At 47.3% G+C, this 72,089-nt stretch overlaps 1 protein-coding gene across 1 annotated transcript; it reads right to left on the bottom strand.

Moving 5' to 3' along the window:
- Positions 1-18,017: 18,017 nt before the first annotated feature.
- On the bottom strand, positions 18,018-70,985 carry LOC137533415 (ephrin-A4-like). The gene is made up of 7 exons (XM_068254810.1): positions 70,963-70,985; positions 69,164-69,397; positions 41,781-42,073; positions 25,613-25,681; positions 23,069-23,152; positions 20,674-21,296; positions 18,018-18,524 (listed from the first exon to the last, which is right to left on the bottom strand). The coding sequence occupies exons 1-6, from the start codon at positions 70,983-70,985 to the stop codon at positions 21,202-21,204; spliced, it is 798 nt and encodes a 265-aa protein (XP_068110911.1). The 3' UTR covers positions 18,018-18,524; positions 20,674-21,201.
- Between the last annotated feature and the right edge of the window lie 1,104 nt (positions 70,986-72,089).

Below are 72,089 nucleotides of genomic sequence, written 5' to 3'. Positions count from 1 at the left end.
CGATACCATTCCCTTTTGGGCACTAGCTGCGGCTTGCGTTGTTTGCTGCCCTCCTGGTCGTCCTGGGTTTGCGGAAGTCAGTCTGTCTGCGTACAACTGGCTAGAGGAGGGGGAGGATGTCAATCTCCTCTCTAAAGTCTCCACAAGGGCCTGCTGGTATTCTTCCATTTTGACCTGTCTGACTCTTTCTTCAAGCAGTTTTGGAACATTGTGTTTGTACCGTGGATCCAGAAGGGTATAAACCCAGTAATTGGTGTTGTCCAGAATGCGCACAATGCGTGGGTCACGTTCAATGCAGTCTAGCATGAATTGAGCCATGTGTGCCAGAGTCCTACCAGAATCCTCATCATCCTCTTGTGAGCGTTGTGATAGTTGTTGTGATGCATCATAGTCGTCACCTTCCTCCTGGTCTGCTTCTGCTGACCATTCGCGTTGAATTGTGGAAGTCCAACGTGCACCGCTCTGGCCCTCGTCAGTGGTGGCATGAAATTCCTGCTCCAACTCCAGCTGTTCCTCCTCCTCTTCTTCGTCATAGCTGCTGGGGCCAGCGTTCCCTGAGGCGGATGGCCTGATGTTGGTACCATCACGCTGATCGTTTTCTCCTTCAGATTCCCCCAGTTGCATCATGACAGCTGTTTCCTTGATTTTCAACATTGACCTCTTCAGTAAACACAGCAGTGGTATGGTAATGCTGACTGAAGAGTGGTCACTGCTCACAAGCAACGTGGATTGCTCAAAATTTTGGAGGACTTGGCAGAGGTCCAACATGTTGGCCCAATCGGATCCACAGAAGCTTGGCAGCTGTCCGGATGCGCCTCGGTACTGCGCCGTCATGTACTGGACCACTGCACTCTTCTGCTCACAAAAGCGTGCTAGCATGTGCAGCGTAGAATTCCAGCGCGTAGGGACATCACACAGCAAGCGATGGTGGGGGAGATTGAAGCGCTCCTGCATCTTGGCGAGTGCCCCCGAAGCAGTACTGGAATTTCTACAATGTTTGGCCACTCGACGCACCTTCAACAGAAGATCGGCCACGCCTGGGTATGTCCTCAGGAACCGCTGAACTACTAGGTTCATCACGTGCGCCAGGCAAGGGATGTGTGTCAGCTTAGCCAACCTTAAAGCGCGAATGAGATTACTCCCATTATCACACACAACCATGCCCGGTTTCAAGTCCAGCGGTGCCAGCCACAAATCCGTCTGTTCCTTTATTCCCTTCCAAATTTCCTCCCCTGTGTGCTGCTTATCCCCAAGGCAGATCAGCTTCAGCAACGCTTGCTGACGCATGCCAACAGCTGTGCTGCACTGCTTCCACGATCCTACTGCTGCTGGGTTAGCGTTTCCGGATGAGGTACAGCTTTGAGATGCGTTGGAGGAGAAGGAGTCAGAGAGGTAGGTGCTGCTGTTGTTATCCAGTGCGAGGGACGGCGGTGCAGCTGTTTGCGGCTTGGGCAACACCCGCGCCGTAGCAGGTGAGGAATCGCTGCCAGGCTCCACAAGGTTCACCCAGTGCGCGGTAAGGGAGATGTATCGACCCTGGCCGAACGCACTCGTCCAAGTGTCAGTGGTGAGGTGAACCTTGCAGGCAACGGCATTCTTCAAGCTTCGGGTTATTTTGCTGACCACGTGCTCATGCAACTCAGGCACTGCAGAGCGCGCAAAGTGGTAGCGGCTGGGAACCACGTAACGTGGGATGGCCACTGACATCATGCCTTTGAAGCTGTTTGTCTCCACCACTCGATATGGCAGCATTTCGCAGGCCAGAAGCTTGGCTATGCTGGCTGTTACTGCCACGGCCCGGGGGTCATTTGCTGGCAATTTCCTCTTGCGCTCAAACATCTCCGACACAGACAACTGAACCGTAGCGCTGCACACGGAAGGGCTGTTGGTTGTTGTGTTTGATGAACACTGGGAGACCTCAAGAGCACTACTCCGGAAAGTGACAGTGTCAGCGTCGTCTGATGTTTGTGAATGTTGTGAACCACGCAATGGCTGGGCTACTGCTGCTGCTGAGGCGGGTCTGGTGGTGAGTCTGGTGAACCCAAGGGAGGCAGTGTTGCTGGTACCCTGTCCTGCCGCGTTTGCCCACAGAGTGGGATGTTTGGATAGCATGTGGCGGCTCATGCTGGTGGTGGAGAGGTTGTTAATACTTTTCCCCCTGCTCAGGCGAGTCTTGCACACCTTGCAAATCGCCATGGTAACATCCTCAGTGCAGTCTTCAAAGAAAGCCCAGACTTTGGAGCACCTGCCTCCTTGCTGGCGATTTCTGTTTCCTCCTCTTTTGCCTCTCACTCTAACTTCCACGCTTGTGGTGCCTGAAATTGCGCGCCGCCTACCTTGTGGCACAAGGCGAACCCGTGCAGCAGTGGGTTCTTCAACAGACTCATCTGTGCTGCTGCTACGACGGCGATGTTCTCGTTCACAAATAAAATCTGGGTCTCTGTCCACATTGTCCATACCCTCCTCTTCCATCTCCTCAAACTCGTCATATGTCATTGTGGGGGGCCGCCGCCGTGGAGTAGAGCTCCCCAGAACAACCTCTGCGCAGCTCACTCCAACGTCGTCTTCCAGATCTTGTCGGCCGACCTCCTGCAATTGCAACCCCTCCTGCCCAACTTGCTCTGGGATTTGGGTTTCCGAGTCCTCCTCGGACTCGCCTTGTATTTCAGTGCGCGGTGCATTTCCCACAGTTAATGGTTGTGAATCCGGGCACAACATTTCTGGCTGTTCCTCCATTGACCTTTCATAGGTGGAAGTTTGTTGGGCTGGGAATAGCTCCTGCGAATACCCCATTGTGTCCTGAGGTAATTCATAGGACTGGTTATCTGGCAGTTGTGTGCGTGGTGTCGCTGCCGGTTGTGTCAGCTTTGTGCCCACTGGCTCCTTGTAACTGGCTGAGGACTCGGACCTCGTGCGTGATGTGCTGGTGCTGCTTAACCCACTGCTGGACGCTTGAGAGGTCATCCAAGTAATTATCTGGTCCTGTTCTTTTGGATTTGTGAGGGTTGTTGTCCTGGACAACATGGGCGGTATTGAGTGGGTTTTCTTGGGTGCTCCCCTGTGGCCTGTACGTGAACCGTCAGGGGAAACACCTCTTTCCTTGCCCCTTCCTCTTTCACCGGATTTCTTCCTCATTTCACTTATCCTTACAGTACACGCTGACTGGCAGCAGTACAGTGGCAGTACAGAAATGCTATACAGTACCACTATTCCCAGCAGCGACACAGAGCACAATGCTATACAGTGGCGGGTGAGCGGTGTACTACTGTTCCCAGGCCCAGCAGACACAGAGTGGAAGTAAACACAATGCTATATAGTCTGGCTGAGCGGTGTACACAGAGTGGCAGTACACACAATGCTATATAGTCTGGCTAAGCCGTGTACACAGAGTGTCAGAAAACACAATGCTATATATAGCGTGGCTGAGCGAGGTGCACAGTGGCAGTACACACAATGCTATATTAGTCAGGCTAAGCCGTGTACACAGAGTGTCAGAAAGCACAATGCTATATATAGCGTGGCTGAGCGAGGTGCACAGTGGCAGTACACACAATGCTATATAGTCAGGCTAAGCCGTGTACACAGAGTGTCAGAAAACACAATGCTATATATAGTGTGGCTGAGCGAGGTGCACAGTGGCAGTACACACAATGCTTTATAGTCAGGCTGAGCCGTGTACACAGAGTGTCAGTAAACAATGGTATATAGTCTGGCTGAGCGGTGTACACAGAGTGTCAGTAAACAACGGTATATAGTCTGGCTGAGCGGTGTACACAGAGTGGCAGTAAACACAATGCTATATATAGCGTGGCTGAGCGAGGTGCACGGTGGCATTACACACAATGCTATATTAGTCAGGCTAAGCCGTGTACACAGAGTGTCAGAAAACACAATGCTATATATAGCGTGGCTGAGCGAGGTGCACAGTGGCAGTACACACAATGCTATATAGTCAGGCTAAGCCGTGTACACAGAGTGTCAGAAAACACAATGCTATATATAGCGTGGCTGAGCGAGGTGCACAGTGGCAGTACACACAATGCTTTATAGTCAGGCTGAGCCGTGTACACAGAGTGTCAGTAAACAATGGTATATAGTCTGGCTGAGCGGTGTACACAGAGTGTCAGTAAACAACGGTATATAGTCTGGCTGAGCGGTGTACACAGAGTGGCAGTAAACACAATGCTATATATAGCGTGGCTGAGCGAGGTGCACAGTGGCAGTACACACAATGCTATATAGCCAGGCTAAGCCGTGTACACAGAGTGTCAGAAAACACAATGCTATATATAGCGTGGCTGAGCGAGGTGCACAGTGGCAGTACACACAATGCTTTATAGTCAGGCTGAGCCGTGTACACAGAGTGTCAGTAAACAATGGTATATAGTCTGGCTGAGCGGTGTACACAGAGTGTCAGTAAACAAAGGTATATAGTCTGGCTGAGCGGTGTACACAGAGTGGCAGTAAACACAATGCTATATATAGCGTGGCTGAGCGAGGTGCACAGTGGCAGTACACACAATGCTATATAGCCAGGCTAAGCCGTGTACACAGATGTCAGAAAACACAATGCTATATATAGCGTGGCTGAGCGAGGTGCACAGTGGCAGTACACACAATGCTTTATAGTCAGGCTGAGCCGTGTACACAGAGTGTCAGTAAACAATGGTATATAGTCTTGCTGAGCGGTGTACACAGAGTGTCAGTAAACAACGGTATATAGTCTGGCTGAGCGGTGTACACAGAGTGGCAGTAAACACAATGCTATATATAGCGTGGCTGAGCGAGGTGCACAGTGGCAGTACACACAATGCTATATAGTCAGGCTAAGCCGTGTACACAGAGTGTCAGAAAACACAATGCTATATATAGCGTGGCTGAGCGAGGTGCACAGTGGCAGTACACACAATGCTTTATAGTCAGGCTGAGCCGTGTACACAGAGTGTCAGTAAACAATGGTATATAGTCTGGCTGAGCGGTGTACACAGAGTGGCAGTAAACACAATGCTATATATAGCGTGGCTGAGCGAGGTGCACAGTGGCAGTACACACAATGCTATAGAGCCAGGCTAAGCCGTGTACACAGAGTGTCAGAAAACACAATGCTATATATAGCGTGGCTGAGCGAGGTGCACAGTGGCAGTACACACAATGCTATATTAGTCAGGCTAAGCAGTGTACACAGAGTGTCAGAAAACACAATGCTATATATAGCGTGGCTGAGCGAGGTGCACAGTGGCAGTACACACAATGCTATATATAGCGTGGCTGAGCGAGGTGCACAGTGGCAGTACACACAATGCTATATATAGCGTGGCTGAGCGAGGTGCACAGTGGCAGTACACACAATGCTATATTAGTCAGGCTAAGCCGTGTACACAGAGTGTCAGAAAACACAATGCTATATATATAGCGTGGCTGAGCGAGGTGCACAGTGGCAGTACACACAATGCTATATATAGCGTGGCTGAGCGAGGTGCACAGTGGCAGTACACACAATGCCATATATAGCGTGGCTGAGCGAGGTGCACAGTGGCAGTACACACAATGCTATATATAGCGTGGCTGAGCGAGGTGCACAGTGGCAGTACACACAATGCTATATTAGTCAGGCTAAGCCGTGTACACAGAGTGTCAGAAAACACAATGCTATATATATAGCGTGGCTGAGCGAGGTGCACAGTGGCAGTACACACAATGCTATATATAGCGTGGCTGAGCGAGGTGCACAGTGGCAGTACACACAATGCTATATATAGCGTGGCTGAGCGAGGTGCACAGTGGCAGTACACACAATGCTATATATAGCGTGGCTGAGCGAGGTGCACAGTGGCAGTACACACAATGCTATATTAGTCAGGCTAAGCCGTGTACACAGAGTGTCAGAAAACACAATGCTATATATATAGCGTGGCTGAGCGAGGTGCACAGTGGCAGTACACACAATGCTATATATAGCGTGGCTGAGCGAGGTGCACAGTGGCAGTACACACAATGCTATATATAGCGTGGCTGAGCGAGGTGCACAGTGGCAGTACACACAATGCTATATTAGTCAGGCTAAGCCGTGTACACAGAGTGTCAGAAAACACAATGCTATATATATAGCGTGGCTGAGCGAGGTACACAGTGGCAGTAAACAATGCTATATATAGTGTGGCTGAGCGAGCGGTGTACTACTGTTCCCAGCAGCGACACACAATGACTGGGGGGGACCCTGGCTAGCGTGGCTGGAGAGCGAACTACCCTGCCTGCCTACCCAAAGCTAAACCCACAGACAAATGGCGGAGATATGACGTGGTTCGGGTATTTATTTACCCGAACCACGTGACCGTTCGGCCAATCAGAGCGCGTTCGGGCCCGAACCACGTGACCCGTTCGGCCAATCACAGCGCTAGCCGAACGTTCGGGGAACGTTCGGCCATGCGCTCTTAGTTCGGCCATGTGGCCGAACGGTTTGGCCGAGCACCGTCAGGTGTTCGGCCGAACTCGAACATCACCCGAACAGGGTGATGTTCTGCAGAACCCGAACAGTGGCGAACACTGTTCGCCCAACACTAGTTCACAGTGGGAGTTGTTGCATTCCCTGTAGAAGCAGGAATGCAACAGGAAAGCAGTGCCGCATGTTATCCTTGCGTTAGGTTGCACACAGTCAATGAAAAGTATGCTTCACCGGTAACAGTTATGCCATACCGCAGCGGCCGCACTGTAAACTTTGCAAAAGTGGCGCATTGCAGTGCAGTAAGCTGCATAAGAATGTAGCCGTTAGGACGCAACATGCAAATGTGACTATAGCCTACAGGCTCAAACCCACTAGCAGCACGTTTTGTATTTTGAAAACGCTCTCGCTTTCACTTGATGAGAATCAAGATTTTGGTGTGATTTTGAAAAATGGTGGCGGTTTTGCTGTGATTCTCATTCAAGTGAATGGGAGAACATTTTCAAACCGCTGGCAAAAAAATGCTTCTAGTGGGTTTGAGCCCTGAGGGCTCGTTTTCAGCCTTTATTTCAAGCGCAGGGGATTTTTTAAAATCGCCCACAGAAAGCTTGTGCAATGAATCTCTGAGAAGGTTCATATTAGCGCTGTGCGTGCAGAAAAGCGCTGTCTGGACCATTTCTGGGGCGATTTTTGCCTCAGTGGAATGTATAGATAAAACGCAAACGCTCACAATCGATTTTTAAAAATGCATTGCATTTATTCTTTTCTGGGTCAAAGAGTCTACTTCCTGACTTGCGTCAGGAAGTGAATTCCAAATCGCTCTGGAAAAGCGCTTTTACCAGAAACGCAGCACGCAGTGGAGCATCGGGGGTGGGGGAGAACGCCATTTGCGATTATGATTTTAGATGTGAACGAGGCCTAAATGTTAGTTATCAGTAGTTATGGTCAGTGTTGTGCAAATAATCCTGCGTTTGATGCAGGATAATGCAAATGTATGCAGCTTAAAAATGGACCAATCGAATCCTGCTGAGGTGGCATTTGCTGCATAAATTTGCATAATTCTGCATCAACTGGCAACTGGCAGGGGCGTAGCTAGAAATCATGGGGACTCATAGCAAAGTTATTTTAGATGGGCCCCCCAATAGTAGCCTCCCCAAATGTAAGTAGCCATAAGAGCCCCCAGTATAGGTAGTCAGGTGTGACTCCAGCCGCTTCCCCATATTAGGTATCTATAAGGACACCCAGTATAGTACACGTAGCAAAGAGACCCCATTATAGGTAGTCAGATGTGACCCCGCCCCCAGGCCCGGATTTACATCACAGGAACCTATAGACACAGATGTCCTGGCACCGTATGCTGGGGAGACACGTTACGTTTTTTTTCGTGCGATAGGTGGATCAGATAGATAAAATCCGTTATGTCCGATATTGCTCCCGATTGTTTCCGCACTCGATTTCTCATAGCGGTGAATGGAAAAAGATAAGAAAAATGAATGAAGATAAGTTAATCGAGCGTGAAATCTAGTGTGAAATCATTCCGAAAAACGATCGGGTGGCTAAATCGCACGAAAAAAAAGTAACGTGTATACCCAGCATTACTTTGCCTTCCATGAGCCTACAAACCCCGTCAAACTGCACCACAAGTGTGCTGGCTGTCACCTCTCCCTTACTTCCCTTGCCTGTCATAGGTAGCTACAGGTACCCCTTAGTATTAGGTAGCCAGAGGTACCCTAAATATTAAGTAGCTAGAGGTGCCCCCAAGTATTGAGGTAGCTAGAGGTGTCACCAGCTGAATAGAGATCTCCTCAGTGGAATGCCGAGAGTCGGTGAGTAACTTATTATTTATGCTCTCATCAAGACTCTGCATAGGGAAGGAGAGAGGAAGGTGCCCGGGGAGGGGAACTAGCCGCCTTTCCATCATCAGGTGCCTGTAGGCAAGTGCCTACAGTGCCTTACGGTAAATCCGGCCCTGCTGAGTCCCCAGTGGATACTAGCAGATGCTATATGGTGATCCCTATGCCACTGTCAACCTGGAAAGCCTTGGATCTCTCTGACCGTCCCTCGTTATCAGCTGGATTAAGCGCTCTTTCACTTCTCTGCATTGTTATTTAATCAGCCTGGAAAGTGCATACAGCTCTTGTATTTGTTTGTTCAGGCTTTTTGGCCGGAGTTTATGGTGTGGTTGGTAGTTTTTTCAGGCGTCTAAAGAAGTCATTTTAACACATTTTTAAATAGACTCTGCTAAGAAAACATTGCTCTTCCCATTACGTAAATGTTAGCAGTGTATTCCGCGGCACGACTTTCACTGCAGTGTATCCAGATCCTCGTCCTCTGTAGTCAGCCAATTACAGAGCTTTTTTGCCTGTGTTGGGGGATCCCCGATTGGCTGTTCCCTCAAAAATCCCTTTTATTGTTCCCGGCCAGGAGTCCCAGACACCCAGGGCCGGTTCTTGCATGAAGCAAGGTGAAACATTTGCATCAGGCGCAGAGATTTCAAGGGCAGCATTTTTGTACTGTGTACCTTCCTGGGGAGGAATGGAGTGGCTGAGGGTGAGCAGTTTGTTTCTTCACATCTAATGCTGGGAATACACAGCTAGTTTTTGAGCCACGAAGATGGCTCGATAGATCATTTCCGACATGTCTGATCTCTCGCTTGATCGTTCCGTCCCTCTATTCCGGATTGCAGTGAATGGAAAAAGGAAAAACTAGCGGAAGATAAGAGAATTGACTGCGGAATCGAGTGGCGAAACAATCGAGCGGCAAAAACGAGCTGTGTATGCCCAGCATTACAGCCAGCCAGTGTGCTATTGTGTTGAGCTGCATCATGTCATGTGAGAACAATCAAGCTTTGTTCACATCTAAAATAGCAATCGCTGACGGCGTGTTTTTTTTTTTATCCCCTCCCGGCGCTTACCTGCACGCTACCCAATGTCGCCCCAGGTATCTTCTCCCCATCTTCACCAGAAGACATGCTTCAGGTCTTTCATCTGGCTGAGCTGTTCCTCTATTCATGTGGGGATTACAGATCACAGCAGGGGGCTTGTTTGAAGTGTTATTAGTGGGGGAAGGGGATTATAACCCTCAGTATCCCCTCCTGGCTGTGGGCATGGAAACTCCTCAGCCTCTTACAGGAAGATGATACTTTCCCAAACCCCATCTCTGAGTTACGGGATGCTTCAGTCATATTCCAAGCACTTGGCAAACGTTTCACAATATATTAGATTGTAAGCTTAGTGAGCCAGAGGCTTCCTCTCTGCCTGCAGCATGGTCTGTGCTTGTTACATATGAATGTTTATCATTGTGTTTTGCAGAGCACTGTGTAATACGTTTGAGCGATAATAATGCCAACATTTGTATGTTGCTTTTCTCATAACGAATTCAAAGCACTTAAGAGCTACGGCTGATAGGGCGCGCTCAGTAGGCCAAACAGCGGTGTTAGGGAGTCTAGCCCAATGATTCCTTACTGAAGAAGGACTGGTGCACACCAGAGCAGTTCTGGAGCGTTTTTTTTAAACTCTTGCAGGGGGAAAACCGCTTGGCTAATGAAAGTGAATGGGATGGTGCACACCAGAGGTTTGTTTTTTTTCCACAAATGCAAACTTGGGGGCTGCAGTATTTTTTTTTTTTAGATTTCTGAGGAGTTTCTGCCTCAATGTTAAAGTATAGAAAAGTGGAAAACAGCTCTGAAAAACGCTGTGTTGCGCATAGACGTCAATGCATTCTGCCGCCCATGTGGGCGAGGAAGTCACATAGTAGTGCGCTGTTGACTTTGCGGCGGGTCGACCGCGTATTGGAAGCTTCTGGCGCAACGCGACATGGTAAGTGTACTGGGCCCCATACACTTTCATTGCTGTTGCAGAAAGGGTATCGCAACATAAATAAAAAAAGTGTAAAAAGGGACCTGAGAGTACTTTTTCACCAACGTTTTGGTACTCTTGCTGCACCAATCATTTTACACCAGTGCTACACCTTGGAAGGGGAATAGTAATTAACGCGGGCCCGGAGATTCATGCAGGAGCAGGAGCAGGGTGAGCCGTACTTTGGCTTCATCTGGCGTCAAAATTGCCAACAACAATATTGAACGCAAATAAGGGCCTACATGTCTGTTGTAGGTACCGGGAACTGCTGACCGACCATTCCCAACTTTGTCCAGGCCAGAGCTGGTCAGTGAGATTCTAATAATTTTAATTTGATGCAGAGTTATGCAAAAATATGCAGATTTGTGCAGTTTGAAAATGGAGTCCCGCCGAGGGGTACTTCAATGGGTTATTTTTCAAACTGCCCAAATGTGTATAGAAATATTGCTAATCCTGCATTAACTCAGAATAATTTGTATCTCACACCTTCTTGCATTTCACCTTGACGTAGAAACTGTGTGCAATTTGGGCTAATTAGATGCACTTTCTATTTTGATTGATCCAGTTCCAAAGTCACAATTTGTTTGTTTTAAACACTCAGCGGTCAGCGAATCAAAACCAACAGAAAGGGAAGGATTGTGGTTGGGTGTAGCACTAGCTGATGTCAACACATCTCTGTCCTCGATGTAATAATCATAAGTCACACTTATGGAGAAAATGTCACTCCTTATCAGCAGAGGTGTGTGGGTGGGACCTCCACAGCTATGTACATCTGTATAGAAGATAACTATATTTAGTATAGGGGTGTGTGTGTCTATATACTCCACGAACACTTTTCAGGTAGTTCACCTCATTGCAATGCTTAGAGCCCCCTCTGGTGGACACATGATGGTAAAACACCACCTGCATGCATCAAATTGGTAGGTAATAAATCAGTGAATTTTCAAATTTCTAATTCTTAAAAACTGAAGTGAGAGGGATATGGAGGCTGCCATATTTATATCCTTTTAAACAAAATATCCGTTTCCTGGCTGTCCTGCTGATCCACTGCCTCTAATACTTTTAGCCATAGCCCCTGAACAAGCATGCTGCAGATCAGGTGTTTCTGACATAATTGTCAGACCTGACAAGATTATCTGCAGGCTTGTTTCTGGTGTTATTTAGACACCACTGCAGCCAAATAGATCAGCAGGGCTGCCAGGCAACTGGTATGTTTAACGGGAAATAATTATGGCAACCTCCATATTCTTCTCCCTACAGTTGTCGTTTAAAGGGAACCTAAACTGAGAGGGATATGGATGTTTCCTTTTAAACAATACCAGTTGCCTGGCAGTCCTGCTGGTCTCTTTGGCTGCATCACACACCTGAAACAAGCATGCCGCTAATCCAGTCTGAGGCCCAGTGCACACCGAGCGGTTTTTGGAGATTATGGAAAGGGGGGGGGGGGGGGGGTGCAGAAGGACAATATGAGGCACATAACTGAGGGGGCAGAGAGAACAATATAGTGTCAGGCTGCTCTCGGGGGAGATAAATCCAGCATGCTGGATCTCTCATTGATGTATCAGGGCCCATTCACACCAGGGCGATTTGCGGGTGATTCCCGCTCATCGACGAAGTGCTGGCGCTATTTAAACGCTGCCGATCACAGGAATTTTGCAATAAATGGCAATCGCAGAAAGTGATGCCTGTAGCATTTCCTCGCAATTCTGGAGAAATCGTGATACAGTGCTTAAAGCATTGAATCGCGAGTGTACAGTGATTTTTACAATGCTAATCGTGGTAAAAATCACCCAGGCAAAATGCCATTGTTTTGCCACTTTCAAGTGTGAATGAGCCCTTAAGGCTGCTGTACACACACTAGACTCCACTGTTACTACTTTTGTATGTTAACCCTCATGTTACCCTATGCCTAACACTACTTGTCTCCTACTTCAGCACTACCTTCCTATCGGCTGCCCAAATTATACACTGGGTGCTTGTGGTGTACGGCGGCGCACAAATTACCAAGCATCGCATGTCCCCCAAATTACCTGCCCCACAGTGACAAGTGAGTACTACAGCACAGATGACTGTGCTATATAAATGCTTAATATGGTAGGACATTAGACGATGACTATGGTAGGATTAGATTGTGAGCTCATCTGAGGACATTCAGTGACTTGACTATGTACACTGTAAAGTGCTGCAGAAGATGTCAGAGCTATATAAATACCTAATACTAATATGGTAGGACATTATACTGTGACTATGGTAGGATTAGACTGTGAGCTCCTCTGAGGACAGTCAGTGACATGACTATGCACTCTGTAAAGTGCTGCAGAAGATGACAGTGCTGTAAAAATATATAATTACTAAACATGGCGACCCGACTGAGTTCTGTGTTACTTATCTGCACACTCATCGCTGCGCTCCAGGAGTTCTGTGCTTGCAGGCAAGATGCCTTTTGAAGTATTAGGGTATTTATACTTTGTGCATTGAAAATGAGCTTTATTGTTATACCATAGCATACAAATGTCACCCTCCTTACATAAGGTTTATAGGCTGGTTCACAGTGGTGGCAACCGTGCTGATCACCAGCGATTGGCACAGCACTAGCATCACCCTATGCAGGAACAATCTCACTGCAGGGGTTCCATTTGTATAACATCGCAGAGGTACTGCATACACCATTTATGGAATGATCACAATGCGATTTTTCCCGAACAAAATCGGCAGTCGCTGAAAAACTGCATTGCAAAATGGTGAAACGGCCCAACTACTGTCGTTACTCTGTACTAATGCCGGCCTTTAGTCAGGGCTGATCTCTGCTTGAAGCTAATCCACACTGAGGGCTAGTTGACATCTAGCACTTTCCCCAAGGTCGCGTTTGTATTGCGATTCCGCAGCAAAATCTTTTGATTTCAGTCGATAGAACGAGAATCACAGCGCAATCGCCCCAAAGACGCTGCATGCAGCGCGTTTGATCGGAATTGCAATCGCCGCAGTGTGAATGTACCCATAGGGATACATTAGTAGCTGCGCTTTGCTGATTGCCGGCGAAAAAGCGCCAAGTGTGCACCAGCCCTGCCTCTGCTGAAGTGCTGATAACCTCTGCAAACATTGATCACAGGTGTAGAGGCAGCTTCTGATGTAAACATTGCCAGAGATAAGCTTCTATTTTGGAACAAAAGCCAGTTCAGTGTATTATTTGTCCCAGTCTCATGTTACATTATTCTGAGCACACTTGTCAATGTGAAAAACATGCGGTTCTCATGTCCTCGGGTTTGTGTGCATTTTTCAGGAGTTTGTAGGTTTGTTTTACTAATCTGTCTTTTCAGTAAGGGAAAACATGAAGAGGAAATGCATAACTCGATATTTCACATGAAAGTGCACTAAACCTCACTATTATCATTTAGTATTGATCTAGCGCCAACATATTTTGTAGCGCTGTACAGAGTATAATGTCTTATCACTTAAAAGGACAACTGAAGCAAGAGGTATATGGAGGCTGCCATATTTATTTTCTTTTAAGCAATACCAGTTGCCTAGCTTGCCTGCTGATCCTCTGCCTCTAATACTATTAAGCTGGCCATACACTGGCCTGATTTGCGCCCGTTTCGACAGCAGATTCGATCACTGGGATCGAATCTGCTGCCAATCGTTCACGCTACACGCCGAATTTCGATCCATTTCGTCCGATCCCGTCGATCGCGCCGTGCGGAAAATAACCGTCGATCGCCCGCGGGTAAAGAGCGCATCGCTAGCGGCGTTCGAGTGCCCGATGACCGACACAATAGAGCCCGCATACATTACCTGCTCCGCCGGCGCGACTCCAGTCCCCCGATCACCGCTGCTCTGTCTGCGCTTTGGTCTCCAGGTCCAGCATGCCTCACTTCTTCTAGCCCGGCAGGAAGTTTAAACAGTAGAGCGCCCTCTACTGTTTAAACTTCCTGCCGGGCTAGAAGAAGTGAGGCATGCCGGACCTGGAGACCAGAGCGCAGACAGAGCAGCGGTGACCGGGGGACTGGAGTCGCACCGGCGGAGCAGGTAATGTATATGGGGGGGGGGGGAGCGGCGGCAGCACCACCACCACCACAGATTGTGAGCGGTTTGAGGCTGAAATCGGTTCACAATCTGTTTTCTGTAAAGGTAGCCATACGATCCCTATCAGATTCGATCAGAGAGCGATCTATCTGTTGGTCGAATCTGATGGCAAATCGACCAGTGTATGGCCACCTTTAGCCACAGCCTCTTAACCAAGCATGCAGCAGATCAGGTGTTTCTGACATTATTGTCAGGTGACATGATTAGCTGCATGCTTGTTTCTGGTGTTGTTCAGACACTACTGCAGCCAAACAGACCAGCAGGACTGCCAGGCAACTGGTATTGTTTAACAGGAAATAAATATGGGAGCCTCCATATACCCTTCTTTTCAGTTGTCCTTTAACTGTCCCTCAAAGGGGCTCACAATCTAATCCCTACCATAGTCCTATGTCTATGTATGTATCGTGTAGTGTACTACTCTAATCTAGGGACAATTTAGGGGGAAGCTAGTTAACTTAACTGTATGTATTTGGGACATGGGAGGAAACTGGAATGCTTGGAGAAAACCCACACAGATACGGGGAGACCATACAAACTCTGTGGAGATAGCGCCCTGGCTGGGATTCAAACCAGGGACCCAGCGCTGCAAGGTGAGAGTGATAACAATTATGCTATGCTGCCACCTACTGCTTCTCCATAGGAAACCATTGGGTGCTGCATGTGGAAAAAGTACGATTTTTAGATGTCTGTCTACAGTGAGTGATGGACCTGTGCTATTTAGTGTGTGGCCCTTGGACTTTCATTGTGTTTAGCGATTGGCAAAGCGATACAGCAACAGAGCCCTATAAGGGTGTTTCCTCTGCAGCAGTTGTGATCGGGCAGTTTTGGAGTAATGGCAGTGAAGGGATGCCAGGGACAAACTGCGAATGCTCCAGAAATCATGGTAAAATCATGGACGTCAGATTTTCGTGCTTACTGGTCCGTCCCTAAGCGGCACTGGTGGGTCCCAGGCCTAAGTGTAAGTTCCCATTCCCCCTGTGGTGATGTATATAAGCAGCACATCACACCCAATTTCAAAATTATTTGCTTCCGGTAACCTGTGTTTTGCAACAATTGTCATTAGTTACAAATTTGAGCATAACGTGTGCAATGTCTACCAGCGCACAGCTCCATTCACGTTATATTACAACAGAACCTGGTGCACTGCGGAGCCAAAGCACCAATGTGAATGGGGCCACTGTAGGACTGTTGCAGCGTGATTAGAACTTTTATTATCATATAGTGTGACCCCACCCTAAAATCCCTCCCCCTTAAAAAAAAGGCATCAGGAGAGGTGTCTGTGGGGGGTTGAGGTTAGGCGTCAGGAAGGGTATTTGGGGGGGGGGGTGGGTTTGGTTAGGAGTCGGTTGGGGGTGGGGTTGGTTCGGAAGGGTGTCTGTGCAGGTGGGGTGGTTAGGGTCTGGTGTCGGGGGGGGGGGGGGGGGTCTAGGGTTCTCTCTGAGTGTAGGGTTACGTTTAGCCAGTGTTCTCCCCGGGCTCTTTTAGCTGGGTGCTCCACCCGACTATTTTTGGTGAGCACCTGGCTGTTATCAGCTCACCTCCTCCTATTCTTTGCGCACAGAAGCACCTGCCCTGGATTCTCTCATCTCGCCACACCCGGCTACTTTTTCATGCCACCCAGCTGGACAAAAATTTCTGGGGAGAACACTGGTTTAGCCATAGTAAAATATTGGTGTTTATCGATATTTTATGATCCTTCTTTACACTTTTTAATAGTAGAATATGAGTACATTTACCAATATTCTATCTGCTTTCCAGGGTGCCCAAATTCCCAGGCGTCATTTTATTCCGTATGCTATGATGGCGTCTTGTGAGCCTAAACCGTTTTCACCAATCGGTGGTCAGTTCCTCGTCATGTTTAAATGAATGAGCTTTTGGTGCAATTCCTTTAGCCATTTGTTACTGGTGACCTTCCAGCTAAAGAGGAACTACATTTTCTGCATTCTTAGCTCCAGAGCATGCTGGGACTTGTAGTTCATCCACAGCCAGAAGTGTTTGGGGTCTGCTGGGAGTGATGGATCTGTGGATCTGTTACATAAAAGCTACTGACGGGACATGTGGAGAGCGGATAACCAGCCTGGGCAGTAAAGTGTAATTGTCACACGCAGGTCACATGATCTCCGCCAATTAGCCACAACGCGTGGTGCTCCCCGGACGGCTAAAGCCTGCAGATCGGCCTCAAGTTTCACACATAAGATCATAGTAAGTGAAATGGGGGATAATGACCCCCCCGGATGGCTGCCGCTCACAGACAGCTGCTATGAAACGTAATATCAATTGCCCTTTGAAATGCCGCGTCAGGATTAAAAGGATTTCGGGAGATCAGAGAAGGAAGTGATTATAGAGGAAGCCGAGGACGATTCCCAGCCAACCGCCTCTGCCTGGAAGAGGCACTACCCAACTACTACTACTACCAGCTGCAGCCCAGGGAATATTTCTTATGGAGGGGGGAGCTGTACTACTACAACCACCATCCATGTCCAGGGATAAGTGCCTTATGGAGGGGGAGCTGTACTACTACTACTACTACTACTACCAGCAGTGGCCCAGGGAATGTGCCCAGAGGAGCAGTGTAACTACTAACCAGAAATATGCCAATGCCCAGAGGGGACCAACATTACTGCCATGCACCATGTGAAGCAGTGTCCCTGTAAAACACAAAACACTACCTCCCGGCTATTTTACCCTTCCCACCATAAGCCGTTTTCACCTGTCATCGCTTCTCCCGTTCATTTGGCCATAACCTTGTCACTGCTTATCACACCCAAATGATCTCTGTTTTTTTCACCACAAATTAGGCTTTTTGTGGGCAATACTTGTCTTCATTAATTACTTTGTCTATGCATTTTATAGGGGTAAAAATGCTATCTCTCCAATTCCACCCCCCTATGGCTTTAAAATACAACCCACACTTTTTAGTTGCCCATTTGTCCTGGGAAACGTGACATTTAACTTATGTTCCTAGTACAATGGCGACAATTGACAACGGGGTGCTTTAGAAGGGTGAGTAACTATAGTAAAAAAGAATGTATTGTACATTAACTGAAATGTACCTTTTGGCCACAAGATGGCACTACACACACTATCCTGGGTTACCAGGAAGTGTTACATATTTTTTTTTCTACTTTTATTTTTTGCTTTCAAGAGGCTTTTATTATGAATGAACATGGCTCCTGATTGACGCTATGTTCATTCATCCCCAGTCACTCAGATTGGATTGGGGAACACATGTTCCCATTCACCAATACACAACATGTAAATCCCGTCGTGAACAAGCAACAGGAGCGCGTGCGCACCAACCACTGATTGACTGGACATACAGGTACATCCTATGTTAGTGAGGCAGAATATGGATGTACCGGTACGTCCTGATTGTGGTAACCGCTTAACCCCCAAATCATGGCACAATAAACTTAAACCCTGTTAACCCCAAACCTTCCTGTCTTCCAGCTGTAGTGGGGTTAAGTCACATGACCACCTTCCTACTGTCTGCATCGGATGAAATCTGATGAACACCCCCCCCAGTCGACAAACTATTGGATGATCTCTGCAGTCTGTGCCAAACACTGAAATACCTTACAGAAGAACGTTGAGCATTATAATCCCGCAGTGTCGGAAATGCTTCAAGAATGATGAAATGAGTAGTCACAATATTTTATTTTTTGGCTCAGTTTCTAACAAAAGCAAAAAAAAAAAATTCATCATTTAAAAAAACAAAAAGTTATGTAAACAGGCCAAATACTGCGACGGGTGATCTTCATGGAAGACACATCGCGTTCTCCAGAGAACATATCGCTGTGCGTCGGGGGTGAGCCGCCAAGCAGAGGGGGAAGTAAATCCATGATACGGGGGGGTTGGGTTGGGTTTGAAGCTGTAGAAACTGGGTAAAGGGCGACAGGACAACGATAGAGGAAAAGAAAACGCACTGAAGGCATGGAGTCTGATTGTTTTCCGCAGACATGAGTTTTCTCGGTGAAATGCGGCGTATCCTCGCCAAATAGGCTTGTCCTCTGTGGTCCGGAGGCCTTTACTCTCCTGTGCAAATCAGTCCTCCGTCTTTGGTCAGGAAAATAAACCTCTCTGTGTAAGAAGTCTCCCCAGAGGCAGAAGAAATCTCCTCTCAGGCTGTATCAGGTGCTGCCAACCTAGTGGAGAAAAGATGGTTTAGTCCACAGCAACAAGCTAGCAATACCCCCACATGCCACCAATTCATCCAATGAACTACAACCCTACACACAGTTAAGGGGCCCATACACTCAGCCGATTTTTTTGAACTGAAATCTATTCCTAGTAAAAAAATGTTCCTAAACACATCAGATCAGAAATCTATCTGATGATCTATCTGCTGCTAATCTATCGAGTGTATGGCCACCTTTACAAACTCCACCTGAGGTCATTCTTGCCCTTCAAATGTCTTCAGCAGCAAAGCATGCAACTATTGTTGATACTCTCTTTAGTTGTAAAGATCATTTCACGGAACTGATATTGAAAGTCTATACATAGCTGTAATCTTGTCTGACAAATCAAAAGATAATGGAGTCTGCTTAAGAAACAATAGACTGCGTCTGGGAGCACCAGCCTTCTTAATTTTAGCACAGGACAAAGTAAACAAGCCTTCTGGAAGGTCCTTGAGACCGAGGACAAGACACGCAAAGCATATTTTAAGTAAACCTGAGATGAAAAATGTAAAATACACAGTATATACCTGGGGCTTCCTCCAGCCTCATCGGTCCCTTGCCGTCCTCCCAGGCCACCTGGATCCGCAACTAATTCAGCGAGCCCAACGTGCTCCCATTGCCGGGAACGTTCTGTGGCTGTGCAGTACACTCCCAGCGACGGGAATGTGCGCGACCAGACTGGCCGAATTACCATGCCGCCCAGCGGAGGATGCAGGTGGCCTGGGAGGAATGTAATTTTTATTTATTTATTTATTTAAATCTGATCTTTCAAAACACTGTATTGGTAGTTAATTTTTTTTTTTTTTTTATAAAAAAAAAAAAAGATGAATTTCAATAGCTGATCTCAATTGGAACCCCAGTCTGTGGTTTAGTGCTCCTCCAACCCATGCAGGAAGTGATGTCATCTCTTTACAGCTATTACAGCTATTGAAAGAGCCTATTCAGTTTAAAATAACATTCTATGGATCCTCTTCTCTGTAGAGTGAACTCTTGCACAGGATAGAAGAAAAACAGAGAGAAATGCAACCAACATGTAGAGAGTTTAGCCTAATTCCCCCTCATCTGTGTCTAATCCCAAGTTGTCATTGATCTCTCTCCTGTGTCCGCTGACTGCCACGGCAGATAAGCTGATTTGAAAGCACAGGATGTTAAAAATGTCTGCTTCCATGAAAGCAGGAAGTAGACACTGCAGATATATTGCAGGATTTGTATCAGCTGTAACAATGAAATGTTTTTCTGTAAAGGTAATTATGCTGTTGCGTGTCTTTTTAGAGCAGAGAGGAAGTTCTGAGTTCAGGTCTGCTTCAAAGGCAAACTGTACGTGAGCACATAAGTTATTTGCCCCACAAGGAGAACCTTGTACGCAAGATTTATGGATACAGAGCTCAGGCCACTTCAGCTCCCACTACAAATTGTGACGTAGTCGCCTGTCTACTCGAAGAAGCCATCATGCAGACGAGACAATACATTGGCAGTTTTTGGCTGTGATGTTGTAAGCTCCTCCCCCATACAGAAGGCGCCTGATCCTCCTGCAACCATTCGCCTGTCTACCTCCTACATTCTCTGGATAAACTTGAGATGGCATCATCAAACCCACATCAGCAGCTGCATGCAACGGTGATGTCATTTCCTGACCAGCGAAAGAAAGTAGACAAGGGGGCAGAACGTTTGTGGGAGGGCGTCAGAAGTCCCTCCCTGACTAGCAGGGTCATCAAAAGCCCAACTACTAGCATTTTAGGTAGAGGAGTCAAATCAAGTCATGCTTATAGTTGTGTGCTGCTCTCCACTATGTTCCAGCTATTTCCTTTTTTCAGTAAAGGAGGAAGTATTGAGTGCTGGAACACTGGAGGGTAAGGCACAGAGGCAGTATCAAGGGTGAGTTAACCCCCTCTGCCATGCATGGTCTGCTGTGCTTTAAGTTCTATTCCGATTCATTCGGGCCAGCGTTCAGATTCGGAACTCTTCTGCCTAGTGACCAGATCTCTTTATCTAGGCATCCTAAGAACAGGGCCCACGGCCCAGTTTAGTTTTATTGATGCACACTGGGGGATAAGTAGATAAATGCACTGTATGTGTGTAAAGTATATTTATCCTTTATCCAGTTGTGGGAACCTACCTGTAAGTGTACATGGAGGGCGGAGCCACAGGAAAAGGATCCAGATCAGGTAGTAAGAAGTTTCCATAGTTGGGGGTATTGAGTCCACCCCGGAGTGGGGGAAGGGGGTAAGTGTTGATGGCAGGGAGGCTAGTCCAAGGCACAAGATAATTTTTCTTCCATCATCCAACATTGCGAAATAAAGTGCTGAATTTCTTAATTTTACATATTTTGTATAAAAATAGACATATAGATATTTATATTATACACATGTGGAGAGTCCAGAGTCCTTCGTATAAAAAAATTAAGATTAAAAAGGAAATTTTTGTGCAATTTATGAAGCAGACTCCCACGCGGGCAGTGCCAGAGCTTCTGAAAAAGTCTCCTCGGTCCCTGGAACGGCCATTTTAGGCTTCTAAATTTGGCACAAGGAGTCCAGAGCAGGGGTGGGTTTTCCAATCCCAAATACGATGTTGGCTCCAGACTGGTGGGCTTCTGATGGGTGGGCATGGCAGCTCCATGCCACAGTCTGTTCCCCACCGTTGGGCATCAAACCCAAAGGAGGAGGAGGAAGAGGCAGAGCGTGAGGAGGAGCGGGGAGACACACAGCTGGAAGGAGGAGCTTCTGTCTTGTTTTTGAGGGCCTACGGAGAGAAAAATCAATGTTTTAATGGAGGTCACCCTCAACATCCCCTAAAACTAAACAAAAGGAACCTCATTAAAGTGGACCTGAACTCTTGCACAGGACGGAAGGAAAATAGAGAGAAATGCACCCTGTATGCATTGAGAGTTTAAGAGTTGTGCTTAATTACAACTGTAATTTGATCTCTCAGCTGTGTCCGCTCAGGAATCTCCTCTGCCACGGCAGAGCAGATGATTTGTAAAGACAGGCTATTAACCCTATGTCTGCTTCTTTGAAAGCAGGAAGTTGACACACTGCAGTTGTATTGCAGGATTTGTATCAGCTGTAACAAAGAAATGTTGTTTCTGTAGATGTGGTTATGCTGTTGCTTATCTTTTTTAGAGAAGAAAGGAAGTTCTGAGTTTAGACCCGCTTTAAAGAGAGCTGAAGGTGGGCTCAGAAAAAGTAGGCTACCTGATCGGTGGGGCAGAGCGGATCAGGTAGTCACAAAAAACGCCGCTCCCGTGGGCCGCAATGCCCCACTTTCACTTTTTTGTGACCTCTGGATCATGACGCTGCAAGGAGAGACTGCGTGGAGGGAGGCGGGGGAGTGGCAGGAGGTGCGGCCAGGGCGAGAGAGCTGCCCAATGACAGCTCAGGAAACCCTGTAGGAACACCCCTGGCAGGCGTTTTAAATATGGAATTCCTCTCCCCTCTGTTTACCTCCGAGTTAGCAACAAATCTTGCCGCTAAACTCGGGGGGGGGGGGGGGGGGGGGGGGGGGGGCTAAAGCGCGGTGGTTGGGGGGGACACAGAGGCATGTCATGAGGCAGAGATACAGCTCTCGATCGGCCACCAAATTGACCATTAGATAGATTGAATGAGAAAAGGGGGGTGTTCAGTAGCCATAACCGCCATGCACCCAATGGAGCCCTTTCAACAACAGTTTTCCAGCATGCTTGATCAATTCTGATGATCGGGTGGCCACGTACCAGAAATCAAGTAATGTGTGGCCACAATTCGAGAACAGACCACTGAACAATTCAATATACCCCTCCCCACCCCCAACTTTAAAGGGAATCCGAGGTGAGAGGGATGTGACGGCTGACATATTTATTCCCTTTTATACAATACCAGTTGCCTGGCAATCCTACTGATCCTCTGCCTCTAATACTTTTAGACATAGACCCTGAACAAGCATGCAGCAGATCAGGTACTCTGACTCCGCTGACTTAGGTTTTACTGGATTAGCCATATGCTTGTTCCAGGGTTTTGACTCAGACACTACATATGCCAGAAGATCAACAGGGCTGCCAGGCAACTGGCATTGTTTACAAGGAAATAAATATGGCAGCCTCCATAACCCTCTCACCTCTGTTTCCCTTTAAATTCCTGCGACAGCATCTAGTAGTCGTTTAAAGGACAACTGAAGTGAGAAGAATATGGGGCTGCCATATTTTATTTCCTTTTAACCAATACCAGTCGCCTGGCAGCCCTGAGCCCTGCTGATCAATTTGGCTGCAGTAGTGTCTGAATAACACCAGAAACAAGCATGCAGCTAATCTTGTCAGATTTGACGATGTCAGAAACACCTGATCTGCTGCATGCTTGTTCAGGGTCTATGGCTAAAAGTATTCTAGACAGAGGATCAGCAGGACAGCCAGGCAACTGGTACAGTATGAAGGGGAATAAATATGGCAACCTCCAAATCCCTCTCGTTCAGTTGTCTTTTTAAAGTAATGCTGCTAGGTGGACATTTCACATACGAGAACTTCCAATAATCTATCCACTCACCTCCCTGAGAGGGCGACTTCCCTCCCCCGCCAGGTGAGCCCCCTCTGGGCTGGGATTTGGGGACCTCTGTGACCGGCCGCACAGCTGCCAGAAAGAAAGCAGAATACAGTTATAGTGTGACTCTGCTTATACACACTATATTAGATACACAAGTCACCTCTGGTCATATCCTACACAGCTGCTTCCTGTGCACAATTATACCTATACATCCATATGGGGTCAGGGAATGCCAAATGGGCAACAAGAACACCCTCCCCCCCCCCCCCCTTGCATTTTACATCCTCTGTGCCTATCATAACACGGGTGACTAGCAGTCAGCAGTGGTGGAATTCTTCAGCCAATCACTTTGTCCCTGGGTGCTTCTCAAACTCCTTCCCTCTCCATAGGACAGCACATGCCACTCTGGCAAGCTGAATGAGCACAAATGGTTGCCGAGCACCAGCAGAGTGTCTGCCAGCAAAAGCCATGTGCCTGTATGCGTTTTAAAACTCCACACTGACAACCAAGCCAGCTGGTGGGTCTGTACATCACATACCCATGGAAGCCAATAGAAAGCTCCTATTGTGATGGACAGTTGGGCCACGCCCATAGGGTGACCTCACAAAGTAATACTTGGTAAACAGGATGTTTTTCTAGAAGTCTCACGTTTACAGGGGGGCTAGCTTTTTTTTTTTTTTTTTTTTTTTGGTAACGTTCTTCTTTGTTCACATAGTCTATAGAGACTTTTTGGGGACAAAGCAATCAGCTGAAATATTATGCCATGCTCAATTGCTGACCACCTGTGCTTTGTTGGGCACAGAAGATGGGCGGAACTATGCAAACATTAGACTGTCATTGGCTAAAATGAATATAGAGGTTCATTAGAGCCACCAAATGTTTACCTATGTATGTGTTGTAAAAATGCTTAGAGTGATTGGCCTCTTAAAACAGAAGGTACTTGCAATAATTCAGCTTTAAGTGAACATCTGTGGTTACCCACAATGCACTACTACTGAATATGCAAATGATCTCTATGCCCCTGAAGCCAGGCTTACAACCAGAACCGCTGGTGTATAGCACACCTATAGCTTTACATTTTACAGAAGTTTTACTGTAAAATCTAAAGCTATAGGCATTTTTAAACCTGGCTCACATCCAGAAACGCTGGAATCTAGAGGCATAAAAAGATAACTTGCATATTTAGTAGTGGTGCATTGTGGGTAACAACAGATGTTCACTTAAAGCTGAATTATTGCCAGTATGTTTTTAAGAAGGGAAAACGCACTAAGCATTGCTTTTTAGTAGGAGGGCTTTTCGGTCTTTTAGTCCCCTATACTTTCCTAGAGGTTTTGGGTCACCCCAATCTGCTTAGTTACCCTGCAGTAATAATGGTAAATGGTACTTTCCTACAACCTCACATTCTTTCTAAGAAATACCAAACATTACAAGATTTTCGTTATCGATATCTAGTAATTCAATCATAGTGATGAACGAATATGGCAGATATCTACGCCGATACATGATCACGCGATCGATCTTCGGCAGTGATCAGTCGGGAGGATCGATTGGGCATGTTGGAAAATTCTGGTCTCAAGGGCTCAATCATGTGCGTGGTGGTGACGGGATTAGATTTCCCAACGACCAACTGACCCCCGGCAGGTGTAGTGACATCACTATATACTCGCAGTGTCCTGCTGGTCCTCTGCCTCTAATACTTTCAGCCATAGACCCTGGACAAGCTTGCAGATCAGAGGCCTATGACAAAACTGACAAGATTAGCTGCATGCTTGTTTCAGGTGTGTGATTCAGACCCTACTGACCAGAAAGATCAGCAGGACTGCCAGGCAAAGGAAATACATATGGCAGCTTCCATAGGTCTCACACCTCTGGTTCCTTTTTAACAGTTACCAGCAGTATGGCCTGGTGCACACCAGAGGAGTTTTTCTGAGCGTTTTGAGTTTTTAAATCTGCTGCTAATGTTATCCTATGTGTCTATGCACACTGGAGCAATGAGGTTTTGTAAAAAACCCGCATAGCATTACATTGGGAAGAGCTTTTGAAACCTCTAACGTTTGGGCGCTAGAGGTTTCAAAAGCTTTTCCCAATGTAATGCTATGGGGTTTTTTTTTTCCAAAACCTCATTGCTCCAGTGTGCACAGACACATAGGATAACATTAGCAGCAGATTTAAAAACTCAAAACGCTCAGAAAAACTCCTCTGGTGTGCACCAGGCCTATTTCTGCAGCAAAACAGAAGTGTTTTGGGTTCTGTGTCCTTCGATTTTCTAAACCCCCACAGAGAGTTCTCTTATTTTAGACCCTTTCATAATTCTTCCCTGGTTGCTATCAGAATTCTTTAGATTATATGCTTGGGATCCCATCTTGATATATCACTCTCCAGCTGCCATTGGGCACTGTAAGTTATTTTGTGCTCCCTGCAACCAATGAGGCCAGTGAAATAGCATCACAATAAAGAGCCAGAAGCGCTACCGCTCAGTTGGATCTGCAGGTATTACACAGGCAGGTTATGAAGTAACAGCAGAATATCGGCGCTGGGAATACTCACTTGTCTGTTGACAGCAGACGGACAGCCGGAGCTTCATGCACTCGCCAACGCTGTCTGCGTTCGGAATCGCTGCGGAGGGAAAGCAGAATGAAGGTGTCACTCGTGCCAAGATGGCGGCATCGCTGGGCACAGAAATCATACATTGCGGATTTTGGGGAGAATTCCGCCCCCCAGACAAATTTTTGCTTGGGCTTCTAAACCTTTTACACTTGTAAATGGAACCCACTGGAGATAGCTGCTGTGCTTGCAATCACACAAGCCCTTTCTATATTGATCCGTTTTGCGGCATGATTAGTCTGGCGTTTGGTAGCGCTGTACAATAAACTGCACAGAGCTCTTTTTTTTTTTACCTGGAGAAATTGTTTCAAATACTTACCAGGCCTCTCAAGGTCATTTCCGCCAGCTTCTAGTGCGTAGTCCAACCCCGTAGTGCAAAAGTTCAATTAGAGAATGCGGATGACCTTGTGCTAGGGGGCAGAGGTACACGCTGGAGGGCAGACATCGGGAGACCCGACAAGTATATTAAACTTTATTTAAAAACATACAATTGCCCCCCCCCCCCCCAACAAAGTCGCTGCAAACTAGCTTTTGAAAAGGGGTTTAAAAACTATTTTGCAGCGCTTCTATCTCTTGTCTTGCAGCACAATTGCTCCAAAAACGATAAAGGACCTGCAATTTGGTTAAATTACATTTGCGGGTCTAGGTTCAGCTGCATTCACTTACATTAGCCCTTTTTGAGATCGCCAGCGCTGCTGAAAATGCTCATGTGGGTCCCAGGCCATGCAGCTACAACATTAAAGGACAACTGAAGTGAGAGGGATATGGAGACTGCCAAATGTATTTCCTTTTAAACAATGCCAGTTGCCTGGCTGTCCCGCTGATCCTCTGCCTCTAATGATTTCAGCCATAGACCCTGAACAAGTGTGCAGCAGATCAGGTGTTTCTGACATTATTGTCAGATCTGACAAGATTAGCTGCATGCTTGTTTCTGGTGTGATTCAGACACTACTGCAGCCAAATAGATCAGCAGGGCTGCCGGGCAACTGGTATTGCTTAACAGGAAATGAATATGGCAGCTTCCATATCCCTCTCCTTACAAGTGTCAAACTGTGATGCAAGACATTTTTGTAAATCGGCTGCAGGCAGCTGGGAAGTGTTTTGTGGCACGTTTATGTTCAGTCTGGGGGGAATCGCATTGGGCCCCACAGAGGCCTTTCACATGAAGTCACCACAACTTGGCCGTGAGTCCCCTGAGGACACGTCAGGCTGTCTCCACACAGAAAATCTGGCATTCTTTCAGGCCAGGAGTGACCTTTTCATACCCTGCAGACACACCTTCCCATCACCCAAATCCCCTGGGCCGCCCCACTCAACTGACGCAAAACACCTCTCTGCTGTCTCCGGCCTAGTCTTCAAACCGGTCCGACCAGCCCTCACCTCGCAGTGCTCCAGCCATACAGGAGCTGGAATGTCAAGAATGGGGGCGAGACTCTAAAGAACTCCTAGTTGGTCACTGGTTTACCAGAATGAAAGATTTCAAGCTGAAATTCTGCATTTAAAAGGAAACCTGGAGGCTGACATCTTTCTTCCCTTTCAAAAAAAATGGCACCTGCCTGTTCTGCTGGTCCCCTGCCTGCGCTGCTGGCCATACATGAGTAGATTTATTTATTTTAGTATTTATAGGACGCCGACATATTAATCAGCACTATACAGCGTAGATTGTCTTGTCACATAACTGTCCCTCCAGAGGGGCTCACAATCTAATCCCTACCATAGTCATATGTCTATGTATGTATCATATAGTGCATGTACCGTAGTCTAAAGCCAATTTACAGGGAAGCCTATTAACTTATCTGTATGTTTTTGGGCTGTGGGAGGAAACCGGAATGCCCGGAGGAAACCCACACAGACACGGGGAGAACATACAAAGTTCTTGCAGATGTTGACTTGGCTGGGATTCGAACCAGGGACCCAGCGTTGCAAGGCGAGAGCGCTAACCACTACGCCACCATGCTGCCCACGGTGGTAGATTGGGGCAACTATTGATATTTGTACTAACTGGTTATTGGCAATACTCCCCTATGCAACTACAGGTGCCCATCCATCTATGTATGGGCACAACGACCAAGAGACAGACCTCTACTGTGATTGAATCTGATCAGTGAGGGATTTGTTGCCTGCCCATACACCACAGACTGATTTCTGATCAAAAATCGGCCTAGCCCTGTCGGCTGACTGGTTTCTCCATAAGTATAAGAATGTCGCCCCCAGAGGCTGTGCTCTTAAAAATCTTACCTCTCTATCGGTGCTTAATTGCTCAATGGAAAATTGAGTAATGTATGGATACCTTAAAGTGAACCCTTGAAGTGAGGGTAATATGCAGGCTGTCATATTTCCTCTTAAACCATACCAGTTGCCTGGCAGCCCTGCTGATCTATTTGGCTGAATTACACAGCTCTGGTTTTCTCTGGTCCTGCAGTCAGGCTCTGAAGTATTGTTGACCCCTTGTGGTTTGGCATTTTCTGCACGTGTGATCATGGCCACATCACCGTACTGCGCCATGCCGGAATGCGCCCATGTCACTGGGAGCGTACTGCGCCGCGCATGAATGCGCCTATGTCTCTGGGAGCGTCCCGTCGATGTAGGCGCATTTGCATGCATGCGCAGAAGACGCTGCCCCGCCAAGAGTCAACGATACTTCAGAGGCTGCCAGCGAGGTTAGAGTAAATACCGGAGCTGCGGCGAGGGACACAAGTGACCTCTAGGGGCTGGAGGAACCTCCAGGTAATTAAAGCGTCGGTTATCTTTTAAGAGGAGCTTAGATAAAATCAGTACATGAAATATATGATGATGAAACAGACTCTACAATCAAAGGAAAACCATTATTGTCTTTCAGGAAACGACAGGCAGGTAATACTACTGGGATCCTCTCATCCATACCAATAGCACAGGAGAATGTCACTGGGCTATCCTGATTGGTCAGCTCATTACCATTAAATAAAGAGAACCTGTTCAGCAGCCCTCAGTTCACCTCCCCAGAAAGCCTCCTTGGTGCAGTTTCCGGCCTAAATACTGTCATGTAAATGTACAATAGAAGAGGGTATCGGAGGGAGCGGGGTGATACTGCCCTCCCCCGGCCCCCGCATCCTGTCTTCTCCATTCACCTTCTAATGGTTTCACAACAGCTATGAGATTTCTCTCCGGGAAATAATCCCTTCTTATGAAAGCGACCTGAGAGGTTCTCGGGAAGTCTGTGTGTGCAATACGAGTCTATCTGAAGTCTACCCAGAGTTACAGAGGCAGCTCTAAGCTTAATCAAACATAACAGATTACACAAAGCCAGAGAGGGGTCAGGCGCTGTCTGTATAAGAGACGTGAGCGCTGAGAAATCTCCCCGCAGATCTACAATGGCTGTACAATGCTGCAGGGATATGACAGAATGAGAGGGAAAGGAGAGAGACTGCTGGAAATAGGCGAGGGCAGCAAAGCCTGGTACACACATCCAATTTTGATTGGCCAATCACTAACCAATTTTACCACCACCATGGAGGGCAGCTATTGAATACTATGAGCAGATTTTGTAGGTAAACCCTCATACTACATGGAGAAGGTAAAATTGATTAAGCGCAGGAGATTTGTGTGCAGCCGGCGCTACCATAGACCATAATAGGAATTACGGCCATAGCGCCGCACAGTGAGTAACTTCAGTGCCGTCAGAAGACAGGCTTAAGTTCCTTTTAAAACCCTGTAATTTGGCTTCCAGCATTCCCCACCATCCATGGCGGCCTGGAGGGGGAACAGTAATTAACTCCGTCGGGACTTGTGCAGGAGCAGGGTGAGCCATATATCGGCTCTATCCTGCGCCCCAGTCTACCGGGTTCAGATTCATAATTATCCAAATTTGACAACGATTGGCTAATCATAATTGTGTGTACCAGGCTTAACGGTGCGTACAGACATCCAAATTTGATTGGCCAATCGCTGACCAATTTTACCACCACCATGTAGTAGGAGGGTCAACCGCTATTGAATACCATGAGCAGATTGTGTAAGTAAACCCTCATGCTACATGGAGGTGGTTAAATTGGTCAGTGATTGGCCAATCATAATTAAAAGTGTGTACCAGGCTTAAGGGTGCATAAAGACATCCAATCTTGATTGGCCAATCGCTGACCGATATTACCACTCCCATGTGAGTGCTTACCTACATATCTGTTCATAGTATTCAAAATCTGTTGGCCCTCACACTACATGAAAATGGTAAAATTGGCCAATCAAAATTGGATGTTTGTACACACCATATGAGACAGAGGTGAGAAACTAGTCCACTATATAATGTTGAATAAGTAAGAAGTATAAGAAGCATAAGTATATAAGAAGCATATGTATAGTATAATAATCAGGAATGTTACAAGAGATGTTCTTGCAATCAGATATAATTGATATTGGCAGATTGACACCCTTTGCTTAGGCACGGCTCCACCGCTCCAACAAAAAGCGATTAGCGATTGCACTGGTGTTTTGCGATTTCTGGTGGGCCTACCAGGCAATCCAAAAGTTAAAATCTTTATTACTTATCTTGTTTATAAACGATCATTCCCCAGTTTACCTGATTCTTATTTGGTATGTTGCCGCACAAATGAAGTTGCAGGGCATGCTGGGTTTTCTTTTTCTTTTTTTTTTTTTTTTCCCCCCTCAGACTTTACTAATGTACAGAAGCAAAAAAGGACAACCCAGCATGCCCTGCAACTTCATTTTTGCGGCAACGTACCAAATAAGAGTCAGGTAAACTGGGAAATGATCATTTATAAACAAGTAATAGATTTTAACGTTTGGATTGCCTGGTTAGCATCCTTATTACTTGTTTACCAGATAAAATAAAGAATTGATTTTATGCCCGACAGTTACACTTTAAACTGGCCATGTGCTACTTGACTGTGGCGCCTATCTTACCAAGATTCTCCCGCAATCGACGTTACAAGTGATACCCGGTACTTCTAAAATACCGAATGCAGTATTTTCCCGAACAGATTGTTTGTTTTTACCCCAATGTCTGGCAAAGAAAAGAAACCCAAACAGTTTAACTTAACTGGGGTTTCTTGTAGCCCCCCTGCAGTCACACTGTACCTTCGCAACCTGCTAGCCAGCAGCGGCAACTCCCTCGAAGCTGGCCGGCCAAGCACCTCCTCATCGCGTGCCCGCTCATGGCAGCGTTCTGCGCATGCGCAGCACAGGAAAACTGCTACTGCGCAGCAACGACAGCGTGAACAGGGTGCACACATGCGCAGTTGTCTGCCACGATTGGCCAGCTTTGAGGGGTTCTGGATGCTCGCTGAGGGTCGCGGAAGGATGGCCCAGGCTCAGGATGACTCTGGGGGAGGTGGGGGGGGCAGCAAGAAGCCTCAGCTAAATTAAACTGCTTTGTTTTCAGCTTAAGTATCCCTTTAAAGTCAAATTGGGCTAAATATTGTACAGTGTATGGCCAGCTTTACTGTTGGGTTATCCTGAATCTGCCTCACTGCCTGTGTAACCCCGCACAGACCTACCAATTCCAGCAGCACTGCTAGCACTTTATCTGCCATCTTCCTGGGCCCCAGCACAGACCTCCTCCTATTGCCCATCTTGGGATTGGGGAACGTGTTGTAGACATTATCCTGTGCTGCTGACAGGAAACACCTGGGCCTGCGGTGAGGGGAAGCCTGCGGTGTGGTGCTTCATGGGTTAATAAGGAGCAGAGCACATGAGAAAGCCATTACAGGTCGGAGATCGGCAGAGGAAGAGGAGGGGACAAAGCAATGCCTTATTTAACCACAGAAGGACTGAACCACTGCCTGAGGGGGTTAATGTTTCCTCTCGCGTGTTCCCAAATCACAGCACAGACCTGGACAAATTTGTTGGTACCTTTTTTGCTTTCTCTGGTCCATGTTCGTCATGGGACACAAGACGATGCCAAATAGAGTGACTACTTTTCTCCATTTACCAAAGTGAATAATTGCATGACTGGAGATGTGTGATGATGATAATTAATTACAGAAACAGCTAGTTGGAAAATAACACTAATCCAATTATTTATCTTTTTTTTTTTTTCAGGGTCACCAGGGAACGTATCCAGGTCATCGCAGATTCTCTCTGCAAAGTAGGCAATCCTTTATCTCTTTTTCACACTTGACTAAAAAACAGCATGAGACCATTGCTTTTCATCACTTTTTTTTTAGGAGGCATTAAGTACTTTAGTCAATGAGCTGTAAGGGTACCAACAAAATTGTCTACGCTTGAATTATAAAAGGTTTGGTTATAGTCTGGAGAGTCTGGGCATTGTGATTGGAGGAACAATGCTGTGAGGGAAAGTAGGCCTCAGCTGTGGCAGATTACTCCTGAGGTCAGCATGAGAGGAGGGACAATGCCCCAAATCCTCTGACTTGTACGTCATCTGTGACCCCCTCAGCCTGAACCATCTCCACACAACGCTGTGCATGCCCCGGTCTAAGCATTCATGTGGTCTGTTTGATCAGTTGATGGATTTGCAAAGCTCTGATTTGCTGTGATCACATCCTGACTCAGCATGAGACTTGCATATCTGTCACCTGACCAAACTGATCACATGCTTCTCCACGACATGGCCATCACTACATCAGACTGTTTCTTCACCGTTGAGTGGGTGTGGAGGAGCGAGGGGGTGAGACTGGCAGCAGAGAAGTTACAGGGAAGACTTTGTGGCAGGCGGTCAGGGTTGCCAATACTGACACCTCTACATTACGCAGATCCTGGGGCTACTTGCACATAATCCGTGCCTAAACAGCATCTAACGTGCCACAAGACCTCTATAATTCATATATGTCTAATTAAAGAATTGAGTTGGCAACACTGCAGTGCAGGCTGTTCCTCAGCTGTTGCAGCTAGCTAGGTCTGGTAGTTCATGCTATGGGCTTGATTCACAAAGCGATGCTAACTGTTTAGCACGGGCATGCTAAACAGTTAGCACGTGAAGTGCCGTTTGTGGACTTTTGTACACGCTAATTGACGCGATTCGTGGCAATTAGCGCGTGCAAAAGTCCGCGATCGCGTGAATCGCGGACCTTTGCGTGCGCAAAAGTCCGAGAACGGCACTTCACGTGCTAACTGTTTAGCACACCCGTGCTAAACAGTTAGCACCTCTTTGTGAATCAAGCCCTATATGTTGATCCCGAGCTTTAGACCTAATATGTCATGCTGGGACTCGTATTTTCCCCCTCGATGGAGTTAATTTGCCTCATCTGGAGAGAAGTTAAAGTGAACCAGAGACGAAGCACCCTCATGTATTTTACCATATATATCAGTGGGAACGTTAGAAAAAAGACCTACCCTGCTCTCTGTTTCATTCTGCACTGCACAGCTTGCTTCTAATCAGCCCTGATAAAATCCCCGACTGTGCATTCAGTCTGGCTTTGCTCAGGAATATGTATAGCTCAGTCTGTGTTCACTCTTTGCTCAGGAATATTTATAGCTCAGTCTGTGTTCACTCATGTCTTTTCAAGCCCAAGCCTGCCCCCTGCTGGCTCTGCTCAGGAATCATTATAGCTGAGTCATTATAGCAAAGCCAGACTGAATGCTCAGTCGGGGATTTTATCAGGTCTGATAAGAAACTAGCTGTGCAGTACAGAATGAAACAGAAAGCATGGCATGTGTTTTCTCTAATGTTCCCACTGATCTATATGGTAACATACATGAGGGTGCTTCGTCTCTGGTTCACTTTAAAGGACAACTGAAGTGAGAGGTGTATGGAAGCTGCCATATTTATTTCTTTTTAAATCATGCAGATTGCCTGGCTGTCCTTCTGATCCTCTGTCTCTACTACTTGCATCCATAGACCCTGAACAAGCCTGCAGATGTTTCTGACTGAAGTCGTATGCTTGTTTCTGGTGGGTGATTCACACACTAATAATGCCTGAAAGATCAGCAGGATTCTTGGCAACTGGTATTGCCTGAAAGAAAATAAATATGGCTGCATCCATATCTCTTTCACTTCAACTGTCATTGAATGATAGTGTAACGAATAACTGTTTAGTACACCATCATTCCCAGCTCAATCTCCCCAAACCCACACACATTGCAGCTCTCCTGCGCTCAGTGTGCCGCTACAGTAACACTGGAAACCATCAGTGGGGAGTGGAGTACCTAGGGATGGACTAGGGGAGGGGAACTGCCACTTCCTTCCCACCCATAATCTATATTCTGTTCAGTAGAGTACTTTGGCTTAAAGTGTTTCGCTTAGAAGTGTTGGGGGGGGTGCTGGAGGGTGCGGAGACATATGCCACAGCACCACTCATAAAACCAAATTAAGTGTGTTAATAAATACTCCGCTCAGCGGTACTTAACCCCCCCTGCCGACCGCTCCACAACAATTGGCGTGAACGCTGCGGCAGCCCCAGAACCACTCCACGCCAATTGGCGTGAATGGCTGCGGGCGGGGATCTCGGCATGAATGAGGAAGCTCCGCCTTCATTCCCCCACCGGCGATCGCCGCTCGGAGACGGCGAAACCGCCATTTAATAGGACTGTGCAGTGCTGCGATATAAGGCAGCGCTTTACTGGGGACAGCCGCATGACACGGTTGTCCCCCTGGCAGGCTCAGGGGCGATCCGCTGTCATAGGCTGAAGCCTATGACAGCCGATCACAGTGATTGGCTGGCGGGAGAAGGGAGGGCGGCGATAGTCTAAAATAGATTTTAAAAAATACCAAAATGTATTTCAAAATAAATAGAAATAGAAATAAACAAACATCCAGCAGGGAAGAGACCCCACCAACAGAAAAAAAGGGGGGGGGGGGGATAATCACTTGCGCAGCCCTGCAGCGAGGCCTTAAGCTGCAGTGGCCTATTTAGTAAAAAATGGCCTGGTCACTAGGGGGGTTTAACACCGTGGTCAAGTGGTTGAAGGGGGAGGGAGGGTGGCAGCCCCTCAGGGGCCCTGGAGGGATTTTTGGCTGCACCGAAGAGCCCTTAAAGGACAACTGTAGCGTGAGGGATATGGAGGCTGCCATATTTATTTCCTTTTAAGCAATATCAGTTGCCTGCCTGTGCTGCTGATCCTCTGCCTCTTATACATTTAGCCATAGCCCCTGAACAAGCATGCAGCAGATTAGGTGTTTCTGACATTGTCAGATCTGACAAGATTAGCTGCATGCTTGTTTCAGTTGTTATTCAGATACTAATGCAGCCAAACAGACCAGCAGGGCTGCCTGGCATGGTTTTAAAGTAAATAAATATGGCAGCCTCCATAGCCCTCTTGCTACAGTTGTGCAGTCTCTGGGGGGGCTCAGCGCATCTCTGATCGGAGGTGGCCTGGTGATGCGCTGATCCCACTTTTTGCGCAATTTTCAATTTTACTTGGTAGCACGCCCAGGCTATGCATAGGCATAGGTAGGATTTAGTTAGTGTTAGGCCCCTCCCATGGAGGATTGACTTCTTTGCAGTGGGAGGGACGAGGACTTAACAAGTTGCATGCAAGCTGTTACAGGAAACCAACATCCGCCAGTGGTAGACAGGTCATGTGTATGCTCGGTGTGTATTTTTATCCCACAAGTGGGGCTTGCACTCTTTTGCAGGTAGGCACTCATCTGTTTTTAAGTAGCGCTGTTCATTTCCTTGCTATGTACTAATTGTTCTACAAATGTTCCCCTCTATAGTCAGTTGTGTTGCTCTTTACAGCGTGGCGGAAGATCTTGGCACCATATAAATAAGAAAAATAATTGGTGGCCAATCTCTTTAGTCAGTTGCTGTATTAAACCAACACCTTATTTGTCATCCAAAGTGTTAGGAAGTTTTCCACTTTCCCAGAGGATTTGGGATTAGAGGGATTAAGTGAAGAATCCCATTCTGTAATCCAGCTCAGCGTCCCGACAGAAGTTTATCGCTCAGAGTGACAATCAGAAGTCACAGAGACACAGAGATGGCGACTATTCCTCACTGTGGGCCGGGCCTGCTGCTCTGGCTCAGCTTATCTGAGGTTTCCCTGGGTGGGAAGCAGCGCTTCATGCGATAATGTTATCCCTGTTTACCGTGACACTAAAAGGGGACAGTGACCCCTAGAGGTCAGCACAGGGGTCACGGGGGGGAAGGGGATGTTTAACCTCTAGCTGCAGAGACAAAAGTAACATCTGCAACTCCAACACAAGGCCGGAATCTCCTCTTTCAGGCAAAGAGGACCCCCACTGACCCCAGACAAACACTGCGAAACCCAGCAGGCCTAATACAGACCCAGAGAGCCCTATAACTCCTCCAACAGATGTCCCAACAGCTTTCAAGTGACATAAGCCAATACTAACTGTACTGCAGGACCAGCTAGACAGCACCGCATTACAGGGGTGTGTCACTCGCAAGTGAGGTTACAGTTCTAGGTGGAGTCGGGTGGGTTAAGTCACCTATAACATTTATAAAGCACTTTTCTCCCATAGGAGTGCATAGATATGGGCAGCACGATGGCAAAGTGGATAGTATTGTTGCCTTGCAGTGCTGGGTCCCCAGTTTGAATCCCAGCCATGACACTATGCACAGAGTTTGTATGTTCTCCTCCCCATGTCTGTGTGGGTTTACTCCGGGTACTCTGGTTTCCTCCCACTTCCCAAAAATGTGCAGATAAGTTAATTGGCTTCCCCCTAAAACTAGCCGTCGACTGCAACGGACATATGACTTTAGTATAGTTTTACTGTTACTACTATAACATTTATATAGTGCTGACCATAACTTTACAGAGAATTACTGAATAATTCATGTCACTAAATATCCCTCATAGGACCTCACAATCCAATGTCCTCTATCAGTCTAATGCTGGATACACACCATGCGTTTCCGCGTCGAAAGCGTCCGTCAATACGCGCCGATTCGATTATTTCCGAGCATTTCCGAACGCATTTACAGTGGTGTGAAAAACTATTTGCCCCCTTCCTGATTTCTTATTCTTTTGCATGTTTGTCACACTCAAATGTTTCTGCTCATCAAAAACCGTTAACTATTAGTCAAAGATAACATAATTGAACACAAAATGCAGTTTTAAATGATGTTTTTTATTATTTAGTGAGAAAAAAACCTCAAAACCTACATGGCCCTGTGTGAAAAAGAAATTGCCCCCTGAACCTAATAACTGGTTGGGCCACCCTTAGCAGCAATAACTGCAATCAAGCATTTGCGATAACTTGCAATGTGTCTTTTACAGCGCTCTGGAGAAATTTTGGCCCACTCATCTTTGCAGAATTGTTGTAATTCAGCTTTAGTTGAGGGTTTTCTAGCATGAACAGCCTTTTTAAGGTCATGCCACAACATCTCAATAGGATTCAGGTCAGGATTTTGACTAGGCCACTCCAAAGTCTTCATTTTGTTTTTCTTCAGCCATTCAGAGGTGAATTTGCTGGTGTGTTTTGGGTCATTGTCCTGCTGCAGCACCCAAGATCGCTTCAGCTTGAGTTGACGAACAGATGGCCGGACATTCTCCTTCAGGATTTTTTGGCAGACAGTAGAATTCATGGTTCCATCTATCACAGCATGCCTTCCAGGTCCTGAAGCAGCAAAACAACCCCAGACCATCACACTACCACCACCATATTTTACTGTTGGTATGATGTTCTTTTGCTGAAATGCTGTGTTACTTCTACGCCAGATGTAACGGGACACGCACCTTCCAAAAAGTTCAACTTTTGTCTCGTCGGTCCACAAGGTATTTTCCCAAAAGTCTTGGCAATCATTGAGATGTTTTTTTAGCAAAATTGAGACGAGCCTTAATGTTCTTTTTGCTTAAAAGTGGTTTGCGCCTTGGATATCTTCCATGCAGGCCGTTTTTGCCCAGTCTCTTTCTTATGGTGGAGTCATGAACACTGACCTTAATTGAGGCAAGTGAGGCCTGCAGTTCTTTAGATGTTGTCCTGGGGTCTTTTGTGGCCACTCGGATGAGTTTTCTCTGCGCTCTTGGGGTAATTTTGGTCGGCCGGCCACTCCTGGGAAGGTTCATCACTGTTCCATGTGTTTGCCATTTGTGGATAATGGCTCTCACTGTGGTTTGCTGGAGTCCCAAAGCTTTAGAAATGGCTTTATAACCTTTACCAGACTGATAGATTTCAATTACAGTACTTTTGTTCTCATTTGTTCCTGAATTTCTTTGGATCTTGGCATGATGTCTAGCTTTTGATGTGCTTTTGGTCTACTTCTCTCTGTCAGATAGCTCCTATTTAGGTGATTTCTTGATTGAAACAGGTGTGGCAGTAATCAGGCCTCGGGGTGACTACAGAAATTGAACTCAGGTGTAATAAACCACCTTTAAGTTATTTTTTAACAAGGGGGGGCAATCACTTTTTCACACAGGGCCATGTAGATTTGGATTTTTTTTTTCTCACTAAATAATAAAACCCATCATTTAAAACTGCATTTTGTGTTCAATTAGGTTATCTTTGACTAATAGTTAACGATTTTTGATGAGCAGAAACATTTAAGTGTGACAAACATGCAAAATAATAAGAAATCAGGAAGGGGGCAAATAGTTTTTCACACCACTGTAGATGATTTTTAGGTAGATTGCCATGTAAAGTATATCAAATCGACCTAACGATCCATCGAAGCTTGAATCGGACATGTCGGAAATCGAATCGATGCGTATCGACTGACGCATCGAACGCGGAAATGCATGGTGTGTATCCAGCATTAAGGTCCGTACACACGCCGGACTGCAGGCAACGACTGGTCTGTCGTCGCCTCCTGCTGGGCGGGTTTTCAGCAGACAGTCCGTCACCTCCCGCTGGGCGGGCGTTTCAACGACAGTCCGGCGTGTGTACAGTCTGTCGGCGGACTGATACGGCTGTTTCTGAGCGATCCGCCGGGACCTATAGGCTACACCAGTTACTCAGCTGTCATTCTGATCCTCTGCATTCCAAAAGGCTAAACCACACCTAGAACAAGCATGCAGCCAATGAAGTTTAAACGCCTAAACTGCATACTTGTTCCAGGACAGCAAATCAAAATTACAGTCAGGAGATCAGCACAACCGGCAAGCCAATAACATGGTGTTTTTTGTTTGTTTGTTTGTTTTTTTAAACAAAAATACTAAACATGGCTGTCTCTATATCACCATTAACGTTTCCTTAAACTTTCCACGTCAGATTGACTGGCTGTATTCATGCTTTCAGGTGCTTTGTTCTGCTCCATGTGCCAATCACCTGAGATGATTGCAGTTCTCCCTCAGTTGTGAAGTGGTGCCAGTTCCGGGGCAGCCATGCAGTGTCCACATGAGCACAGTTGTGCCTGCACAGCAGCACGAACGGCTGTGGCTTACTGCGCATGTGCGGCCACGATGATTCCAGAGGAGGTGAGTGGCCAGCCCGACGATGTCCCCTAATATGCAATGTGCCCCCCACTGCACTATACATTAACTGTCCTTATCCGCCGCTGACTACGTCCTTCATCTATACATGTGCCCGACGTGGTTTCTGGTGTACACGTGGCCGCGTGTGTGGCATCAAAAACACTTGCGTTACTCCGGCAACCATATGGGGTGCGTGTATGGACTAAGGACTGCGCCCGGAGCCAGCGGCAGACAAGTAAAGGTAATATATAGTGCACTCGGGGGGCACATTGCCATTAAAGGGTTTTGTCGCTCGTCCAGATATCGCTCGCTGTTACTGCTGCGCACCCGATCGTGCAAGTCGGCTCTACATACATACTGAAGCATGGCCGACCGATTCATGTGACCAATTTCAACTTGAAATTGATCATAGTCGATCGGCCATACAATTAGCGGTATCGATTTTCATTCAATTATAATCAAATCGGATGGTCGATTGGCCGCCAAGTCGCCTGATGTATGGCCACTTTAAGTATCTCTTTTGTACACAAGCTTTGCCTAATGCTAGGTATACACCATACAATTTTCTGGCAGATTTACCTGCCAGATCGATTATTTCTAACATGTCTGATTTGAATTTCAATCGATTTCCATAGAAGTGAATGGAAATCAATCAGAAAATCGATCGAAATTCAGATCAGACATGTTGAAGATGATCGATCTGGCAGGTAAATCTGGCAGAAAATGTTATGGTGTGTAGCTAGCATAAGAGCACTTCCTTATATTACACAGCTCAGGTCACCAGCGGGTCAGTGCAGAGGCTGATATGGCAGAGCGCGATATGCCAGAGAATGATATGTCAGCGTCTATCAGAACTGATAACACACCTGTGTACTCCCAACACTGATAAGAAAAGCAGCTTTCTGCACTGACTCACCTGTACAGAATCCATACTCACAACAAATGTCACCCAACACAGCTCACACCCCTCTGTGGCCAATCACCTTCCAGATACATAACCACCCTCTGGCTGCAAACCTTCTAGGGTCATTGCAATCAAACCCCATACTTCACATTAGGCATAAGTGTATCACGTGACCTACCAATAGCGTCTCTCTGTATCAGCAACGCACCACAAAGGCTGTGGACCCCGCCCCTTTCAGACATTGGTATCACAGCCCCTCCCATGATACAGGAGTACTTTGCATCTCTCTCCTATGTTGACACTATGTTAATCTTTTCATTTAAAAGAGAATCTGTAGTAACAATAATAAAAATAAATACATTAAATAATCGCCTAAGGAGAGGGAAGGCTCTGGGTCCTATAGAGCCTTCCTGTTCGTCTTGCAGTCCTCGTTCCAGCGCTGGATCCCTGGTCCAAATCTCCCACTGCGGAAGACTTTGGAAGCACTTTAGCTCCCGGAGACAGGCGGCTCTGTACTGCGCACATGTGAGCTTTCGAACACTCCCAAAGCCCACCAGAAGTGGAAGAGAGCAGACTCCTGGGTCGTAGACTGTTATAGGGGCAGCCTATGGGGGAATGCAAGGACCGTGATGAGACCGGGAGGCCTCTATAGGACCCACAGCCTTCCCTCTGCTTAGGTGAGTATCTTTATTTTTTTTTTTTTTTTTTTCACTTCAAATTCTCTTTAAAACATTTAAGGTGCCCATACACCTGTTGCTCTGCCACCAGATCGACCATCAGATTGATCTCTCTGCGATCGAATCTGATAGGGGTCGGCCCTTGCGACAGACTTTCTGCTATGCTCAATCGAACCTTTCAACCGATTTCAGATGAAAATTGATCAAAATATTGATTGGGTCACCATGTTGCTGCACAGATTCTCCTTCAATTCGATAAAGTTATATCAGAAGGTGGCTTGGCCTGCAAAATCAAGCAATGTATGGGCACCTATAGACTCCATCAGGGGTTGCTGGGGTCACTCGGTGTTGTTTCAAGAGACACAATAAAAATAAGTAGTTCTGTTCCAGCCCTACAAGTTACAAACAAAACTATTCTCAACGATTTTTTTTTTTTTTTTTTTTTTTTTTTTTTTCGTTTATTTATTCTTCTTTCACAATATCTTCTATGGTTGTAGACCAATGTATCCATACATTGTGTATGGATACAAATTCAGAGTTCCAATTCACATAAAGGACTGCCTGACGTGTTTCACGGCCAACAAGCCGCTTCCTCAGAGGCACACTGTATATAAAACCCCAACGATGGACCCAAGGCAAAAATGCCCGCAATCTGTATCTTATAGAGAAACCGTGTTCAGCGGCAATTCCATGCTAAGCAGTCAAATGTTTAGCATGGAATCGCCGCTGAACACCGTTTCCATAGAAGATATTGTGAAAAAAAGAATAAATAGAGAATCTTAAAACAAACAAACCCATTCTTTGAGAATGGTTTTGGTTGTTTCAAGAGAGACCTAAGACTGGATTTTTTTGTTGTTGTAAAAAAAAAAAAAACTATACAAAATTGACACATCACTTCTGAGTGGAGTTGACCTTTTTAAAGGGAACCCCAAGAGGGATATGGTGGCTGCCATATTTATTTCCTTTTAAACAATACAGGTTGCCTGGCAGTCCTTCTGATCCTTTGCCTCTAATACTTTTAGCCATAGACCCTGAACAAGCATGCAGCTGATCAGGTATGCTGACTCAGGTTTACTGGATTAGTCATATGCTTGTTCCAGAGTTTTGACTCAGATACTACTTATGCCAGAAGATTAACAGGGCTGCCAGACGACTGACATTGCTTACAAGAAAATTAACATGGCAGCCTCCATATCGCTCACCTCGGGTTCCCTTTAAGAACTGTATACATAAAGGAAGGGGGGGGGGGGCAATGTCTACTTACATATATAATAATAGTCCTTCCCCTCGCGGAACTCAAAGCCGAGAGAGAATGGGGTGAACCTCTGGATCTTCTCTGAAAATTTGATAGGCCCGTACGGGGCGTGGGGCCGGTTACACTCCCAGCGTTTGGAGGCTGACGGCGTCTCGTAGCAACCCTCGTAGCCTTCTCGGTCCACCATGTAGAGGACGAAGCTCTCAGTATGCTCCACTGGCACCCGGCTGTCGTAGTGCGGGCAGTAGATGTCCAGATAATCATTTATCTCCACCCGTACAGTGTAGTCATCCTTCAGGAACCTGGTGGGAGAAGAGGAACAGTGAATAAGCACTGGGACAGGATATAGACCCCGATATAGACACTCCGCGAGACGATGACAAGCAGATGAGCGCTGTGACCTGCGGCCCCCTCGGACAGCCCTACAGAGGCCCAATGACCCACTTCCAGCCTTCTCATAAATCACCCGACACGGCAGACGGGCTGAGAATCCTCTGTGCACCTCATTACTGTACATAGAGATCACAGGAGACCGGGCCACACCACCGCCATCCATCTTCCACCATCGGCAGTGTAGACACACTCTAAAGAGAACCTGTCACTGGGAGGTATAAACTGGCAGAACTAGGTGACACAAGGTCTAGCACATACCAGGAGTTCATCCTGCTATCCGTTGTACGTTGGGGACCTCCACAGCAGGTGCATAAAAACAAACCGGGCTGATAAATGTCCTTACACACCAGAATGCAGCCACTTCTCAGGGTGTTTGGTAGTGCCACTTAACATGATGGGATAGACAGCATGTGCCCCTCTGCTCTGAATGCTTATATCCGAACCTGCCACAGGTCTCTGGACTGCTGCAGAAGGACTGCAATGATCAAGGATCTTCTAGACTGATGCCAACTTTCAACAATTATGCCCAGTTTTACTATATTTTCTAGACTAGTGACCGGTTCTCAAACAAATAAACTCTAAAGCACGCAATACCAGGGCTGCCATCAGAAATTTTGGGGCCCCTCACACATTATCAGGCCTGGGCCCCCCTCCCTGGGCCCACCTACTGGTTGCTGTAGCCGCCCACTAGCCACCCCACCCCGTGTCCGTGCATGAACTGCACTGCGGCGAAAAATGCATGGCTCAGACACTGAAGAAAGCAGCATGCACATCGTGATGCGGCAAAAAGTGGGAGTGACCATGGAATGTTGTGGGTGGAGCCAAATACTAGCAAAATACAGGTAGAACCCGGTTAACAAGCCAAGTATAGGTGGTGCCCCAGTATAGGTAGCTAGGTATAGGTGGTTCCAGCCCCAGTTTAGGTAGCCAGGTATAGGTGGTGCCCCAGTATAGAAAGTCCGCTGTAGCGGGCTCACTCATCTGCTCCCCCCAGTCAAGCTTTGATGTCACTCTTCTCTCAGTGCTGGAACGCGGTGTGCTGGTTACTTAGCCACAGGCCCGCAGCCTGCACATGCGGCCCTTTCATCGCTTTTGGGGGACCAGGGCCCCCAGAAGCCCTGGGCCCCTCACTGCAGTGTCAGTTGCCCCCCCCCCCCGATGGCTGCCCTGCTCAATACAGTACAAACCCCACTCTGACGTCACTGTAGCCCCACCTCCAGTACAATCCCTTTTAGCAAGGTGCTAGTTTCTGTAATTCACAAAGTATCTACAGTGCCCATTCATTTCATGACATCGCTCACCACTGCCTGAGGCAATCCTTGGCTGTCCCTCCTCCCCCTCACCAGCCGAACACCAGGTTCTCTGACTGAAGCCTGACTGGCTTGTTAGGGGTGTGATTCAGTCACTACTGCAGCCAAGAGATCAGCAATTTGCATTGTTTAAATAGAAAAAAAAATATGGCAGCCTCCATATCTCACTTCAGGTGTCCATTAAAGTGGACCTGAACTCTTGCACAGGGCAGAAGGAAAACGTTGAGCAATGCACCATATATGTATTAAGAGCGTTTAGACTGTTTAATCCCCCCTCATCTGTGACACAAGTTGTCATTTGATCTCAGCTGTCAGCTGGCTGCCGCGGCAGAGCAGCTATTTGGTAAACACAGGGTGTTAACAAAATGTCTGCTTCCATGAAAGCAGGAAGTACACTTTGTAGATTTATTGCAGGAGTTGTATCAGCTGTAACAAGGGAAAGTTTTTTTTCGTATGCTGTTGCGTATCTTTTAGAAGAGAGAGGAAATTGTGAGTTCAGGTCCACTTTAAGTAGCCAATCAGAACGCAATGAGTGATGAGTTCGAACAAACCACCGCCAGGTCCAAGGGGTGCATTTTAATGTAAGTATCTCTGCAGCTTAGTTGTAACCAGCAGCTTTATGGATATGGGGAATAGGATGAAACCGATCATTTACTGTGGAGAGGAACTAGGCTGGGTATTGCAGTGAGGATCAGAAGGGGGGTGAATAATGAGTGAATCTACATTATAAATAGAAGAACTTTCAAGTGGTGAATCAGGTGAGATTCAGCCACGCATTACTTTATAAGTGTAGAGAGCAGTCTCTAGTGTCTGAATCACACACCTGAAACCAGCATACGGCACACTGTGTCAGATTTGTGTAAGAGATGCAATTTTCATGCTTGTTCGGGGGCTATGGCTGAAAGTATTAGAGACAGAGGATCAGCAGGTCAGCCAGGCAATGTGCATTGTTTAAATGGAAATAAATATGTAAGCCTACAAATGTCTCTCATTTTGGGTTCCCTTTAAAAGACAACGGAAATGAGAGATATGGAGGCTGCCATATTTATTTCCTTTTAAGCAATACCAGTTTCCTGGCTGTCCTGCTGATCCTCTGCCTCTAATGCTTTCAGCCATAGACCCTGAACAAGCATGCAGCAGATCAGGTGTTTTTGACATTCAGATCTGACGAATAGCTGCATGCTTGTTTTTGGTGATTCAGACACTACTGCAGCCAAATAGACCAGCAGGGCTGCCAGGCAACTGGTATTGTTTAAAAGGAAATAAATATGGCCGCCTCCATATCCCTCTCGCTACAGTTATCCTTTAATTAGGTAACACTTGCGTTCCAATGTGAGAGACAGACACATAATTACACTCCATTACTGCTGGCAGCGCTTGTGTCTCGCATGTACGGTAATGGATTGCACTGAGGCATACGGCAGGTAGCGTGCCCACGGCTTGTCAGGACTGGGCTCCGCCCTCACGCCGTACAGCCAAAGAGCAAATATTTGTACAATGAGCAATTGCGCTAAAGAGGAATGTGCGAGAGGTCAGCCATGACATGAGAGAAAAGCAGGGAGCAAATCCACTACAATTTACACTGACTGCACCTTCAGGCCAAGACAAGTGTACAGCAGGCCTGTGAGTGAGAAACTTCCACAGAGAACAGAGTCAGGAGGATACTGGTTATCCAATAAAGCACATTGCCTGGCTGTCCTGCTGATCTTCTGCCTCAAATACTTTTAGCCATAGAACAAGCATGCAGGGGGTCAGAGGTCTCCAATTGAATTGTGACTGAATTAGCCCTATGCTTGTTTCAGGTGTGTGATTCAGATACTACTGCAGCCAAAGAGATCGGCAGGACTGCCAGGCAACTGGCATTGTTTTTACAAGGAAATAAATGTCAGCCTCCAAATCACTCTCACTCATAAGTGATTGTGCACAAGATACAATTGATTGATAATTTCTAACATGTCCAAATCTGTTTGATTGAGAGAGGGGTAGGCGAGTACTGCATAAAATCAATATTGGGAGCAGATTGGACAAGGTGGAAATTGATTGACTAGTTTATCTGATGAGAGCTTCCATAGGTCTCACACCTCGGGTTCCTTTCAACAATGACTGCAAGATTGGGCTGAAGGTCCGAGCTGATTAAAAAACCTAAATCTACTTACCTGGGACTTCTTCCAGCCCCTGGCAGCCTTCCTGTGCCCTCGCCGAGGCTCCGGGTCCCCTCCGCTGCAGATGCAGACCTCACCAGGTCGGCATCTACTGCGCTTCAGCACACAGCACACAGCGTCGCACTGATGTCATCTGGACTGTATAGCGCAGGCGTAGAACTACTGCTCCTGCGCAGTACAGTCCGGATGACGTCTGCGTGACCCCGAGAGCCGCTCACGCAGACGCAGTAGGCATCTTGCACCAGAGGGGGGCCCGGGCTACCGGCAGGGAACAGACCTGCAGCAAGGGCACAGGACAGCTGCCAGGGGCTGAAGGAAGCCCCAAGTAAGTAGATTTGTTTTTTAATCACCTCGGATGTTACCTTTAACCAGTTGTAGCTTCATCTACCTGTCAAATGGAACCCGAGGAGTGAGACCTAGGGAAGCTGCCATATTTCTTTCCTTTTAAACAATACTAGTTGCCTGGCACTCCTTCTGATCTTTCTGGTCAGTAGGGGTCGAAATCACACACCTGGAAGAAGCATGCAGCTAATCTTGTCAGATTTGTCATAGACCTCTGATCTGCATGCTTATTCAGGTTCAATGGCTGAACGTATTAGAAGCAGAGGACAATCAGGAAAGCCAGGCAATGTGCATTATTTAAAAGGAAATAAACATGTCAGCCTCCATATTCTCTCACCTCAGGTTCCCTTGAAAGGACAACTGAAGTGAGAGGGATATGGAGGCTACCATGTTTATTTCCTTTTTAAGCTATACACATTGCCTCAGGGCCGGGCCGAGGCATAGGCTGGAGAGGCTCCAGCCTCAGGGCGCAGTGTAGGAGAGGGCGCACAATTCACTCAACTGTCATTCCTAATTGTGTTGGAAGCAGAAAGAAATAAGAAAAGGAGATACATGGAAGTGACTACAAGCCAGATAACTAGAGATTAAGGTGTTGGGGGCCCTGGGGTGCCTCTTAGTCTAATAGCAATCAGTGTGTAATGACTGGGGAGGCAGGGATGGAGGGGCGCACTTTGGTGTCTCAGCCTTGGGTGCTGGAGGACCTTGTCCCGCCTCTGCATTGCCTGGCTGTCCTGCTGATCCTCTGCCTCTAATACTTTTAGCCATAGGCAACATTGTCAGGTCTGACTAGATTAGCTGCATGCTTGTTTCTGGTGTGATCAGACACTACTGTAGCCAAATAGACCAACAGGGCTGCCAGGCAACTGGTATAGATTAAAAGGAATTCCATATGGCAGCTTCCATATTCCTCTCACTTCAGTTCCCCTTTAAGTGAGAGGAATATGGAGGCTGCCATCTTTGTCTCCTTATAGGCAATGCCAGTTGCCTGGCTATCATGCTGAGCTTTTGTCTTTAGTTGTCTTTCAGTCACACACCTGTAACGAGCGTGAAGCTAGTGGAGTCACTCCTGAGTCCCAGCAACTAATCTGCATGCTCATTCCGGGCCAGTGACTTATAGTAATAGAAGCAGAGCATCAGCACAAAAGCCAGGCAACCTGCATTGCTTGTTAGAGAATGAAGATGGCAGCCTCCATATCACACTCACTTTAACACACTACAAGTATGCGCTCCATGATTGGTAGCCGAGCAGGAGTTGCTGCACCACTGTGTATATTATGCTATATTTACCTCCCCCCCCCCCCCCCCCCGCCCCCCAGCTCTGTGGGACGCGCTGCACTGGTGGCAGACAATGACACGCCTTGCACGCGGGAGTTTATAAACACCTGTGTTCTATATACACCGCCTGCACACACACACGACATGTCCGCACATATCTGGCGACGCGCACACACTGACACTCATTGTCCCGTCTCCGCTGTGTTTGAACAATTTCTGGGCAGCTGAAGATATTAAACAAACAGTTCACTTCATCGTCCTCTCAGGATGCCAAAAATGAAACTGAGATCCGAGGGAGGCGGTGAAAAGAGGGTGGAGCCAAACAACTGCATTTAACCAGGACGGTGTTACCCTGAGAAACACTCTACAAACAAACAGGAAAAATGGCATTGCCCCCAAACTGTCAGACGGGAGTCTCCACTAACGCAAGAGCAAATAATCTGTGCACGGCACACACATTACTATGGGTTTAAAGGACAACTGAAGCTAGAGGGATATGGAGCCATATTGGTTTCCTTTTCAGAAATGCCAGTTGCCTGGTTGTCCTGCTAATCCTTACCCTCTAATACTTTTAGTCATAGCCCCTGAACAAGGATGCAGCATATGAGGCGTTTCTGACATTCATGTCAGATCTGACAAGATTAGCTGCATGCTTGTTACTGGTGTTACTCAGACATACTGCAGCCAAATAGACCAGCAGGGCTGCCAGGCAACCAGTATTGTTTAAAAGGAAATAAATATGGCAGCCTCCATGTTCTTCTCACTTCAGTTGTCCTTTAAGTAGTGCCCTCATCTTCTGTGGTATGGTTAACTTTTTCACACTGAAATTCAAATACATAATGGCTTTGTTCACAGACTGCAATAGAAGCAATATTATTGTTTAAAATGGGAAATCTAAAGGTAGCCATACATCTAGCGATGATGGGCAGAGACAAATCTCTTTCTTTCTAATGAACTCCGATTAGAGAGAGAGCTGTCGGCTGCCCATACACCACAGGCCGGGTCTGGATTGATTTCATGTTGATATGCATCCGGAATCTGCCTTATGACCAGGGCTGTGGAGTAGGAATTGGAGTAGAGGAGTTGGAGGTTTCATAAACTGAGTCGGATAATTTTTGTACCAAATCCACAGCCCTGGTAAGTATTAGACTAAGGAGTTGGAGTTGAGGAGTCTGAGCCATTTTGGGTACCTGGAGTCTGAGTCTGTGGTTTTATACTGAGGAGTCAGATGACTTTTGTACCAACTCCACAGCTCTAATTGTGACGCTGCATCCGCCACCTCACCGGCCTGGCACTCACCCCCTTCATGTCCAATTTGCCCCCCCCCCCCCTCTGGTGACCAGTGCTGTATAATTATAATTACCTGTCCGTGTCCACCGCTGGCTCCAAGCTCCACCTATACATTCGCGAAAACCTCCTGTTTTCCTGAGATTTTTGAATAGGCTGGATTGACGGAAAACCTGGAATGGTACAGTCCAGATGCATACCTCCCAATGAGGCGCCAGATTTACTAAGAGGCACCATAGGCACATGCCTAGAGGCAGCTAGTGTGGAAGAGGAGGCTGACTATCGCCAGCTCTGCCCTTATACCTTTTGCATAAAATTAGCATCCACTCCAAATTCCTCCTGATAGCCCAGGTTAATCAGTAGGCTCACTCACACTGATTGTATTTCCGTGAGTGGATCCTGTAAAACACGATAGCAATGGTGTTGAATAATCGAGACAAAACCATACAAAATGTACTATTCGAGTGGGCGGGGCACTCCCATGCATGCCTACAGGACTTCACTAGAGCTGCCCCCCATCCTGTGGAACTCTCTCTGGCCGATCAGGCTTGCCCCTTCCTTCAACACCTTCAAACAAGCCCTCAAAACTCACCTCTTCATGAAGTTCTACCCCACTTCACTGCTGAACCAACTCTCTCTGCCGAGAACCTCTCGATGTCACCCCCCCTCCTTTCATGTCACCACTCCCTCCCTCTAGATTGTAAGCCTTTGGCCGAGCCTTCCCTCCTTGTGTATTCTACCTGGTTGTGCATCCTGCTCACAGAATAACATGAACTTGTATTATTGAGACTACTCCTTCAGTGGATGATCTGGCATTGTGCATCTTATTGCTTATTACCTTTATTGTCTTGACTGTCACCCCACATTATCATTGTAACATTAATTGTACAGGGCTTTGTAATATGTTGGCGGTATATAAATCCAATAAATAATAACTGATGCACTTAAAGGGAACCTAAACTGAGAAGGATATGGATTTTTCCTTTTAAAATAATACCAGTTGCCTGACTCTCTTGCTGATCCTGTGTCTCTGAAGGGAAGTACACACATCAGATCATTTTTAAACGAACAATCAAAGATAGACAACAATAAAGTAACGACCGTTCAACGACCAAGCAGAATACACACCTAAACGATGTAAAGAACGATATTTTAAGGGAAGTGAGGTAATGTACATCGGAAATGGTGTATGTATAACGACATAGACCGACCAATTAATGTACTGATATGAACGATCGTTGGTTAACCTCCTTAGCGGTAACCCCGTGCTACACAAGGGGTAGCCGCCGTGGAGGATCACATGGCCCCAGGACTTAAAGAAACTGGTGCAATATGCTTTAGCTAGCAGTTCGCTAGCTAAGCGTATGCACAAAGTTGCTCCGGTCCCCCACGATCGCCCGCAGTTACTTCCGGAATACGTACCCCCCAGCATTCCCACGCAGGCGCAGCCGCCCAATCGGCCCCAGGCATCGCGATGGCAGCGATCGGGATTGCGGCTGACGTCATGACGCCGATGATGTCAGCTCCGATCGCCGCCATAGCAACGCCAGAAGCCGATCGGGAAACTGCGCTCTTCGTGGGATCGTGGCGAGGTACGTATAGCCGGCGGCGATCGGAAGGCATGGGGGGGGACCGGAGCAACCTAAAGCATACGCTTAGCTAGCAAAATGCGAGCTAAAGCGTCAAAAAAAAAAATTGGGGGTCAAAAAAACCTCCCGGCGGACGCAGAGTCAGAAACTGCGTACCGCCAAGGGGGTTAAGTGTTTGTGTGAACAGTGTATGAGTGTGAATGCATGAGAGCGTATAGCTATGTAAGTGTGGGTAGTAATGACTGTGTCTTTACTTTAAAATAATAATCGAAAAAAAAAATTATAAAAAAATTCGTTCATTCAACGCACGCGTACGGATGAGAAGTCTGCGGCTGTATACGCGGCGCATGCGTTCTGTGTCGAATGATCGTTCTATATCGGTAAATTAGCTGTATACACTTTGGTCGTTCATCATTGGTCCAACAGGACGGATCAAAAACGACTAACGATATTGGTCGTGTACACGAGTCGTTGGAAATCGTTCGTTATGTTTGTATAAAACCATCGTCGGTTGTGCATGCAAAAATCTATCGTTCTCGTTCATGTACAAACGATTTTTATCTGACGTGTGTACGAAGCTTCATACTTTCCGCCACAGCCACTGAATAAGCATGCAGATCAGGTGCTCTGACTGAAGTAAGACTGGATTAGCTGCATGCTTGTTTCAGGTGTGTGATTCAGCCACTACTGCAGCCAAAGAGATCAGCAGGACTGCCAGGCAACTGGTATGGTTTACAAGGAAACTTCCATATCCCTCTCACAGTTTAGGTTCCCTTTAAGTTCTTATCAGAGTCCCATCTGTATTTCCTCAGAAAAAGCTGTCATCTTAGTAGACCCTCAAGCCATGACATACCCCACTACCTGCCTGTGACGCTGCAATATTCATGCATTCTACAGTGATGAGTAACTGTTAGAGGAACGCAGCCAGCGCAGGACCCCTACAGGAAACAGCTGTCAGTAGTACTGTGTAATATTGGAGGGGGACACAGGAAGTCCCGGGGGCACTGGAAAATACTTCCCGCCACTTTTCCTTTCCCATCTCTCTTCATGAACTGTAACACGCTAGCTATAAATGTTATTTAATCTCCGTTACACAATTTGGGGCGGAGTTCAGCATTTAGAGGCCCTTTAAGCAGTTCAGCAGCAGAGCAGCCGCGCCCCGTGGCACGGTGCCCATCGTCTTCCTCGCACCCCGCAGGTGAGGAGTGATGAGCCTACAACACCATTCAGGAGGGCAAAGCACACAATGAGGCCCTTGTCCGTACAGGAGCGCGGGGGAGACGAGACGACGCAACCTGTCCGTGGAGGCCTCCCAGGAGACGGGAGAAGGTGCTGAATACCATAAAAGGTGCAGGCGAGTGTCAGTCTGTGCCCGGGGCACCAGCAACTGCCGAACGAGGGGCTGATGGCTGAGTGTGCCGTATATGGAGGCGGGGCAAAGTGCCACTTTATTGCTGGAAATACTAAACTGACCATAAACGGTGCATGTCAATCACTCAACTGATGTATTAATCCAGTCAGTGGACATTTGTCACCGCCAACTTTTTTTTAATTCTAATTGATTTTTTTCTGTAACAACAAAAATAATTTTATCAAATCAGACAACAAAACGCAACAAGCATTCCCGATAGACTATGCGACCACTTTTTCTTGGGGGGGAGTGGGCAATAACAGTCAAATGCATCGATCGAGCATGCTGGAAAGTGTCGTGTTTTCTATCACGTGCGATAAACACGACAGATCCCTGGCCGCATGCAGGGGCCACCTTGTCTGCCTCCCCCTTTGCTCGCTTGTAGGTTGTCAGCCCCCACTGTAGAAGCCACTGATTAGCAGCTGCCACTGTGCCAGCAGCAGTAACCGCCACTGATTAGCAGCTGCCACTGTGCCAGCAGCAGTGACATCCACTGATTAGCAGCTGCCACTACGCCAGCAGCAGTAACCACCACTGATTAGCAGCTGCCACTGTGCCAGCAGCAGTAACCACCACTGATTAGCAGCTGCCACTACGCCAGCAGCAGTAACAACCACTGATTAGCAGCTGCCACTGTGCCAGCAGCAGTGACATCCACTGATTAGCAGCTGCCACTTTGCCAGCAGCAGTGACATTAACTGATTAGCAGCTGCCACAGTGTTAGCAGCAGTAACAGCCACTGATTAGCAGCTGCCACTGTGCCAGCAGCAGTAACTGCCACTGATTAGCAGCCGCCACGGTGCCAGCAGCAGTAACAGTCACTGATAAGCAGCTGCCACTGTGGCGGCAGCAGCAGTGACATCCACTGATTAGCAGCTGCCACTATGCCAGCAGCAGTAACAGCCACTGATTAGCAGCTTGTTCTGTGCCATCAGCAGTAACCGCCAGTGATTAGCAGCCACCACTGTGCCAGCAGCAGTAACGGTCACTGATTAGCAGCTGCCACTATGACAGCAGCAGTAACAGCCACTGATTAGCAGCTGCCACTGTGCCAGCAGCAGTAACCACCACTGATTAGCAGCTGCCACTGTGCCAGCAGCAGTAACAGCCACTGATTAGCAGCTGCCACTGTGCCAGCAGCAGTAACAGCCACTGATTAGCAGCCGCCACTGTGCCAGCAGCAGTAACAGCCACTGATTAGCAGCCGCCACTGTGCCAGCAGCAGTAACAGCCACTGATTAGCAGCCGCCACCGTGCTAACCGCACATGGCATATGAGTTCTTTCCAGTGGAAATATTATTTAGTATTCAATTAACTGTCCCTCAGAGGGGTTTACAATCTAATCCCTACCACAGTCATGTCTACTGTATGTATGTAACGTGTAGTGTATGTATTGTAGTCTGCCCTAGACTGACAATTTAGAGCCGACGAGGTCCATCGGGTGCGATATAAAAACTACCGAAGAACACGACCGATCCCCAGCCACTGTCCCCCAAATGTAACTTAGCCCCCTGGTGTCTGTGCATTCAGATCTCCCCTGTTCCAGCTGCAGCGACTGTCTGGCCACTTCCGGTCTCCATCACTGCTTCCACCAGGTAAGGGTGTGACGTCACGCACACGCCACATGCTATACGTGGCCACCATGTGATAGCTGTGCGCTATGGCAACGCTCATGGGGAAGCAGCGGAGTAGACCAGGAGCAGCTAAACTCACGGCGGCCAGAAAGGAGAGAGATATGAATGAATGGACAGTGGGGCACATCGAATCTGCAGGGGATCGAATTAGAAAAAATAGACCAGTGTATTGCCACCTTTATGTATAATCAAGACTTTCATAAAAATCTAATTGTATTATGAAGAGACTGAAAGGGGAAATAATAGCAGTTAAAGCTTCCAATCCTTATTAATTTATGGGCAGCACGGTGGCGTAGTGGTTAGCGCTCTCGCCTTGCAGCGCTGGGTCCTCGATTCTAATCCCAGCAAGGTCAACATCTTCAAGGAGTTTGTATGTTCTTGTGTCTGTGTGGGTTTCCTCTGACATCACAAAAACATGCAGATAAGTTAATTGGCCTCCCCCTAAATTAGCCCTAGATTATAACATACACTACATGCTACATACATAGACATGTGACTATGGTAGGGACGAGATTGTGAGCCCCTCAGAGGGACAGTTAGTGACGAGACAATATATACTCTGTACAGAGCTGCGTAATGTCTGCACTATATAAATACTTTAAAAGTATTTTGGGGGTGAGGGGGGGCAGTGGAATCGTGAATCTTCGAATGGTGGAATGATGCACGGAAGACGGATTAACAATCATTTAATCGATAGGCTCGTCCAATGACAGCTGTGTGAGGGAGGATTTCATGCAACAGGCTTCGGGGGCCTTTCTATAATAATTGTACATCAGATGTACAAAGGAGCGAAACTGTTGTAAATTGATCTTTCCATTAAAAAAAATTAGCAAAATATCAGATTGTTCTTTCGTTTCGTAGGTTTTTTTTTTTTTTCCTGCTAAACAGCAGCAAAGTGAGAAGCTGAAAGCCGACAATGGCAGGGAGCAGGGAACACTGACAGTCCTCACTACACCCGAAAACTTCTCATCTACAACACAATGAGGAAAAGCTCAGACCCCATAATGAGGGCTGCCAGACCTGAGGAAGGGGAGAGGGGTGGGGGCAGGGCTGGGAGGAGGAGAGGGGGGGAGGGGGCTCCCTCTACACAGCTCTGAAAAGAAACCAAACCGGATTGAATGAGAAATCTAGAGGAACGTCCAGCGTGAAACATTGCAAGAAAATGTCAAATATGTTAATAAAAGCCAGATTTCATCCTCAGGAAACCTCTCCGGTCTCTTCACGTGTCTCTGCTGCTTTGTGCAGTCACAGGCCATGAAGACCCTGAGAGGGGATATGTACAGTGCATGGAGCAGTCTGACACTGCTTGCTGCAACCCACAAATGCATGCTGGGCTAAATGGTCTGCTTATACAACCCCTCACCCAACGCCTCTCCCCACCTCATCACATCTGTAGTTATGGGTATCCATTATTCATATACAGTGCTATTCACAAGGGTGGACCCACATCTGCTGCAGGGACCGGGTACGCATATTGGAGTGTATCAGAAACCTCTGAGGACTCTGGACAATGGATGAAACATGCGCTGACAGTTCGGGTCTCCTGGTTGCTATAAATGTGTTGGGTTAGAGTTAGACACTGAAGCGAAAAAATTGATATACCTGTAATTTGTAAGTGTAGTACAGCTAAGAAATAAAACATTAGGAGCAAAGACATAAATCTAATATGGTTTCCAGTTCCAGTCTCCAGTTGTTATCGATGCAAAAAAGCCATTGAGCTCCACAACTTTCAAAGTCTCAGAGAGCTCTGTCTTCTGAAGCTTGTTATCTCAACTGTCAGTCACTGTATTTTCTTTTCCTCTCCAGAGGACAGTTCAATAGTTCACAAGACTGCTCTGTAAAATCATTTAGAATGCCGAGTAGTGTGTAAACTGCAAAGATTAGAGAATGATGCAGTGTTATAAAAAAACACTATATAACTGAAAATAAAAATGAGAATGTTTTGCTACTAATCTTCTAGTAATTATCCATACTACACAACCAATTCATTATATCATCATTTGTTTTCACTTCAGTGTCTCTTTAAAAGGACAACTGTCACCCCATAAAACAAGAAAGTTAGATACTCACCTAAGAGGAGGGAAAGCTCTGGATCGCTTAGAGCTTTCCCGGTCCACCACCGACCCCGTTCCACAAGAGCTGTAATAACAGCGCAGGAGATTTGGACGCAGCCGGCGCCACCATAGACTCCAACAGGAATTATGGCTATAGCGGTGCACAGTCAGTAACTTCGGCACTGTGGCTAAAAGTATTAGACACACAGGGTCAGCAGGAGAGTCAGGCAACTGGTATTATTTTAAAAGGAAAAATCCATATTCTCGGTTTAGGTTCCCTTTTAAAGGGACCGTGAACAAAGGTCAAAAATGTAATACTGAACTTACCTGGGACTTCCTCCAGCCCCCTGTAGCCTGTGCGGTCCCTTGGCAACTTCAGGGTCTCCTCTGTTCTTCCACTGGTGGCTCTGTTAGCTGCGCGACCCGGCGAAAGAATGAACCGCACATGTGCAGACTGCTCACAGCAACAGGCGCATAATTGAGACAGGCGTGCGGACAAGGGCGCGCAGCTAGACAGCAGGAAAACGAAGGAGACCCAGAATACGCTGAGGGACCTCACCGGCTACTTGGGCTGGAGGAAGCCCTAGGTAAGTTCAGTATTACTTTTTTTTAAGCTCTGTTCAGGGTTCCTTTAAGTGAGTATCTAACTTTTTTGTTTTATAAGGTTACAGTTGTCCTTTAAGCTGACCATATGCTATTTGATTTTGTTTTCGAATGATATTATGATCGATCTTCTTTTACGACAATTCGGCACAGCTATTGAATATGCAAATTATCTCTTTAGGCCCCTGATAGTCAGGCTTACATCCAGAACCGCTGGTGTATAGCAAGCCTATAGCTGTACATTTACAGAGCCATATTAACTCCACATGCAGACAGCCTGTTTTGGACTTTTGGCCCTCATCAGTGCATGGCAGGGATTGATATAGCTCTATGGGATAGGGCGACCCAAAACCACAAGGAGTATAGGGGACTAAGCATTGCTTTTCAATAGGAGGGCTTTTCGGCCTCTTAGTCCCCTACACTCTCCTGGTGGTTTTGGGTCACCCAAGCTGCTTGGCTACTGTGTTCTTCTTTTACGACCGCCGAAAGACCAACATTACAGATCAGTCTTTAGAGTGACTAGCCCTTTGCAAAGACTAATATCTATTGCAGATGTTTAAACTCCCTTCGATATACGATCGACTAGAATAGATGATTTGTCTAATCACATTTTTAATTAGGCAAAAAAATTCTCAGCTTTACTGAACAGACCAGCTCCAGACATGGAGTAACCTCACCACCACCACCCATTCACACACGTACAACATGCAAATAGTGAACTCCTCCAGCAGCTACAGTCGCCCCCCCCCCCCCCCATAGATATGCTTTTCTCCTTTCTGTATACAGAAGAGTCAGCTCAGCTGTGACACATTACAGACCCATACACCCCCCCCCCCCCCCCTGTACATTACCCCACCAGCCTTCTCTAACACATCCAGCATCCGGCGCACAGCTGGAGGCTCCCACTTCACAGGCCAAGCTCAGCATCCCAATAACCACTGACTGCAGGGGGCAACACGGATGGGCAATCACTCAGGACAGTCCGCTAGCGTGACTGGTGCACCTGCTGACAGTAGCCTACAATCCTTCCAGCACTGGCATATCCTGCAGTGTCCTACAAAAGATGAATGAACATCTGCATGTGAGGGGATTCCAAGAAGAACAAGAACTGGGGACCCAAGAGCTGGCAATCTACACCTGTCCCCCTCAGCTCGGCGGCAGCTACACATCTGCTGCTTTCTTGTAACAATGCCGTCTCGCTGGTAAACACATCTCGAGTCTGAGGTCAAAAAGTTAAAAAGCTTCAAAGAACTTTTAACTCCGACCACAAAACACCACTTACCCAGCATGCACAACCGCTAATAGAACGTTTCCACCGGGTCGCGACTCTCAGGGAGGGCCAGTGAGGACGTGGAACACTGGTCAGATTTTTACATAGTACAACAAAAACATGGGAGACAAATTAAGACTGCTATCAGAGAGGACAGTTACCCTCCAATACTTGGGTCTAAGGTGGAAGGCCCAGAATCTTACCTTCCATGGAGGGCCAATGTGAAGCTCTAAAGAGTACTTTGTAGTGAGCCCACAAGATGCTGATGACTGCCCAGAGAACTATACCCACCCCCCCCTTTTTTTTCCCCCATTGCAGAAGGTTGGTTGTACGTTGCAGCTGCCAACAAACTCTGTATGCACAATCCCTTCCACAGCACAACATTAAACACTGTACAGCATCCCCCATATCTGCACCATCACACCACTGCTGCACCCACACAGCACTCAAAAAGTATTTACAGAGCGTTTCATACACTTTGCAGTCAGTGGAGGAATAAAACGTGTTGGATCCTGCTGGATGACACAGAGAATTCCGTTTGCTATTCCTCCCATCGGGGACCGCACACATCCACACAACACTCCCAAGAGAGGGAGTCTCAGAGCAGGAAGGAACACGGCAGGACATTAAAGGGGTCTACCGCTAAAAAGTGACTCGACCGCTTTAAGTGGATCTTGATGGAATAATGCCAGGAGGAAAACTCCTTATTGAATTTTAGAAACGTTTAAAGGACAAGTGTAGCAAGACTGATATGGAGGCTGCCATATTTATTTCCTTTTAAGCAATACCAGTTGCCTGGCTGTCCTGCTGATCCTTTGCCCCTAATACTTTTAGCCATAGACCCTGAACATGCATGCAGCAGATCAGGTGTTTCTGACATTGCCAGATCGAACGAGATTAGCTGCATGCTTGTTTCTGGTGTGATTCAGACACTACTGCAGCCAAATAGACCAGCAGGGCTGCCGGGTAACTGCTATTGTCTAAAAGGAAATAAATATGGCAGCCTCCATATACGTCTCACTTCAGTTGTCCTTTAAGGGAATAAGTGACTGAGCTCGGTATTCAGCCAGGATAGATGGATCTTGGTGGAATCATGTCACCTACTTATGGAAATAAGGGAACATGTAAGGGAATTGGTGACAGTTGTTTGAAAATAAGATAGAATAAGTGGATCTTGCTGGAATAATCCCAGGAGGGAACCCACTTATAGGACCATTTTAGAGGGCTGAGTGATGGAGTCTGGATTAGAAGAATTGTTGGTGGAGACAGTGAAAGACTGAGAATGAAGTTTTGGGGTCCAGATCCAGGAGTGGGACAGAACTTAAGGAGGGCTTCTATACTCAGGAATCAAGATGGGGCAGCTTAGAGAACAGAGATGATGGTGGTCTTGGTCAGGGTAGTGGAGGCATCGGTGTGATGTACAGCTGACTGTTAGCACAACAGATGAACTGTTAATGTCCAGCGCTGCGTAATATGTTGGCGCTTTATAAATACAATTAATAATAATAATAATAATAATAATGGTTGGGGGACATTAAGTAGATTGGCACTAGATACCAGGAACTGTATAGGGAAGAAGGGGGGCACTAGACACTAGGGAACTGGAGAGAGAGGGGCATTGGACACCAGAGAACTTTATAAGGGAGGGAAGTGGCAGCTAGACATTAAGGTTGGACCGCAACTTGGTCCCAGTGTTCAATTTCAGCCCACTTTGTATTTGAGTTGGACATCCCTGGTCTGGAGGGATGGCAGTGAGAGCCAAACGCCTCACCTTTAGGGATGGCACTGAGTAACATGTGTCAGAAGGTTGGCACCAAGTGACACATCAGGCAAAGTAAGAGTGCCCAGTGCATACGCCACCTAGGGAGATTATACTTAACATGCAGTTGGCACTTGGCTCCTTCCCGATTTGATATTGAAGGGGTGATTGCACAATCCAACCAAACCCATGTGATACAAGGTGCTACCTCAACTATTTATCCACATTACTTGTTCACCCTCAAAAACAGGTGTTTATGTGATTCCCAGATTATACGGTGTGTGGCGGACACCAGGCTCTTTCTACTGAATTCTGTATCAGAAAAACAATACATGAGAATTTCTCCTTTTTCTAGCGTTCCGCCTCAATGAAAAGACTTGAGAAGAAGACTGGAGACTGTAGTCTAGCTGTCCGCCGTACATCCCACATCTGTAGTCCTTCTTAAATAATGTAGAAAGCAGAGCTATACTCCTTTGCTGGACCTCACAAGAAGGTGCCTGACCCAGAACTGTCACATTTCCTCTGGATCAATTCTTACATACCACAACTAACTAATTACATTCTTTTATGGGATCTCCTTATCCAAAAGTTGTTTTCCAGTACATGTGACGGTAGAAGCGCGATTCTCACCACTGCACCACTACACAACATAGGCCCTGGAAACCTGAAGGATTTATTGCATCTGTGTCGCACCTCTCACAACCTCAGATCAAAAGTATCTGATAACTTGACCACCCCCAGAGTTCAACTACAAACCTTTGGAGCCAGATCTGTCATGCTGCCCCTACCCTGTGTAATGCCTTGCCAAACTTAACACAGCTCCAACTCTAGACACGTTTAAATCCAAACTGAAAAGCCTCCCGTTTAGTCTGGCATTCATGATCACATAACTTTCCCCTGTACACATCACCATGTACTGATCAGAGACAAGCTTATGGGCTTCGGGTCCTGCTGGAGAAAGGCGCTTTACACATGTTTCGTTGTTGTTTCAGCAAGTGTGCGATTCGAGGTTCGGGCGATTGCTGACAGATCTCTCCCCTCCCCCACAACCGACAACAAGCGGGTGGAAATGCATCGCAACAGGTTCCACTTAAAAATAAGCTTTGTTTTTGGACAGAGTGACCCTTTATAATTTGAGAATATGTCTTGTTCTTGGCCTTCTAACCACCAGCCTCAAAAGCCTCCCAACAAATCTGATACAGGATCTGTTCAGTACTAGCAAGCCATGTCTGGCACCCGAGGACTTGCTGGGAGCTGTAGTTCCTCAGCTGTCTGCAAGCTGCACACATCCTATGTATAAGTTTTAATCTTTCACAGATTACTTGCTCTGAACTTGCTGGGAGTTGTAGTCCCTCAGTTGCGTCTGCCTGGTGGCCACACGCCCTCTTTATGAGGTTTAATCTTTCACAGATTGTTGGTTCTCCAGCCTGTAAAGTTAAACTTCTTGGGAATTTTGTCTGAGCCCCCCTGTTAGAACCAAATAATGGGCGGGCAATCAGACAGGTCGGACCTCCAGAAACGGCAGCCAAAGCGAGTTGTGGTCCTGCGGAGAAGCAAATTGTTTGTGTGTAAACAGATTACGGGCCGCTTCCCATTGTGCTGTCCCAGCTTCACAGAAAAAAGGGTAAAAAAAATGCACAACATGGATGAACAAAAAGTTCTGAAACAAGGCGCATCGGCGCCGGGGCCGCAGAGCGAACACTGCCAGCGGACGCAGAGTAAGCCAAGACAAACAGCCCCCCTGCATCCCCCCCGTCCCTCCACACGCCTCATTGCAGCCTCGAAAGTGGGAATCTGCAACTCAGGCAAAACACAGCCAGGTCCAACACAAGCACGGGGTCCCGTGCCCAAAATAACACGGCCTTCCTGCCTCTCTGAGTGCCCACAGGGGAGGGGGGAGACGGCTGCAGCACCAGCAGAGTGCAAGCTCTTGGGGGGAGGGGATGTTTTCTAAGCTGGGAATCTGCCCCATACAGCAACTTTCTCGGCAACAGAGTAAGGGGGGGGGGGGGGGGGGTCACACAGTGCGACACGGACAAACCACTATTGAGCAGAACGTCCTACAACAACATATGCAAAATCCAATCAACAGGCACAAAAGTCACCCATCAACAGGCACAAAAGTTACAGCGATGTGAAGGTTACACGCATCCAATTTTTATCTGCAGATGACGGGCCAATTTTACCACTGCCGTGTAGTGTGAGGGCCAACAGATTTTGAATACTTAAGCTGGGCACACACAAGATAAATCTTTGAAAAGTGAAAGATCAAAGATCAAATCTGGAGATAATCTTTGTAAAAAGAAAAAAAAAAAAGTTCACAAAAAGACCTCAAAAGAACCAGACCAAAGATATTTCTCTCTCAATCTTTCAGAATCCTCCTGGTGGATCTGATCTGCAGGCAGTTGTTCATTAAACAAGGTGTGTATGAGATCTGCTGATATCATAGACTATGAAAGCATTTTGCAGGAAATGATCTTTTGCAGATACTGATCTGTTGCATGTGTGCAGCATCTTTAGATAGAGCAGTCTTTCAAACCTCCCTGACAAACCTATGTGGCAAATTAATTCCTAGGCTTGCATAGATTATCGGATGGGTGTACTCAGCCTAAAGTGAACACGAGGTGAGAGTGATATGGAGGCTGCCATATGTATTTCCTTTTAAACAATACCAGTTGCCTGGCAGTCCTGCTGATTTATTTGGCTTCAGTAGTGTCTGAATTATACCAACCATGCAGCTAATCTTGTCAGTTCTGGCAATATTGTCAAAAACACCTCCTCTGTTCCACGCTGGTTCAGGGTCTATGGCTTAAAGTATTAGAATCAGAGGAGCAGCAGGGCAGCCAGGCAACTGGTATTGCTTAAAGAGACTCTGAAGCAAGAATAAATCTCGCTTCAGAGCTCATAGTTAGCAGGGGCACGTGTGCCCCTGCTAAATCGCCGCTATCGCGCCGCTAAACAGGGGTCCTTTCACCCCCAAACCCACCCCCGCAATCGTTGGTCGTAAAATTGGTTGTATATTTAGTCTTCCTGGAGGCAGGGCTAACGGCTGCAGCCCTGCCTTCAGTCGCGTCTATCAGCGGCGCATCGCCGCCTCTCCCCCGCCCCTCTCAGTGAAGGAAGACTGAGAGGGGTGGGGGAGAGGCGGAGATACGCGCTGACAGACGTGCGTGGGGCAGGGCTGCGGCGGTTAGCCCTGCCCCAACCAGGAAGCGCTCCCCCGCTGCACCGAGGGGATTTGGGGGTGAAGGGACCCCTGTTAAGCCGCGGGATAGCGGCGTTTTAGCAGGGGCACACATGCCCCTGCTATCTATGAGGTCTGAAGCGAGATTTATTCTCACTTCAGACTCTCTTTAAAAGGAAATCAATATGGCAGCCTCTATATCACACTCACCTTGGGTTCACTTTAAAGTGGACCTGAACTCTAGCACAGGACAAAAGGAAAACACAGAGAAATGCAGCCTGTATGTATTTAGAGAGTTAAGCCTGTTTAATCCCCCCTCATTTATGTCTAATCACAAATTGTAATTTGACCTATCCCCTATGTCACATGATTGGCAGATAAGCTCATTTGAAGCAAACAAAATGTCTGCTTCCATGAATCAGGAAGTAGAGACAGTGCAGATGTATGGCAGGATTTGTATCCGCTGTAACAAATGTAGTGTGTGTGTGTGTGTCTTTGTGTGTGTGTGTGTGTGTGTGTGTGTGTGTGTGTCTTTGTGTGTGTGTGTGTGTGTGTGCCTGTTTGTGTGTGTCTTTGTGTGCGTGTGTCTTTGTGTGCGTGTGTCTTTGTGTGCGTGTGTCTTTGTGTGCGTGTGTCTTTGTGTGCGTGTGTCTTTGTGTGCGTGTGTCTTTGTGTGCGTGTGTGTGTCTTTGTGTGCGTGTGTGTGTCTTTGTGTGCGTGTGTGTGTCTTTGTGTGCGTGTGTGTCTTTGTGTGTGTGTCTTTGTGTGTGTGTGTGTGTGTCTTTGTGTGTGTGTGTGTGTCTTTGTGTGTGTGTGTGTCTTTGTGTGTGTGTGTGTGTGTGTGTGTGTGTGTGTGTGTGTGTGTGTGTGTGTGTGTGTGTGTGTGTGTGTGTGTGTGTGTGTGTGTGTGTGTGTGTGTGTGTGTGTGTGTGTGTGTGTGTGTGTGTGTGTGTGTGTGTGTGTGTGTGTGTGTGTGTGTGTGTGTGTGTGTGTGTGTGTTCGTGTGTCTGTGTGTGTGTGTGTGTCTTTAGGTCTTTAGTCTCAACCGGACAAGTAACTGAAATCAACACACAAGTTCTACTCCATCAGAGCTACACCTATAAAGGATGGGCTTCACTTGCAGTCTCTAATGATGTACAACACTTGCTATGTCCCTTTGGAGTCCTTACGTAAAACTTCCACTTTGGCATGAACTTGGGAGAGAAGCTGAGGAACTTTTTCATTCATTAAAAAAATAAGGAAGGAAGTTGTGTGACCTCCGTACTACCGATTCCCAGCAAGAGAGAACGGAGCTACAAACTAGACCGTCATCACCTCAGAGGATTGTCCTGGAGTGAAAATCTGCTATGGGTACAGGTGTCCACTGAGGATGTTGGCCTCTACTTTACTGTGCTGGATAAAGATAGATTTACACTAGCAGTAAGGTGCCCATTCATGATACAATCTTGATTGTACAATTTCACCACTTCTTTGTAATTTGAGGGACTCCCTAAATGCCTGTACACCTCGCAATTTTGCGATGATTCTCCCGACAACCTGCATTTAGATTTAGATTTATTCTCGCTTCAGACTCTCTTTAAAAGGAAATCAATATGGCAGCCTCTATATTACACTCACCTTGGGTTCACTTTAAAGTGGACCTGAACTCTAGCACTTCTTTGTAATTTGAGAGACTCCCTAAACGCCTGTACATCTCGCAATTTTGCGATGATTCTCCCGACGACCTGCATTTTTTTTTTGAGCGACGTAGTCGTTTCCGCAATCTTGCGATGTGGGTACAGGCGCACGATCACACGAACATTGCTTAGCATCAGCGATAACTACTTTGAAGGTGGATTGGATCTTTAAGATCCCCAGACAACTCCCGCACATAGTACCGCGATCACTTGAAGTCTTGTTCATGCCCATAGTGTAATGTTGCGCATACCTGCCGGCTGGAAGATGGAGAAAGATGGATCAGGGGTTCTCTTGTCGTCAGGGAGACGTTGCTGGATCCATCTTCCTGCGTCCCGAGGTGAGTATGTAGCTTAAAGAATCCATTCTCAGTTAACCCATCGACTCAATAGATTGTACAATCAATATTGTATCACTGCTGGGTAATTTTCGACACTGTGTTTTCCCTTCATTGCCATTAGCAGGCCAGAGACGGGAATAACAGTACAAATGCAGATATGGAGGCTCAATGGCATGGTTTAGCATTCAATGTCAACAGCCAATCAGTGTCGCACTTGGCATACACTACCTGCAATGCCTTATGGTCCTTTTATGAGTGTCCTATGGAAATTACCACACAAATCAAGATGCCGTACTACACATCGTTAAACAATGCATGGCAATGGCGTCCATTCCAACATCCACTATTGTGGTATAGCTAAGCAGCTATTGCCCCAAGTGTGACTTTTACATGAAGCCACGTCAAACACTATGCATAACTTGACATGCAGCACCAAAACTTACCAAAAACAGGCACAGTGTCAGAAGACTTAAGCGGAGAAGTAGACAGTTGCAGTATCAGAGAAGTGTAAGCAGGGGAGGAGACAGCCGCAGTATCAGAAGTGTAAGCAGGGGAGGAGACAGCCGCAGTATCAGAGAGGTGTAAGCAGGGGAGGAGACAGCCACAGTATCTTAGAGGTGTAAGCAGGGGATGAGACAGCCGCAGTATCTGAGAAGTGTAAACAGGGGAGGAGATAGTCGCAGTGCCAGGGAGGTGTGTAAGCAGGGGAGGAGACAGCTGCAGAGTCAGTGAAGTGTAAGCAGGGGAAGAGACAGCTGCAGAGTCAGTGAAGTGTAAGCAGGGGAAGAGACTGTTGCAGTGTCAGGAAAATGAAAGCAGGTGAGTAGGGTTCTCCCCAGGCTCTTTTAGCCTGGTGCTCCACCCGACTCATTTTGGTGAGCACCTGGCTGTCATCGGCTCACCTGCTCATCCTCCTCCTATGCTGTAAGCAGTTATGCCAGCACTGCCTTTGCCAATCATGTCCCATCTGGCTACTTTTTCATGCCACCCGGCTAGAAAAAAATTGAGGAGAACGCTGGGTGAGGATACAGTCGTAGTGTCAGGAAAGTGTAAGCAGGGGAGGGGACAGTTCCAGTGTCAGAGAGGTGTAAGCAGGGGAGGGGACAGTTCCAGTGTCAGAGAGGTGTAGGCAGGGGAGGGGACAGTTCCAGTGTCAGAGAGGTGTAAGCAGGAGAAAGCTGTAGTGGCAGGGAGGTGGGTAAGTACGGGAGGCGAACAGTTAATGATTATCACTATTCAAAGCAGACATAGAAACATAGCACCAATGGAGAGCTAATACAGTGGTTAGAAGAAGGCCCCTAGTGGGCCTCTGTGATCCAGGGACCCTGGTTTGGTTACAACCTCTGCACCACTGGTGTGAGTCTAGCCTAACTCTTGACCAAACTTTTTGTTAATTTTGAAAGTGAGACACCTCTGTCTTCTTCCACCCCATCCCATCTCCATACATCACAACTCATTACTCAAGCAATAGATCGGTTGGATGCCCGTACAGTTATTCCTAAACAGTCACCCAAAATGATCACAAATTAATGGTTTAGAGGACAATAACCAATCGATTTTGTTCGATTTAGCTCCAGGATTACTGAAAAGAACAGACTTGTGCTTACTGATGATTTATAACGCACAACTGACAAAAATCCTCCCCCTGCAATTTTTTGCTGCCCAGACGCAATCTGCTGCAATGAAATTGGATGTGTGTGGGGTTCCAGCCCAGAAAACCGCAGTTATAGGCGCAGTTGTCATGAACTCGATGAGCGTTCCAAGATCCAAAGCGTTTAATGTGAACAGAAAACTGCTATTCCTGCAAGTTTCCCGGATCCTACAAGTCCCAGGTTGTCCCCATCACTGGCTGCGCTCGGTAACACGATAAGTCAGAGCTACATAAACTAAGAACGTGCGAAAAGACAACTCCAGAGAGGAATGAATAAACTCGCCACTTCGTTATCTGACTCTGCAGAAACTGTTTTTATGGCTCGTGGAGGAATTTGCAGGCGAGACCCAGAAGTTGGGGTGAGAGTTTTACGCCCTGCAGTCGCCATTGTTCGTCACCTTCTGCAGAAATATTTCCTCCAGAAAGGAGATTTGCAGATATTTAATCACACCCGGAAACAAAAGAACGAGAAGGAGGATTAGAAAGTGGGAGAAAAGTCAGCAGGGCGAGACAAAGAATGTAAGAAGACAGTTTTCACCTACACCCCAGAAAACCGCAACCCCGGGCTCAGCGATCTGGGGAACCGCCGGGCGAGGAGGGGGGACTGGCATACTGACAAACCGTACCAGGAATAGCACAGAGTGAACACGGTTATGGAAGGGGGCCATTCTCTGTATTCCCAGCACACAGGAGAACTGGAAGAGGGGGAGGAGGGGGAATTAAACCATGGAAGAGGAGACAAAGGGAAGAACAGAGGGTCTTCCAGCCTAGAGGTAACAGCTTGCAGCAGCAGCCTCTACACAGAGGAGTATTGATTGCCCTGCAGGGGGTTACATGCCTGGCATAACTCTCGCTCTGCCCCGGGAATGGAACCACAGTAGAGGCAAAACCTCTCTTGCATCCCAGAAGATGCCCCTCTGCAAAGTCTCCCTTGTGAGGGGAGACTGGAGTGACTTGGAGTGGGCTGTCACTGTGGTAGGTCTACCTTTGTAGGAATAGGGGCACTGGGGTGGTGTAGAAGTGGGGTGCCTCTCTGCCAGGTTCTTCCTTGTGAGGGGAGGGGCACTTGGGTGCCTCTCTGCCAGGTTCTTCCTTGTGAGGGGCATTGGGGTGCCTCTCTGCCAGGTTATTCCTTGGGAGGGGAGGGGCACTTGGGTGCCTCTCTGCCAGGTTCTTCCTTGTGAGGGGCATTGGGGTGCCTCTCTGCCAGGTTATTCCTTGGGAGGGAGGGGAGGGGCACCTCTTTGCCAGGTTCTTCCTTGTGAGGGGAGGGGCATGGAGTGCCTCTCTGCGAGGTTCTTCCTTGTGAGGGGAGGGGCATGGAGTGCCACTCTGCGAGGTTCTTCCTTGTGAGGGGAGGGGCATGGAGTGCCACTCTGCCAGGTTCTTCCTTGTGAGGGGAGAGGCATTGGGGTGCCTCTCTGCCAGGTTCTGCATTGTGGGATGAAGTACAGTGGGGTGACACAGAAGAGGGGTGCAACTCTGGCAGACCCTACTCTGTGGTGGAGGGATACTTGGGTTGTGGAGTGGGGTGCCACTATGCCAGCTCCTGCCTTGTGGGCGAGGGACACTGGAGTGGCACCAAAAAAGTACCATTCTTCCAGGGCCTACCTAGTAAGAGACAGGTGCAGGAGTCGGGTACCACTCTGATAGGCTCTGTCTTGTGAGGAAGGGATGTTCGGGTGCTGCGGACACTCTGCCAGGTCCTGCCTTGTGGGTGGAGGGACACTGGGGTAGTGCAAGAATAGGGTGCTACTCTGCCAAGGCCTAGCTTCTAGGAGGCGAGTAGAGGAGTGGGGCGCTACTTTACTACGTTCTACCTTGTGTAATAGGAATATTGGGGTTCTGCTGAAACTGAGTACATCTCTGCCATGCTCTACCATTAAATGGCAATGGGGTGTAACTTTGCCAGGCCCTGCCTTGTCGCAGGTGAGTGCAAAGTAGTGAGCTGTTCCTGGAGTTAAATAGGAGGGAGAAGAGGAAGGGTATTGAGTAGTTTAGGGGGAACCCCAGAAACTGAAGAGTGAAGTGTGGAAGGGACTAGAAGATGGGCAGAAGCAGTGATTTGCCATTTTCTAGCAGTACAGATGGAAGGGGATACAGATACAGAGTGTTCTGCACAGAGGGCGATGTGAAGTGACTGGAGGATGTGCAGAGGCAGTAAAGGTATCTCAGGCTGTGGAAGTATACATGGATAGGGGTACAGGTATGGGCGTGCCAAACTCTGGAGGTATACATGGAAGTGCACACTAGTTTGAAGCGGGCCTGAACTCAGAACTTCCTCTCTACTCTAAAAAGATACACACCAGCATAATAACCTTTAAAGAAACATTTTTGTTACAGCTGATACAGATCATGCAATACATCTGCAGTGTATCTACTTCCTGCTTTCAGGACTCTCTGTTGTGGTAGTCAGCTGATGCTGCTGAGAGATCAAATTACAACTTGTGATTAGTCACAGATGAGGGGGAGTTGGACAGGCTAAATACATACAGGGTGCATTTCTCTGTTTTCCTTCTGTCCACTGTAGTGAGAGTCTCTGGAAATATAAGTAAGAGGATTGAGGGGCAGGGAAGCCAGGTTCTGATGAATACATAAGTGTGAGTGGCGTACCAGGTTTGGGGACTCCAGGCTGTGGAAGGGGTGGAGGAATCGGAGTACCAGCTCTGAGTGTGGATAAAATAAGGGGACTTGAATTGTCAGGTTCTGTAGATGGGGATACCACCCCCAGTATGGGTGGTATGTATGATTAGGGGTGCCAGGCTCCAGAGATACTGGGGATAGGAAGTGCCATGATTAGGTATGATTAGGGGTGCCAGGCTCCAGAGATACTGGGGATAGGAAGTGCCATGATTAGGTATGATTAGGGGTGCCAGGCTCCAGAGATACTGGGGATAGGAAGTGCCATGATTAGGGGTGCCAGGTTATGATGATACATAAGAGATGTATACAAGCAGGAATGGGGTGTCAGGATTTGATAATACAGGGTGAATAATATAGGAATTCTAGGCATAGGAATGGAAGGAAGCTGTACAGGAATGGAGCGCCAGGCTGTGGTGGTACAAATGAATCAGGGTGCCAAGCTGTGATGGTGTACAAGAAGGGGAAGAAGAGTATGCAGAATGGGGTGACTGATGAAGCAGATACGAAGGGAATACAGTGATCAAGGTGCCAAGCTGTGGTGGTGCAGGGAGAAGGGGCTATACAGAAATGGGGGTGCCAAGCTATGGGGGTGCCAGGCTGTGGTGGTACAGGCAGAAGGGGATATTCAGAAATGTGGTGGTACAGGGAGGACAGAAATGTGGTGGTACAGGGAGCAGGAATGAGGATGCCAAGCTGTGAAGTACAAGAAAGGGGGAATACAGTATTGATGGTGTCACAGAAAGTTGCAGAGAATAGGCATACCAGGTTCTGCATACAGTTTGGGGGGCAGGAGGGGGCATCGGGCACTGACCTGGGGTTGGAGCTGTTCCAGTAGACACCATGGCGGACTCCGCTCACCCTCCGGATCTCCCGCAGCCCCGCACACAAACCACAGCAACAACCGCAGCAGCACAGCCGCTTCCATTGCTTCTCTCCTGGATCTCTGTGCTGTGCAGACCTCCACCCCCTTCCCTGCTCGGCCCCAGCCCGGCCCCGCCCACAGGGGGGCAACTCCAGCCAATCACGTCGCGCCTCGCTTTCCACTCTGCCAAAGTCTCACAACTCAGCCGGGGAGACCCTTTCCTGTCCGGAATGTCCCAACATTCTGCATCCCTAAGCCTGGGAAGACTATTGTCTGGCTGTCGTGTGTTCTCATCGCCAGTAATATTTCCCAGTACATTCAGGGGAGACATTTTTCTGGTTGGATTGTCCTATTACACTTATAATAATACTATTAGCAATAGCGGTAATAGCAGTAGAGTATTGTTGTACCGTGTTAGCCATCAGTAAAAGCTAGAAGTTTTGTATCATCCTGATTAAAATTATTGCAATAGTAGTAGCAGTGGTCGGGTGTTAAGGTTTTGCCTGTTATTTAAGGTAGTTAAAGTTTTGGCACAATAAGAATTTGTTTTAATACCTTCTTCAGGATGCTTCAGACTCTCATCCTGAAGATCAACAGACTGAAGAAGGTACCCTGTTTACCGGAAAATAAGCCCTAGCATGATTTTTATAGATTTGTGAGGATGGTTTAAATATAAGCCCTACTTCACAAATAAGCCCATAACAAAAAGGTAACGTTAAATGGTGCCCATGGAGCTGCAATATACATGTAAAAAAGTAAAATCCATTGGCAATATAACGCAACAGGACAGATAGACTTTTCACTAGGCCCCCAAACACCCCCAAAAGACTCGCAATTAAAAACACCCCACCAGGGCCGGATGTACCATAAGGCATTGTAGGCACGTGCTTACAGGCGCCTGATTATAGAAAGGCGGCTCAGTCCCCTCCCCTAGTGCCTCCCTCCTTCCCTATGCAGAGTCCCGAGCGGAGTGTAAATGAGCGGCTACTCACCCTGTTCTGGGCATTCCACTGATGAAATCTCCATTCAGTCAGGGGAACCTCTAGCTACTTAATACTCAGGGTACCTGTGGCTACCTAATGCTAAAGGGCACCTCTAGCTTACCTATGATGGGCAAGGGAAATAAGGGAAAAGTGACACTTGGGCCAGCCAGCACACTTGCAGCGCGGTTTGGTCAGGGTTTTTAGGTTCTTGGAGGGATAAGTCTAGGGTGCCAGGACATCTGTGCCTATAGGCTCCCCATGTAAATCCGCCTGCACCCTACGACTAGACTCAAAAGAAAAAGGGTTGGCAAGTGCCGGGCTCTCGGTAAATGTAGATTGTTGTACATGGAAAAACGAAATAAAGTCACTAGAAATTCATGATGGAATTCGGGGTTTGGAAAGGTATGATGATCCAGAATGTGATGACATTACTCGACAGCAAAGTCCCTGTTATCCGGAACGCAGGCATCCAGAAGTCTCAACTAACCGGTGTGCCTGTGGGGGATAATGGAGGCTGAACTTTTGTAATGTGCAGAGTTTAAAGGAATGCTATTGCGTCCGGGGGCGCGCATAATCAGCCGCGTTCACAGCCTGTCGGCCGGTGACGGCCAAACCGGAAGTGGCCGCCGGCGAGACCAGGTGCATCGGAGGGACACGGCGAGGGCACCGTTCAGCTGCAGGGGGCTGAGGGGAGCAGCAGGTGAGTAAAAGTCATTTTTTTTAAGTGACTTAAGTATTCCTTTAAGTGCAGCAGAAGCAACTTACCGATCCTCCGGGTGCCGCGGCATCTCTTAGGGCTGGTTCAGACGGACGTCTGCGTCATGCGTGGCGTCGCATCTGGGGGCGTTGTGGCGGCTGCGCGGTCAGGCTTTCGGTCGCGTTCCGATGCGGTCGCGTTTTTTATTTCCCTAGGGGAACATTAGCCGTCGCGGTTGGCCGCTCCCTGGAAGCAACATGTCGCTTCCAGGGGCAGCTCGAACGCTAACGAAAAATCGGGACCCGAACGCCGCGTTGGGGTAAAAGCGCGCAAAAGCTTGGTGTAAACGCTCCCATTCACTTGAATGGGAGCGTTTACCGCGATGTTCCGAACGCTTGCGGTAAACGCTCCGCAAGCGTCCGTCTGAACCAGCCCTAACACTTCTGATTCTACCAGCAACTTCCCAGCATCTAAGTACTGCTCCCGACATGTGACCCGGCGCCAGTCACATGACATGCCAGGACCCTGGAAAGCCACTGGGAACTACAGGAAGTATGGAAGATGGCGCCCAGAGGATTGGTACGTTGCTTCTGCTGCAGGGGGGGTTAGCTCCCAACTGTCCCTCTTTTGGAGGAATAGCCCCTCTCTGGGGACCCTGTCCCTCTATACGGCTCCCTCTTTCAGGACTCGTACACAGATCTGTGTCTATATGTATTTTCCTACTACATGTGTTTGACTCTGAACTTTATTCCCATCCTTCAAATTAATATATTATATTTAAATGTTAACATAAAGTAAAATGAACCAGGATAGAAAGGACCAGTGTGGTTTGAATTATAATACAACATATTTTTCTTATGAAATCTTTGTGGTATGCATGACTAAGGGTGTGGTAGGGGCGTGGCTTAAGGGTCCCTCTTTCTTATCTCAAAAGTTTGGGAGGTATAGGCTATGTTTTTTTTGGCCGTCATGCACGTATCCGGCATCAGGCAATCTTGCTGTATTGCAATAAATCTTGATTTTTTTGTTTTGTTTTGTTCAAGAATACATTTTCATTATTGTTTTGGGGAAAAAAATAAGTCCTCCCCTGAAAATAAACCCGAAAGCATCTTTTGTAGCAAAAATAAATACAAGGCTGTCTCATTTTCGAGGAAACACAATATTACTATAAAATTAAAGTTGGATGGTCCAGAGC

Source organism: Hyperolius riggenbachi, chromosome 9 (assembly GCF_040937935.1).
Source record: "Hyperolius riggenbachi isolate aHypRig1 chromosome 9, aHypRig1.pri, whole genome shotgun sequence".
Classification (NCBI taxonomy): Eukaryota; Metazoa; Chordata; class Amphibia; order Anura; family Hyperoliidae; genus Hyperolius; species Hyperolius riggenbachi.
Note: the sequence above shows the minus strand (reverse complement) of the source record. Positions and strands in the feature narration are given on the sequence as shown.

Bases quoted from the DNA above. Each gene is read 5' to 3' on its own strand.
- LOC137533415 (XM_068254810.1), bottom strand. From the start codon at position 70,985: ATGCCGCGGCACCCGGAGGATCG. The intron at 23,153-25,612 runs GTGAGTATTCCC...TCTTTCTGGCAG, and splicing joins CGTCTGCTGTCAACAGACAA to CTGTGCGGCCGGTCACAGAG. The intron at 21,297-23,068 runs GTGAGTGGATAG...TTCTCTCCGTAG, and splicing joins GAAGTCGCCCTCTCAGGGAG to GCCCTCAAAAACAAGACAGA.